This window comes from Staurois parvus, unplaced genomic scaffold (genome assembly GCF_062004578.1).
Source record: "Staurois parvus isolate SC_StPar_1 unplaced genomic scaffold, SC_StPar_1.0 ptg002724l, whole genome shotgun sequence".
Lineage (NCBI taxonomy): Eukaryota > Metazoa > Chordata > Amphibia > Anura > Ranidae > Staurois > Staurois parvus.
In genome coordinates, this window is record NW_028320520.1 from 12,268 (window position 1) to 84,356 (window position 72,089).

The following is a 72,089-nucleotide window of genomic DNA, read 5'->3' on the forward strand; positions in this document are numbered from 1 at the left end:
CGGGTGCCATTTTACCATGGGCAAAAAGATGCATAGGCGGCTAGAGTGCGGCTCCATGTGACTGGAGCCCGGGCGTCCGTATTGCGCAAGAGCCATTTTACCGTGTGCCAATGATACGATTTATCACGCACTATTCGGGACAGAGTCCCTGCGGCCAAATGTCACTAACACTATTAGGCAATTGTGAACTGAATGATACTATAATGGAAACCCCATCTAAGGGTATCAAATGCAGAATAGTGCACAGGAGAGGGGAATATATAAAAAAAAAAGGGTGCAACAATATTGTAAAATAGCCAAATTGAGGATTAACAAAAGTACTGGTAAGTGTACTGGTATCATGAATAAGGAGCCATAAAATCCATAAGCCCCAATATATAAAACGAAATTAATGGTTAAAAATTGATATACTTGATCAAATAAACCGTATACATAGGAAATGATCCTATATACAGGGCGAAAGCAACATGGTAAAATGGCATTTAATAAGATCCATAAAATGCATGTCACATAGAGATTAATCAAAAAAATCATGTGTGGCAATTAAAACTGAAAATATTAAAACACAAAATGATAAACATATATATCATACCCATATATCATAAAAGGTCATAAAATTTAAAAAAATCATGATGCGATTGGCACTAACCAAGTGGGTATGGAAAGGCCTACTTAAAATCAAGGCTAGTGTCATATAAACGCATATAACGAATGGCCCGAAATTTTGATTACGCTAAATACAGAGCAACTGGAAATAGGGTCTAATCCAGTCCTCTTATCCATCCTGAGTGTGTGTATAAATATTACAACTGAAATAATGCATATATATAGGGAAAAAAAGATAGTAACGAAGTCAATACCCCGCCACCATATGGAGATGATTCTTATAATGAAAAATATTATCAACATGGTTGGCTGAGCATCGCAGGGTCAGCTATTGTCAATATAACAGTTGACATCCAGTTCGATGTTCAGACCTGCAGGGTATAGGGTATCTAATTCAAAAATGTATTTTGTCTCTAATTGTGAGACGGCCCTGGTCTTAAGAGTTCCTCTCCAGTGTGAAGTTACAACATCGATGCCAACAAATCTCAGACTCGTGGGGTCTCTATGGTGGTGTTTCCTATAATGGAGGGACAAGGAATGTTCCTTGTACCCCTTTTTTATGTTGTTGACATGCTCCCGAAGGCGATCCCTAAGTCGCCTGGTTGTCCTCCCAATGTATTGCTTAAGGCAGGGGCATTCTAGTAGATACACAACATATCTGCTATTACAGCAAATGAATTTATCAATATTATACGATCTCTTAGTTTGGTTAGATGTAAACATGTCTACCCTTCTTTTCCTCACACCATTGCACTTGCAGGCAATGCATTTATTACATGGGTAAAAACCCGTGTGGTTGAACAGAGTGGGAGGTGGTATGGGCATGGTGACAACATTGGGGGCTATTTTGTCCCGCAAGGTGGATGATTTACGGAAGATGACTTCAGGTTTCTCCGGAAGTACCTTAGCAAGGGTGGCGTCAGCCTTCAAGATCCCCCAGTTTTTAGTGATTATGTGTTTAATAGATCTGTGTTGAACCGAAAATGTCATAATGAATGGACAAACCAGATTTTTAGGTGGTTTAGTTTGGGTGCTTAGTAATTCCTGTCTATCCGTGTTGGCTACTAATTCCATAGTAGCATTCAAAATCTCCCTATCATAACCCTTTTCAAGGAATCTTTCTTTAACCGCTTGCCGCCCTGCCACTGTGTATATACGTGTGCAGGGCGGCAGTGGAGCGCAAAACCACGTTTAAAAACGGGTTCCGCGCTCCCGACACTTTCGCCGGCAGGGGGCGCGCGCGCGCGCTCCCGCCGACCCGCGGGTGATCCGATTCGATCCAGGAGGGATCAATCATTAGATTTCAGCCAGTGATTTCTGGCTGAAATCGGATGATCGGTCCCTGTCCTATCCTGTCCTGTGTTGATATTTACACAGGGCAGGATATGATGTCATTCTTCTCTGCCTGGACACATTCCGTTCCAGACAGAGAAGAAGAGACATTTAAACGTGAGTAAAACAGCACACTGACAGTTAGAACACAGTCTAGGACACATTTAACCCCCTGATTGCCCCCCCCCAGTTAACCCTTCACTGCCCTGTCACCAGTGTCACTGATCAGTGAAGCGATTTTTATTGATCACTGTATCAGTGTCGCTGGCGACTTCCAATAGTGCTAGCGCCCCTCCCAGATAGCGCCAGTTTGCCCCCCAGTACACCAATAAAGCCATTTAACCCCTTAATTTCCCCCCCCCCACCCCCCCAGTTAACCCCTTAACTGCCCTGTCACCAGTGTCACTGATCAGTGAAGCGATTTTTACTGATCACTGTATCAGTGTCGCTGGCGACTTCCGATAGTGTTAGCGCCCCTCCCATATAGCGCCAGATTGCCCACTAATACACCAGTAGTCCCGTCTAACCCCTTGATCGCCCCCCCCTGAGTTGACCCCTTCACTGCCCTCTCACCAGTGTCACTGATCAGTGAACCAATTTTTACTGATCACTGTATCAGTGTCGCAGGCGACTTCCGTTAGTGTTAGCGCCCCTCCCAGATAGCGCCAGATTGCCCGCTATTACACCAGTAGTCCCGTCTAACCCCTTGATCGCGCCCCCCCCCTGAGTTGACCCCTTCACTGCCCTGTCACCAGTGTCACTGATCAGTGAACCAATTTTTACTGATCACTGTATCAGTGTCGCTGGCGACTTCCAATAGTGTTAGCGCCCCTCCCAGATAGCGCCAGTTTACCCGCCAGTACATCAGTAATCCCATTTAACCCCTTGATCGCCCCCCCCCCCAGTTAACCCCTTCACTGCCCTGTCACCAGTGTCATTGATTACAGTGAACAGATTTTTACTGATCACTGTATTGGTACTGGTGACTTGGTACTGGTGACTTCCGATAGTTTTAGCGCCCCTCCCAGATAGCACCAGTTTGCCCGCTAGTACACAAATAATCACATTTGACCCCTTGATTGCCAGGAACACGCTTACTTGCACGCTAAACCTTCATTGCTAGTATAGTGTCTGATTGGATCAATATCTTTGATCAGATCAGCGCTATACCAGCATTCACATTACTTTAGTATCCCCAAAAACGCAGTGTTAGCGGGATCAGCCCCAACACCTGCCAGCACCTGCGTTTAGCCCCTACGCCCCCCCCTTCTCCCCCGGCAAGTGCAGTGTCAGTAGATAACTGTCACTTGATACATATTACACACAAAACCGCAGTGTTCACAGAATCAGGCCTGATATCTGTTAGCACTTGTCGGTAAATTTTTTGTAGCGGTTCAAGCAGTCCCTGACAGCCAGGCGCTCTTTTTTCCGTGAGTCGCACTAGGTACCTGTAAATTTAGTGGCCAAAATGTCTAAGCAAAGGTACACTAGTGAAGAGGCCTATAGGATTCTGAGCATGTCAAGTGAGAGCGAAGGGGAAGACTCACTGGCAGAATCAGGCTCAGAATACGAACCTATAGACAGCAGCGGCACCCTGACAGCTAGCTCAGACGACGAGGAAGTGGTCCCTGCTAAGGTCAGGCGTACCCGATCCCATTCACAGGTTGCTGAGGTGGTACAAATGCATGATGACTCTCATATGCAGCAGAGTGCCAGTACTAGTGCCGCAGTATCTTTTGGTGAACTGGCGAGCACCAGCGGCCTAGTACATCCTGGTCGTAGGCATACCAGCACTGCAGTATCACTTGGTGACGTGGCGAGTCCCATAAGTGCAGTACAAGCTGGTGCGGTGGCGAGCACAAGTAGTGTCCCGCGGCCACCAAGAATTCGCAGACAGGCCCGTAGAGCCCCTAGTGTCCTTCCGGATGTGCTTGCAAATCCCGATTGGCAGCCCACAAATTCTGCAGCACCCGTACTTCCCCCATTCACTGCCCAACCCGGAATTCAGGTGGAAACAGCAAATTTAAATACTCCCCTTAATTTTTTTGAGCTGTTTTTCACAGAAGATCTTTATGCATTGATTGTGGATCAAAGCAATTTATATGCACGCCAATTTATCGCCGCCAACCCAAATTCAAACCTTGCCAGACCATTCGCATGGAAACCCATTACGGTTTCCGAATTTAAAGTTTTTTTGGGCCTAACCCTCAACATGGGCATTAATGATAAAAATCAATTGCGGTTGTATTGGTCCACCGACCCTCTTGTTCACATGTCCGTGTTCTCTGCTGCCATGGCCAGGCATAGATATGAGACGATAAGGCGTTTTATGCACTTCTACGACAACTCACTCAGTCGTCCTCGGGGTGACCCTGAATTTGACCGGCTCCACAAAATTCGGCCCCTCGTAAATCACTTTAACCAAAAATTTGCAGATGTGTATACTCCCCAGAAAAACATCTGCATCGATGAGTCCCTCATTCAATATTCTGGCCGCCTTGTAATCAAACAATATCTCCCCAGCAAGCGTGCCAGATATGGGATCAAGATGTATAAGACCTGTGAGAGGGCAACAGGCTATACATGTAAGTTTCGGATTTACGAGGGAAAAGATAGTTACTTGGAGCCCCCCGGATGCCCAGACTACATGGGGAGCAGTGGCAAGATAGTTTGGGACTTGGCGTCATCCTATTTCCATATGGGGTACCACTTATACGTGGACAATTTTTATTCAAGCGTGCCACTATTTAGACATTTGTTCAATTTGGGAATTTGCACATGTGGCACTGTGCGATCTAATCGCCGAGGCTTCCCCCAACGGCTTGTAAATACCCATCTTAAAAAGGGGGAAAAAGCCTGCTTGAGAAATGAAGAATTGCTCGCAGTGAAGTGGAAGGACAAACGGGATGTTTACCTCCTGTCTTCCATTCACGCAGATACGACCGTCCAAATTACCACGGCAGCTGGTGTTGTTGAGAAGCCCCTCTGTGTCCACGATTATAACCTTAACATGGGAGGGGTGGACTTCAATGACCAGATGATGCAGCCATATTTAGTTTCCCGAAAATCCAAACGCTGGTACATAAAAGTGTCAGTTTATTTATTTCAATTGGCTCTATATAATGCTTTTGTTCTCTATAAAGCAACTGGACATAGTGGATCATACCTAAATTTCCAGTTAGAGAACATCAGGGCCCTTTTGTATCCAGAAGGTGCTGCGCCCCAAATCCCTCTCCCAGATGCAGTTAGCCGTCTGCATGAGAGACATTTTCTCGATACCATTCCTGGTACCCCAACCCAAAGAAGACCCCAAAAAAGATGTCGTGTCTGCAGCAAACGTGGAATTAGGCGTGACAGCCGCTATTGTTGTCCCTCCTGTCCTGGCCAACCTGGCCTCTGCATCAAGCCCTGCTTCCGCCTCTACCATACACTAGTGAACTATTAGTATAGGGTACAGCACGGCACAGATCAGGGCACATTTACACAGGGTCTCAAAAGATGTTAGGTAGTCAGGAAACTGGCTATCGCATTTGGAGAGACCCTACCAGCTGTTTAAATGTTTGAAGTTTGGAAAAAAAAAGTTAAAAAAATAAAAAAAATAAATAAAAGTACAAATACCCCCCAAAAAAATAAAAAAATATAAAAACCAAAAATAGTTATAGTTTTTTTTGTTGTTGTCATTTTTGTGATTGTTCGACTTTCACTGGTTTATTGTTGTTTTATTGTTAACCATTTCTGTTTGCAGGAATGCTTTTAGCTGCAGCGTTGACCTGTTTATTCTGACAGCAACAGGAACTTGCTCTCAGAATAGACATAAGTCAGCGTGGGCAGCGCTGTTGGATGAGATTTTTCATCCGCAGTTATAATAAACAGAATATGTGCCAAAGCATGGGGGCCTGGGGTGGCCAGTGGGTGGATGGCCCCTATGCTTCGGCATATATATTTTATATTTGTTGGCACATTTCATATGTGCCCACCATTAGAAGTGGGTGGATTGAGGGAGGTTTCTAATGGTGGGCATACCACCACACACTTTTCCTTATAAAGTTGTTTTATTGAGTTTATGTTTTATTGTTAACCATTGTTGATTTCTTTGCAGGAAAGTCAAACTGCAGCACTGACCTGTTTATTCTGACAGCAACAGGGTCTTGCTTTCAGAATAGACATAAGTAGGTGTGTGCAGTGCTGTTGGATGAGATTTTTCATCCGCAGTTAAAAAAAAGAGAATATATGCCAAAGCATGGGGGCCTGGGGTGGCCAGTGGGTGGATGGCCCCTATGCTTCGGCATATATATTTTATATTTGTTGGCACATTTCATATGTGCCCACCATTAGAAGTGGGTGGATTGAGGGAGGTTTCTAATGGTGGGCATACCACCACACACTTTTCCTTATAAAGTTGTTTTATTGAGTTTATGTTTTATTGTTAACCATTGTTGATTTCTTTGCAGGAACGTCAAACTGCAGCACTGACCTGTTTATTCTGACAGCAACAGGGTCTTGCTTTCAGAATAGACATAAGTAGGTGTGTGCAGTGCTGTTGGATGAGATTTTTCATCCGCAGTTAAAAAAAAGAGAATGTATGCCAAAGCATGGGGGCCTGGGGTGGCCAGTGGGTGGATGGCCCCCATGCTTCGGCATATATATTTTATATTTGTTGGCACATTTCATATGTGCCCACCATTAGAAGTGGGTGGATTGAGGGAGGTTTCTAATGGTGGGCATACCACACACTTTTTCTGGCAGAGATTTCTTCTCTTTTTTTTCATTCAGCCCACAGGCTGCATAAAGAAAAAAAGAACATAGCATATACACCCAACAAGGACCAGTGACGTATTGGTACATCACTGGACTTTGAATGGTTATACCAGGGTGATGCCTGCAGCTGCAGGCATCATCCTGGTTTTATTTTTTTCAGCCGGCAATGGGCTTTCATGTAAAAGCATTCCTAGTGGTTAATTAGCTGCAGAATTGCCTTTACAAGCAGCGGGAGAAAATGGCCCCCCCCTCCCCCTCCCTGAGATAGCATTAAAAGTGATTAAAAAATAAATAAATTAAAGGGACAGTGTAAAAATAATTAAATAAATCAGAAAAAAAGAAAAAAAAAAAAAAAGGACCCTCGCCCATCCGCGCACGCGCACACCTGCGTTCGTGAGCGTTGACCCTTTCCCAGTATGGAAACAGCGATTGCACCATGCATGTGAGGTATCGCCACGAACGTCAGAACAAGGGCAGTAATTATAGCTCTAGACCTCCTCTGTAAATCTAAAATGGTAGCTTGTAAAGGCTTTTAAAGCGTTGCCTATAGATATTAAAAATGTATGCAGTTTGTCGCCATTGCACAGGGCATGCGTAATTTTAAAGCATGTCATGTTTGGTATCTATTTACTCAGCATAGCATCATCTTTTATATCATACCAAATAATTGGCCAATATATTGTAATTTTGTGCATTAAAATTAAAAAAGTGTATATTTTTCAAAAAAATTGCGTTTGAAAAATCGCTGTGTAAGTAATATGTGAGATAAAAAATTGCACCACCCACCATTTTATTTACTAGGGTGTCTGCTCTAAGAAAATATATAATGTTTGGGGGTTCACTTTAATTTCCTAGCAAAAATACAGATTTTTTTAATGTGAACAAAAAGTGTCAGAAAAGGCTTGGTCTTCAGGTGGTTAGAAGAGTGAGTGATGTGTGGCATAAACCTCTAATGCTGGGCATAAAATGCCCCCACCCCTCAAAATGACCCCTTTTTGGAAAGTAGACACCCCAAACTATTTGCTGAGAGGCATGTTGAATCAATAGAAGAATTTATTTTTTTACCACAAGTTTTTGGAAAATGAAGAAAGAAAATAAAAATATATTTTTTCTTTTCTTTTTTATATTTCAAAACCTTGTGAGAAAAAATTAGATCTGCAAAATACTCACCATGCCTCTTTTTAAATTCCTTGGAGTGTCTACTTTCCAAAAAGGGGTCATTTGGGGGGGTTTGGTGCTATCCTGGCATGTCAGGGCCTCCAAAACTGTGATAGGTAGTGGGGAAGTGAAATGAAGAAGTTACGCACTTTCAGGCTTTCAAAGTGCTCATTGGATTTCAGGCTCCTGTATGTGGCTAGGCTCCCAAAAAGTGTCACACGTGTGGTATCCTCATACTCGGTAGAAGTAGCAGAATGTATTTTGGGGTATAATTCCACATATACCCATGGCTTGTGCAAGAAATAAATCATTTAATTGACAATTTTGTGTAAAAAAAAAAAACAAAAAAAAAGTTTTTGTCATTTTCCAGAAACTTGTGGAAAAAAAATAAATCTTCCATGGACACAATATGTCTCTCAGCAGATAGCTTAGGGTGTCTGCTTTCCAAAAAGGGGTCATTTGGGGGTGTTTGTTCTATCCTGGTATTTTAGCACCTCAAGAGATGTGATGGGCGGTCAGAAAGTAAAAGCTGTGTAAATTTCAAATTATCTATACCATAGTTTGTAGACACTATAATGTTCACACAAAGCAATCAATATACACTTATTGGGATTTTTTTTACCAAAAACATGTAGCAGAATACATTTTGGCTGAAATTTATGACTAACTTTGAGTTTACGATATATTTTTTATAGCTGAAAGTAGAAAAAATTGTTTTTTTTCAAAATTTTCGTGTTTTTTTTGTTTATAGCGCAGAAAATAAAAAGCGCACAGGTGATCAAATACCACCAAAAGAAAGCTCCATTTGTGTGAAGAAAAGGACGTAAATTTTGTTTGGGTACAGCATTGCATGACCGCGCAATTATCATTTGAATTAGTGCAGCGCCAAACAGCAAAAAAAGGCCTGGTCATTAAGGGGGGTAAATCCTCTGGGGCTCAAGTGGTTAAGAATGTTGGCCTGTGTATGGTAAGTATCAAAATTGGTGCAGTTTCTCCTGAGCCTGAGGAATTGTCCTTTCGGAATACCTTTGTTAGTACAAAATATAAAATGGAGTGGGGGGGAAACAAAATGACAGACCTAAAAAACATACATTTCCCTTCAATCATCTATACCAGCCCTCTCCCTGATTGGACGGATGGGGGGAGGAGAGGTTGTGCAATCAGATTGTACGATGTATGACCACCATCATCTATACCAGCCCTCTCCCTGATTGGACGGATGGGGGAAGGAGAGGTTGTGCAATCAGATTGTACGATGTATGACCACCATCATCTATACCAGCCCTCTCCCTGATTGGACGGATGGGGGGAGGAGAGGTTGTGCAATCAGATTGTACGATGTATGACCACCATCATCTATACCAGCCCTCTCCCTGATTGGACGGATGGGGGGAGGAGAGGTTGTGCAATCAGATTGTACAATGTATGACCACCATCATCTATACCAGCCCTCTCCCTGATTGGACGAATGGGGGAGGGGTCTGAATAGATGTAGAGCGGATCATACGATCTAATTGTACAATGTATGGTTGGTAAATCGGTTCCTGAGGGGGAAGAGAGGAGGGGGAGGGGCGCTTCACACACAACATCCAAACCCCAATCCCCCCTCCAGACCTGGGACTCTACCTGGGGAAGGTGGTGACCCGGCCCACACCGAGGACTCCTGGAGTTCTGTCACCTCAGAGCCGCGGACAGCCAATCACAGTACAGGGAGGACCGATGTGGCGGCAAAATAGGTATCCTATGGAAACCGGTATCCCCGAGGCAACTATGCACAACAAACACGCCCAGCATCCCCCAGACCAATCAGGTGGCTGTGATCAGAGGGGGTGGGGACAGGGCGGGAGATTTAAATACATACTAGGAATATGAAGGTGGGCGGGCATGTACTCATGGTGGGCGTGGTCAAGGAGAGCGATTTCTGTAAACAATAGGCTGAGGTGAGGGCGGGACTGAAAGATAAAATCGGCCCAATAGAATTCCCTCCGGGGCGGAGCACACAGTCAGCGCCCAATTATCTCCATGTTACAGTCCAGCTGCACGTATGTGTGGCTGCAATGGGGGAAGGCGTGTCCACAGCGTGCAGCCCCTCCCTCAGAGTCAGCCGAGGTGTTCCACAGTAGGAGTGGGCGTAGCCTCCTTTAGTTGATTCACAGTAGTAGTGGGTGGAGCTTCATTTTATATGCGTGGGCGGGGCCTCCTTTTGTTGGCTCACAATAGGAGTGGGCGGAGCCACCTTTTGTTTAACAGTGCGGTTGGGCGGGGCCTCGTTGTACCAATGGAGTGGGCGGAGTCACAGCTGTGTCCCTTAGTGATGACATCACAGTGTGTCTTTCCGACCGTCATTCCTAATTTCCGAGTGACAAGGTAAGGTTTTTTTTAGCTCTCCTCACACATCTCCTATTCCTGACCCTGATCCTTACACCCCCATCATGTACACACACACACACCCCCATCATGTACACACACACACACCCCCATCATGTACACACACCCCCATCATGTACACACACACACCCCCATCATGTACACACACACACCCCCATCATGTACACACACACACCCCCATCATGTACACACACACCCCCATCATGTACACACACACACCCCCATCATGTACACACACACACCCCCATCATGTACACACACACCCCCATCATGTACACACACACCCCCATCATGTACACACACACACCCCCATCATGTACACACACACACCCCCATCATGTACACACACACCCCCATCATGTACACACACACACACATTTTCTGACTTTTATTTTTTTTTCCACAAATTTTTTTTTTTTTTATTCTATTTACTACAAAATGTCTTAGAACCCCCCAGACAGGATAGATTTTTTTTTAGAGCAGAGGTCCTAGAGAAATTTTTTTTCTTTTCCATTTTTTAGCTCGCATGGCAGTTATGCAGCAATTTTTCAAACACAATTTTTACTGAAAAAAATACATTTTTAATGCACAAAAACAACACGCAATCCAACTTTTTTTTTTGGGGGGGGGGTGTAAAATATAAAACACATTACGCCGAGGAAATAGAGGGTTTCTCGCACCGCATTCTGCCCTAAAAGCGGCTGGACTGGCACAATGCGACGTCATCATGTTAGCCATACAGAACGATTGGCAAGGTTTAGTTGCAGACAGTTTAGCTGCGTTTAGGAAAAGAAGGGACAGCGCTGCGTCCGCTATCTGCAGCTAGACGCACATTGCGTTTACCATCAGAAAATGGCGCACGTCCCCTTTTCTTCCTGAAATGTCGGTTGTCATCCATCCTCATGCCGATGTTCATTCTATGCAGATGCGGTCTAACAGTCGTAGTCAAAGGTGGACGCTGACATTCGGGGGAGTTGTAAGGCCTCGTCCACACTCCATGTTTTACTAACTCTCCTAGGCGCCTTTCCTCCTGGCAGCGCTGTTGTTGGCAGAAAAAAAACACTTGACGCATGCATTTAGGCGTGTCAAGCACTCGGGCATCAATTCATTTCATTCGCCGGAATAATAATTTATTCCAGCCAATGAAAAGCATTAATGCTCAAGCGCTAAACATACATAGAGTTAATGTGTATTTAGACGCGTTTTACACACATCAAGCGTGTTTTTTTTTTTTTTGCAAAATGTCGCTGCTCCAGGACAGACTGGAAGTGTTTTTTCTGCCTGTAAACAGCAATGTGTGTGTATGGACACAGAGGGGAAGATCTACTACAACTGGAGAGTGCAAATCTGCTGCAGCTCTGCATAGACACCAATCAGATTTCAAGTTTTAGTGTCAAAGCTTGATGGAACAAGCTGAAGTTGGAAGCTGATTGGCTACCATGCACCACCGGGCCAGATTCTGAGTGCTCAAGTTTTAGTAAATCTTCCCCATAAGCTAACATAGAGGGGGTTTAGAGACAGAAAAACAACCCACCAGAAGCCCCTAAGAGCTTCGCCAAAACTGTCCGTGAGGCCTAAAATGTACGCAGAGAGGTTGTGATTTCCTCATACATCAGGACAGACTATCTCCTAGTTCAGGGGTGGGCAACTGTGGCCCTCCAGCTGTTGGTGAACTACAAGTCCCATCATGCCTCTGCCTTTGGGAGTCATGCTTGTAACTGTCAGTTTTGCAATGCCTCATGGGATTTGTAGTTCTACAACAGCTGGGGGGGCCACAGTTGCCCACCCCTGCCCTAGTTACATGCTGGGATCTGCATTAGAAAAAGTTAAAATATTTCCTGCATGTAGTTGTGGTTTATAAATGAGTCTAGCTGCATTTTTAGGTGGTTTGTTTTCTCAGTACCCCATTCTCAGGGGGATGTTATACCTCTGGCACCTCCTCTTCCTCGGTAGTTTTCTGAGTGAGGAGACAGACTTCTGTCATTGAAATGGAGGGCAGAGAAAAGCTGGTGCTTACCAATGTGTGCCTGCTTGAGAGGAGAAGAAGAGTCACACGCACAGCACTACTTTTAAAAACGCACAGCACCGAGCTGCATGGTACTTCAGGACCAAGTGTTTTGGTGCCTGCAAACGCTCTGCGATGTGATCTGCATTTTGGGTACCATTAACAATCAGTTGCACCTGCATGCAGATTACACAGTCAATGTCACAGTCACCTGCAGTGCGGGAAACATACACAAAATGCACCTTTCCCATACTGCGTTCTGGTGTGAACCGGCCCTAAGGCAGATAAAAAGGCAAATGCAGCAAAAATAGGTACATCCCCTATGCAGAGAATACAGGGTTCAGGAGTGTGTTACACGCAGAGTGCAGGGTTCCTGGAGCGCGTTACACGCAGGGTGAAGGGTTCCTGGAGTGCGTTACATGCAGGGTGCAGGGTTCCTGGAGCGCGTTACACGCAGGGTGCAGGGTTCCTGGAGCGCGTTACACGCAGGGTGAAGGGTTCCTGGAGTGCGTTACACACAGGGTTCCTGAGCCGCATTACACGCAGGGTGAAGGGTTCCTGGAGTGCATTACACGCAGATTTTCTGGAGTGCGTTACACGCAGGGTGAAGGGTCCCTGGATTGCGTTACACACAGGGTTCCTGAGCCGCATTACACGCAGGGTGAAGGGTTCCTGGAGTGCATTACATGCAGAGTTCCTGGAGTGCGTTACACGCAGGGTTCCTGAGCCGCATTACACGCAGAGTGCAGGGTTCCTGGAGTGCGTTATTTACAGAAAACAGGGTTCAGGAGAAAATGCTTTCAAGAAGTTTAATAACGTAATATTAAAGTGGAACTCTGAGTAAGACTCTTTGAGATGGAATGGGGAAGGTTTAGCACCTCAGTTGGGCTACTGAGGTCAGCGACTCCACTGGGAGGATTCTGCTCACTTCTTCTCTTGCTAAGATGACAGGAAGTGAGGAGAAACTTTCCCAGTCAAGATGTAGAAGATAATGAAACCTTTGAAGCATTTGAACCCTTTACCCAATCCATCCAAATATAAATGAAGACATTTTGAGCGGAGTTCCACTTTGAAATTTGTACTTAAAATCTTACCATTTTTTTTTCTTTATAGATCACAATAAAAATCTGAGAGAAAAACTATCGGAGAAAGAAGAGACAGAGAGGAGAATGAGCTACGACAGAAAGAGAGAGGAGATAGTAAAGAGACAGGCGAGAGATAGAGAGACACTAAGACAGAGAGAGGAGAGAGAGGCAGAGATGTACAGGAAGAAAGAAGAGTTACAGAGAACATTTACAGAGAGAGACGAGGAAAGAAAAATGGAACAGAGAAAGGAGAGAGAAGAGATCAGAGAGATGGACTATGACAAGGGAAGAGAGTCTATCACGGCATTTGAAGAAATAGAAAGTGCCAGGAAGATGTATAGAGAGTTAAAAGCAGAGACAGAAAGAGAGGAGGAGCAGAGTGTGAGAGAAGAAGAAAGAGGAAGAGAAGAGCAGGCGAGAGCAGACGAGAGGGCAAGAGAGCCTGTGGGGAGAGAAGAGAATGGACAGGCGATGGCTGAATCTTCTCCATATACCCCACATGAATTGGCAGCTATAATCAATGAGATCACCCTAAAATTCTTCTTGGTAAGTATCCTGTAATATTATATAGTTGTAGTTATCTAGGTTGAAGTAAATCCCATGTCTATAGGGTTCAGGCTTTCACTAATTGCATCAGAGGAAGGGAGAACAAAACCCTCTGAATAGCTGGAAGCCATGTTTTTTCATGGGGGGGGAAGCAAAATTACAATTGGTCATTGTTAACCTACAGATCTTTAATGAATGTTACGTTCCTGGAGAATTGGGGATGAGCGGTCAGTAAGGTTGTCACCTCACCCCTTTAAACCCGAACACATATTAATTACACGGGTAAAGGGATGAGGTGGAAACCGTAGCAGTGATGGCAGAATCTGGTGCTGGGACTTATTCCAGGGGGGTGAATAGTGATCAGGACGTGGGCTCTCTGCACCCCATTTAGCTGCTTCCCAAGCACAATCTTTAATGTACTATGTATAGATAGTATAGATGAGCCCCCAAGTCCCAGGGGGCCCTTGTGCAGCTGCAGAGTTAGCACAAATAGTAGGCCTGCCCCTGAATCCCCCCCCCCCTGCTGTATTTGGGACCTTCACATCTTTACTTCTTTAAATAATTTATGATTAGTAACTCTTTATAAACATGCTTTAAAAAATCTAATAATTTTTTTAAAGCAGAACATCAAGCAAGGCAGTTCATGGATTTCAGATGGAATGGGGGATGGGTTAGAACCTCAGTTGAATTTTTATTACTGTCTGCAATCCTGATGGGAGGATTCCGCTTACTTCTCCTGAGATGATATGAAGTAAAGGGAAACTTCCCAGTTACAACATCGAGAATGAAAACCTCAGAAAAGTCTGAACCCTTCCCCCACTCCATCCAAATCTAAAAGAAAGAGTAGAGTTCCACTTTACAATCTGTCCTTATATCTAACTTTTGGTTTTTTTTTTCTTATAGACCACCGAAAACACAAAAGGAGAGCTGGAGATCATGACACGTGAGCGAGGGAAGATCAACATAACATGGTCCTGTGGGGACATGGAAAGAGAGGCAGAAAAGGAGGAAATGGAAGAGGAAACCTTCCAGCCAAGTGCACCAGGGAAGATAGAGGAAGCATCACCAAGTGAGGATAAGAAGGAAGAAAACGAAGGCAAGAAATCGAGTAGAGGAGAAAAAAGCAATAAAGAAGTTCAACATCAGGAAAAGAATTGGCATCACATGGGAATCCAATGCCTCTGGAGTCCAGGACCACAGACAGACAATGATGAAGAGCCTGAACCTGGATGTTGCCAGGGTTGTCACTGCTGCACATGCTGCCAGGGTTGTCACTGCTGTGATTGTTGCCAATGTGGTCGGTGTTGGATTTATTTCAACCCAGTTGAATGTGCGGTTGGTCTCCTTGATTGCCTCTTAGTACCTGTGTGGAAGCTGCTAAAAAGAGTAAGTATCATATAAAATTATACCGCTTAGGTAGTTACATAAACTAGAAGTCTCTCACAAACAAGCAATTTAGGACTAGAGGACGAATGAAGCCCTCTGGGTAGCTGGAGGCCATTCTTCCTCATGGGGGGGTGTCACAGTTAATAAGAAATTGTTCATTGTCAAATTACAGAGCTTTAATGAATGTTCCTTTAATGAGGGTTCCTATACAGTACACTGAATTACCGGCTACCCATCAGGCCGATCTCCTCTGTGGAGAAAACTGCCTTCTAATAATTGGCATTTTTGGGGAAACACATAGATATCATAACTGACATAAAAGTCCTAAAATCATAAATATTGCAGAAGTGACCGGCTGTATCTGATGGAGCTGAAAGAGGATACTCCTGTGTTAGACCGTCTACTAATTTTGTTTACTAATTTTTTTTTTTTCTTTTCCATAGTACGCTTGCCAATACACCTGTGACTGTAAATGCAGAGATGTGCATGAAGACCACAGTGAGAATGAAGAATGGCCGAGTGAAGAGGAAGAAAACAGCAAAAAAGAAGAAAAAGCTGAAGAAGAGAATGGTGACCAGGGAAAGAACTGGAATAACATAAGAATGAGGGGCTATTGGAGTCCAGCCTCATCGGCAGACCATGATGAGCAGACAGAAGACAGAAGCTGTCAGTGTTGTCACTGCTGTGATTGCTGCTCTAGTTGCTGCCCTTATTGGAAATATTTAAACCCATCTGAAAGTGCGATTGGTCTCCTTAGATTCCTCTTAAAACCTCTCTGGAAGCTGCTAAAAAGAGTAAGTATCATATACAATTCTACTACTTAGGTGGTTCCATAAATAACTAGAAGTCTCTCACAAACAAGCAGTTTAGGACTAGAGGAAGAATGAAGCCCTCTGGGTAGCTGGAGGCCATTCTTCCTCATGGGGGGGGGGGGCACAATTACAGTTAATAAGACATTTTCTAGTATTAAATTACTGAGCTTTAATGAATGTTCCTTTCCTAGTGAATTGGTGGTGGGGGGGGGTGATTTGCAATGGCAGAATCTGCTACTATTACTTATTCCAGGGGGATGAATAGTGATTGGAAAATGTTTTTTAGCTTTCTCAATAGTGGTCATTCAGCCTGGCCAGATCGTCCCATTAAGGGCCCCTCCAACTTCCCTCGGGGTTCCTTGTAATGTCCTCCCCTTTAGTATTTATACTCCTAAAAGTAGTAAACTGGCACTGGCTGACCATATAGAAAGGGTTCCTATACAGTACACCGAATCCTTCAACCACCTATCAGGCCGACCTCCTCTGTGGAGAAAACTACCTTCTAATAATTGGCATTTTTGGGGAAACACATTTAACATAAATGACATAAAGTCCTAAACTGATAAATATTGCAGAAGTGACCGGCTGTCTCTGATGTAGCTGAAAGGTGATACTCCTCTGTTAGACCGTCTACTAATCCTTTTTTTTTTTTTTTTTCCACAGTACGCCTGCCAATGTACCCAAGAATTAAGATGGAGAAATGTAGCAGAAGATGTAGACCAGACTGAGAAGAAAGAAACATGGAGAGAGGAAGAAAAAGTTGAAGAGAATGGAGAACAGGAACGTGATCGTAATAAGTTGAAAGTCCACTTCTTCTGGACTCCTACAAAATCAAAGGAAAACCAGGACAAAAACATCGAGAAGACAGAAGAGAAAGACAACGGCAAAGAGACCGAGTGGACAGCAGGCGGATGTTGGCAGAACTTTCGTTTTGAATATTTAAGCCCACTTCGAATTGTGGGTTTCCTCTTAGAACCTCTGTGGAAGGTGATAAAAAGAGTAAGTATCATATACAATTCTACTTCTTAGGTAGTTCCATAGATAACTAGCAGCCTCTCACAAACAAGTAGTTTAGGACTAGAGGAAGGAAGAATGAAGTCCTCTGGATAGCTGGAGACCATTATTCCTCATGGGGGGGCATCATTTCAGTTAACAAGAAATTGTCCAATGATAAATATCAGCTTTACTAAATGTTCCTTTCCTAGTGAATTGGTGGGGGAAGGTCATTGGAGATGGCAGAATCTGCTACCATCACTTATTACAGGGGGATGAATAGTGATTAGGAAATGTTTTCTGGCTCTCTCAATAGTGGTCATTCAGCCTGGTAAGGTTGTCCCATTAAGGGCCCCTCCAACTTCATTCAGGGTCCCCAGTATTGTCCCTAAAAGCACTAGTCATGACACTGGCTGACCATATAGAAAGGGTTCCTATACTGTACACCAAATCTTCAGACACCTAACAGGCCGACCTCCTCTGTGGAGAAAACTGCCTTCTAACAATTGGCATTTTTGGGGAAACACATTTATCATAAATGACATAAAGTCCTAAACTGACCGGCTGTCTCTGATGTAGCTGAAAGGTGATAATCCTGTGTTAGATCATCTACTAATCTTTTTATTTTCTTTTCCATAGTACGCTTGTTACTGCACCCATGAATGTGAATGGGGAGATGTGCAAGATGAAGATGAGAGTGAGAAGGAAGACGAGAGTGAGAAGGAAGACGAGAGTGAGAAGGAAGACGAGAGTGAGAAGGAAGAACAGCCGAGTGAGAGGGAAGAACAGCCGAGTGAGAAGGAAGAACAGCCGAATGAGAGGGAAGAACAGCCGAGTGAGAGGGAAGAACAGCTGAGTGAGGAAGCAAAGGAAGTAAGAGAAGACTTGGAGAGAGAAAAGGAGGCAAGAGATGAGAAGGCGGCAATAGAAGACAGGGAGAGAGAAAGAAGTATAACAGCAGAGGAGAAGATAAGGATAGAGAGGCTGAGAGCAAAGAGGGAAGGGAAAGCCATGGAGAAAGAAAACAAGGAGAGGGAGAGAGAAAGAAGGGCGAGAGCAGAGGAGAAGGCAAGGGAAGAGAGGGTGAGAGCAAGGAGGGCAAGAGAAGTGCGGGAGAAACAAGAAAGGGCGATGGAGAGTAAAAGGAGAGATATGGAGATAGAAGAGGGGGGAAGAAAAGAGGAGAAGGCAAGGGAAGAGAGGGCGATGGTAGAAAAACAAATAGAACATAGCATTTTATATCCGATACATAAATATGGAATAGAGCAGAATAGGATAGAGTATAATATAGAACGGAATAAAAAAAATAAAATAGCGTTTCTCTACCGGGCAGCAGCAGCTGCATGCTAGAAGGGAGGATTAAAATGGGGGATTGTGCTAGGAGGGGGGATTTGGGGAGCTTAGGAGGCATGCAGGGAGTGGGGATTGGGGGGGGGGATATAGTAATAGATAGATATAGAGATATAGTAATAGATAGATATAGAGATGGGCGGCACAGTGGATTAGTGGTTAGCACTTCTGCTTTGCAGTAATTGGGTCATGAGTTTGATTCCCAACCATGGCGCCTCCTGCATGGAGTTTGCATGTTCTCCCTGTGTTCGCGTGGGTTTCCTCCGGGTACTCCGGTTTCCTCCCACACTCCAAAGACATGCTGGTAGGTTAATTGGCTCCTGTCTAAAATTGTCCTAGTTTCATCCCTGGCCATGCGGGATCCTGCATGGTAGGGGGTTGGGGAAAGACCTGGCAACCTACTCTGTAAAATAATAATAAGAGAATTCATGGAAAAGAGTTGCTTACAAGTGACGGTCCATGCAATCGCCAAGGGTCGGATACGACTGAATGGATAGAGATAGATAGATAGAAATAATATCACACAAAAACCTGATTGGAAATGAAATCAGTCTTTTTACCAGCAAGACCATATAATATGAAAGTAGAGTAGGAACTGGCCAGAGAGGGATTACTTTGACGCAGTTGGCCGGCTTAAACATGTATTGCAATGCATGTGAACCAAAAATCCCTGTTTTTATGTAAAGTGCACTAGAAATGCATAAAGGGGGTATAGCAGTGTACAGAAAGTCCATTCACATATTTTGTTTTCATTAGCACCTGATGGGTTAATATACAGTTGTGCTCAAAAGTTTACATACCCTGGCAAAAATTGTGAAATGTTGGCATTGATATTGAACATATGACTGATCATGCCACAAAATGCTCTTTGATAATAAATGGCTTCATATAATCATCATCCTTCAACAAAATAGTTGTTTGGCTCCTTTTTAAATCATAATAACAGAAATCACCCAAAAGGCCCGGATTAAAAGTTTCCCTCCCCTGGAATGTTTGGCCTTGGTACAGACACACAAGGTGACATACACGGGTTAAAATGCCAATTAGAGGTTAATGTCCCACATCTGTGGCTTTTTAAATTGCAATTAGTGTCAGTGTATAAATAGTCAATGAGTTTGTTAGCTCTTATGTGAAGCACTGACTAGGCTAGATACTGAGCCATGGGGATCAGAAAAGAACTGTCAAAAGTCCTGCGTAACAAGATAATGACGCTTTATGAAGATGGAAAAGGACATAAAAAGATGTCCAAAGCCTTGAATATGCCAATCGGTACAGTTAAATCACCTATTAAAAAGTGGACAGTTCAGGGATCTTGTCAGGAATGGACTGGCCAGCAATGGTGGGACTCACCTGCCTTTTGATCTGCAGTACCAGGGCTGGCCAGCGGGTGCTCCCAGCAATCAGAGACTCAACTTTGCAGCCAGCTAACACCTGGAACTGATTATGCTGGGGTATTTAAGGGATGGCCAGACCCACAGACTGGGCCTTGGTGTGTGTTTGTCCTGGGCCCTGTATCCTGTTTCTGTTCCTTTGCTGACCCTGCCTGATCTGAACCGCTGCTGACTTCTCCTGCTCTGACCCCGGCTCGTTACTGACCATCCCCTTGCCTGACCCTCTGTACCTCGCTGTCTGCTACCTGCTGAACCTGACTTGTGACCCCGACCATTCTCCGCTTGCTCCCCCTGTACCTACCTGCCCGACTGATATTGACCCGGCCTGCCTGACGACGCTTGCATTGTATGTACTGTTATCTGTGGGTGGTTGGTTTGGTTTGTTTGCACTGTGTTATGTTTTAGTATTGCACTGCGTTTATGTTTGTATTGTTAGTGTTAATAAATTATATTGTTTATCACATATCTGAAGTCTGCGTTTCCCTGCGTCAGTCACACACCTCTGGTCATACCCGGGAGCCCTGACAGATCTCTTGATACCAAGCCAAGGTCAGATAGACCAAGAAAGATTGCAGCCATAACTGACAGAAGAATTGTTTGGGATACAAAGGGAAACCCATAGGCAACCACAAGAAAAATCCTGGCTGCTCTGGAAAAAGACGGTGTGGTTGTTTTGAAGGAGCACAATATGATGACACTTCAACAAAAATGAGCTGCATAGTCGACGTGCCAGAAAGAAGCCTTTACTGCACCAATGACACAAGAAGGCCCGGTTAGGCATGTCAAGGTGTTGTCAGGCATATTGTAACCGGGATTTTTTGTGGCATTGGTGCAGTAAAAGCTTTGTTCTGGCACCTCCACCAAACAGCTCATTTTTGTTCAAGTATCACCGTATTGTACTCCTTAAAAACAACCACACCATCTTTTTCCAGAGCAGCCTGGATTTCTTTTGAGGTTGCCTGTGGGTTTTTCTTTGAATCCCGAACAATTCTTCTGGCAGTTGTGGCTGCAATCTTTCTTGGTCTACCTGACCTTGGCTTGGTATCAAGAGATCCCCAAACTTTCCACTTCTTAATAGGTGATTTACCACTACTGATTGGCATATTCAAGGCTTTGGACATTTTTATGTCCTTTTCCATCTTTATAAAGTTCCATTACCTTGTTACGCAGGACTTTTGACAGGTCTTTTCTGATCCCCATGGCTCAGTATCTAGCCTAGTCAGTGCTTCCATGTAAGAGCTAACAAACTCATTGACTATTTATACACTGACACTAATTGCAATTTAAAAAGCCACAGATGTGGGACATTAACCTCTAATTGGCATTTTATCCCGTGTGTGTGTCACCTTGTGTGTCTGTACCAAGGCCAAACATTCCAGGGGAGGGAAACTTTTGATCATAGCCATTTGGGTGATTTCTGTTGTCATTATGATTTAAAAAGGAGCCAAACAACTATTTGATAATAAATGACTTCATATGATCATTATCCTTCAATAAAAGAGCATTTTTGGCATGATCAGTCATATTTCAAATATCAATGCCAAAATTTCACAATTTTTGCCAGGGTATGTAAACGTTTGAGCACAACTGTATGTGTATAAGCTATTTGGATTAGAGCACATGTATATCTTATTATTATTACAGTGCAGCCCAGTGACCGGACCTGAACCTGTAGCTCTCCTACATATGCCTTATATTGGTACTGTATCCACTGATGTATGCTATGGGCAAGGAAGTATTTTTCATTTTGTATAGTAGTGTAGGGACTGACCAGAGAGATTACTTTGACGCAGTTGGTCGGCTTAAACGTAATGCATCGCATGTTAACCAAAACACCCTATTTTTATAATTATATAAAGTTTGCTAGAACGGGTGTATGGCAGTGGGCAGTGGGGTCATTCAAGATTTTTACCATACAGAGAACCTGTCACATGCCCATACTATCACGTAGTGTTTGTTAGCTCACTTTTGCTAGCAATAAAGGAAAGGAAAAAGTGTCAAAAATTAAACGAAAAAATAGGATAAGTTATTTAAGAAAAATTGAAAGCACCCCTACCCGTGTAAATGCAAACGCATGCATAGGGTGTACCTGTTTTTGTAAACAGTGATTGATCTCAACATTTTCTGACATGTGACGCAGAGTGAGAGCAATAGTTCTACATAGTTAGTCTGGCTAAAAAAAGACAAAAATCCATCCAGTTCAACCATAGAAAAAAAAAAAAAAGTTCTAATCCTACACCCACAGTTGATCCAGAGGAAGGCAAAAATAAACTCCATCAAAGCATGATCCAATTTGCACCTGCTGGGAAAAAAAATCCTTTCTAGGAAAATTCTAGGACCATCAATCACTGTTAGCTCCATATTGATAACCTGAAAAGGTCAATAAAGCTTTGCCTAGGGAAAATTTGAGGTACTGTAGGAGGGTAATGTTAAGGCTTGACATGTTTGAGAGTTTAAGGTACTTCTTGCAAAAAAAAAAGACAATTTTCACTTGTGTGTGAAAAATATCAAATATTGCCCGGGTAGACAAGTGACCTCAAGATAGGGTGCCCTATTGGCAAAACAGGTTGGTACTATAGCCAGGGCAGCCCAGATGCCCCCTGAGAAGACAACGTCATCATTACCTTCAGGGTAGTCTGGTGACTAAACTGGGAGTTCTCGCAGTTTGTCATACTGCACTTGTATAAGATAAGGGGCATTCTTCCCAATGACCACCAATGCAAGGAGCATTCTTCCCACTGACCACCAATTGAAGGAGCATTCTTCCCACTGACCACCAATGCAAGGAGCATTCTTCCCACTGACCACCAATGCAAGGAGCATTCTTCCCACTGACCACCAATGCAAGGAGCATTCTTCCCACTGACCACCAATGCAAGGAGCATTCTTCCCACTGATCACCAATTGAAGGAGCATTCTTCCCACTGACCACCAATTGAAGGAGCATTCTTCCCACTGACCACCAATGCAAGGAGCATTCTTCCCACTGACCACCAATGCAAGGAGCATTCTTCCAACTGACTACCAATTGAAGGAGCATTCTTCCTGGTGTCCCCTATGCCGGCACTCAATACAAGGCCAACGTTTATGCGGATGATGCCCTTTTGGTTTTAACCAATCCTCTCATCACTCTCCCCAATCTCCAAGTCATATTGGACCGTTTTTCGACTATTTCTGGCCTCCGCATTAATTTGTCTAAAACCACGGCTTTGAATATTACGCTCCCTGCCGACCTGGTTGACCGGTTGCAGACACACTTTCCCTACCGTTGGGTGTCCCATTCTCTGGCTTATCTGGCCGTTACACTTACTTCCTCCTATTCTAGTTTATTTTCGGCTAATTATTACCCCTTATTGTGCTCTGTTACTTCTCTGCTTCATTCTTGGCAGATTCCTTCTCTATCTTGGATTGGCCGGTTACATCCTGTCAAGATGACTATTTTGCCGAAGATCCTGTACTTTTTCTGTACTCTTCCTATTCAGGTCCCTGCGGTTTTTCTTTGTGTACTGCAAAGCCGGATTCACAGTTTTATTTGGGCTCATAAACGGCCCAGTGTGCCTAGAGCCACTCTATATACTCATATATTGCAGGGAGGTTTGGGAGTCCCACACATTTCTAGATATGACTTGGCAGCCCAGATTTCCCAGTTGTCTATGCTTCATGCCACGACAGATATCCCGTTATGGGTACTATTGGAATTACCCAACTGTGCTCCTCTTTCCTTAACTGCATTGCTTTGGCTCCCGCCTAAGCTACTCCCTCCAGATTTGAGCCCTATCATGCTTCACAGTTTACGAACCTTGGATTCTGTAAAATATTTGGGTAATTTGATTTCATCATTTCTACCTCTTTTGCCAATCACGTATAATCCTTTGTTTCCGCCAAGCCTAGAACACCCCCCTTCTTTCTCTTGGTGGAGCTCCCATGGCTTTGTTATCGTACATGATTTTCTGAACGCTCTTACGTTTCCTTCATGGGCATCTCTTCAAGCATCAAAGGGGGTCCCGCCACGGGAATATTATCGGTATTTGCAATTGCGCCACTGAGTCCTTTCCCTCCGTCGTACTTCTACATACCCTTACCGCAAAACGTCCTTTGAACACGTTTGTCAGCACTCCCCAGGGTCCCCTGGTCTCATTTCTGTAATTTATGCCTCCCTTAACAGTAGGTCCTCTTCACCACCCGTCTTATGTCTCTCAGTGGGAACAAGATCTGGGTGGCTCGATTGCAGCGGACAATTGGCGTAGGGCCTTGGGGATGGTGGCAAAATGTTCATTCAATACAGTCACTCTTGAGGCAGCCTACAAAGTTCTCCTGCGGTGGTACTGGGTCCCGGCTCGGCCTGTACACTTTAATCCGACTGGCGGAGATATAGGATTCCAGAATTATGGTCTATGTGGGGATGTCTTACATATTTGGTGGCCGTGCCCGCGATTGATAGGCTTCTGGTCTAGGGTTTTTGGTTTGCTACAAATGCTATTTCACATTACGGTCCATAGGGATGCAAGAGTGGCCCTTCTACATTGCCCAATTCTGGGTCTGTCTAGACCTCAGCAGAAATTGGCATCTTACCTATTTATTTCGGCCAAAATGCTCCATAGCTCAAACTTGGAGAACCCCTTCGGTTGTTTTCCAAGGGGTGAAGACCCGGATGAATGATATGTTGATCAATGAACAGATATCTAGCATTCTTCATGAATCTCATCCGAGATTTCTTAAGGTTTGGGAACCTTGGATACAATATTCCTTGCCATCCCTGCCCCTTACTAGTTATGACCCCTTATAATTGATACCTGTGCTAGCCCTGGATCCGTGACTCTTCTAGTCTCCCTTTTCTCTATGTTTTCTTTCTGACTCCTTTTTTTTTTTTCCTTTCTTCTGACCTTTTTCTATCCTCTTCTCTTTACCGTACTCTGTTGGACTACTGCTGATAATATTTGGTTCGGCTTTTTGCCGTCCTTCCTTGCTGTTATTGGGCATTGTATTATGTGGCTAATACAAGTCAGCAGGATGTACCTGTTCCTGAGTTACTGTTACGCGCGGTCCCTGCGTGGGCATATATTGAGCTTGTTGTGTTCATAAAACAAAACTTTCTTAATAAAAATATTGAAACAGAAGGAGCATTCTTCCCACTGACTACCAATCGAAAGGAGCATTCCTCCCACTACCAATTGAAGGAGCATTCTTGCCACTGACTACCAAGTGAAGGAACATTCTTCCCACTGACTACCAACTGAAGGAGCATTCTTCCCACTGACTACCAACTGAAGGAACATTCTTCCCACTGACTACCAACTGAAGGAGCATTCTTCCCAGTGGCTACCAATTGAAGGAGCATTCTTCCCACTGACTACCAATTGAAGGAGCATTCTTCCCAGTGGCTACCAATTGAAGGAGCATTCTTCCCAGTGACTACCAATTGAAGGAACATTCTTCCCACTGACTACCAATTGAAGGAACATTCTTCCCACTGACTACCAATTGAAGGAGCATTCTTCCCACTGACTACCAATTGAAGGAGCATTCTTCCCAGTGGCTACCAATTGAAGGAGCATTCTTCCCACTGACTACCAATTGAAGGAGCATTCTTCCCAGTGGCTACCAATTGAAGGAGCATTCTTCCCAGTGGCTACCAATTGAAGGAGCATTCTTCCCAGTGGCTATCACACTAGCGTATTGTGAGCTACAGCTATAGTAATTCTTTGTAGGGGTTCCCTGAGACTGGAAAGTTATTTCAAGGGTTCCTCCATGAAAAAAGGTTGAGAAAAAAGGTGTTTATGTAATACAGCCTAAGTGTACATTGTTTGATGTTGAACCACATACACAGCAATCCACATAACATATAATAAAAAGTTCCAAGATGTAATCCTCTAGCTATGATATTAATCTGTTCCATGCTACTCCATCCTTGGGGCTCCATAAGTTACACCTCCTATAACACAAAGAATGTTGCTTGGGACAGACCGGGAGTTTGTACTTTTTTATTATGTATACAATATGGTGGGATGCTTTGAGATCAACAGCAATAAAGAAGTTGTGTTTTAATAATACTTTTTTTACTCTAAATGATTTAGAATGATCTCTTCTGACTCCATCCAAAATTCAAAAGAAAAATTTGTGCTTTACATAGACTTTAAAAAAAAAAAAACGTTTATTAAAGAGCTTACACTTTGTGGACCAGCGCTGGACTCTGGGGTGTTAGTAACCAGGCCGCACAGCAGGAGGTGAGCGGTGACAGTGCTTCGCATTAGGACAACGGGCAACCTGTATGTCCTCTCCCAGCCACTGATGTCATCCCATCTGCAGGGCAGGGGGCGGGAGGAGCGGCAGTTCTGGAGAGCAGGAGTCCTTTAATATTAATAGGCAGGTAATCACCCTCTTGTTAACATAAGTTGGCCAGCTCCCGCCCTCCGTCCACATCTGCAGCTCGGGAGACCCGGGAAAGGAAACAGGCTGATAAATGCCTCCACCCTGCCAAAGGAAGGACTGTGTAGGGAGGCAGAGATTGAAAGGGGACAGTGATGTAAGAGGAAAGGTGGGAGGATCACTGCAAGGGGCACTGTGATGGGGGGGCTGTGATTTGCTAGCAACACTGATATAAAAGTGACCACACTGTAAAAGGGCACTGTGAAATAAAGGGGACTGCACTGTAAAGGGCACTGTGATATGAAGGGGACTGCACTGTAAAGGGCACTGTGATATGAAGGGGACTGCACTGTAATATAAAGGGGACTGCACTGTAAAGGGCCACTGTAATATAAATGAGACTGCACTGTAAAGGGCCACTGTAATATAAAGGGGACTGCACTGTAATATAAAGGGGACTGCACTGTAATATAAAGGGGACTGCACTGTAAAGGGCACTGTGATATAAAGGGGACTGCACTAGGGAGGAGCTATAGTTTGGGTCGAATCTTTGGGAAATTGTCACATGACAGCCAACACTTGACTAAGGATGAACTAAGGTTTGGGCAAAAATCCAGTTTGTGTTGAACCCATGGGAAACTGTCACATGATAGCAGGCTGCCGACCCAATCAGCTGCTGCTGTGAAATTCCTTGGCCATGTAACAAAGACAGTGATGTTGGTGACATCACTGACCGAATATACCCACGTGGCTCCTGGCAGGGAATTCCTCGGCCGCAGCCAATTGGTCCGTTGCCCTGCTATCATGTGACCGATTCCCATAGGATGAGCCTGAACCTTAGCCAAGACTTAGCTCTGCAGGTACCTCTAATGCAGATGAATGTGGCTTTGTGCTGTGTGGAAGCTGTGTGCACCACAGGCAGAAGACAGAATGTGATTTGTTGTGCGATTCGACAGTTTATAATTGCATGACAAGTCACACCCTATTTGTGCCCATGGAACCGTTCAAATCGGTGTGACTGTGACTTGCGCTATTTTTGGCGATTTCATGTGCGACTTGCATTGACATCTGTGCCTGAAGTTGCACAGATGTTGGCAAACCGCACATGAAATCGCACTGACCGGCAGCTTTGAAACCGCGCCACTTCAGCTGAAGTAGCGTGATTTCAAAGCCGCATTCAATGTGAACCAAGGCTTAGCCACTTGAAGAATGCCCTGTAATAGCGCTGCCGCCAAATGCTCTCACACAGTGCCAGCCTCTCCGTGCCCAGAGCGTGAGGTCTCCGGGGCTCTGCTTGCCCATCTGCGGGCCCAGCTCACTGTTGGCTAGAGAGGAGGAAGAAGAACGGACAAGTCCGCTCCCCTTGTGCTGACCCGGAAGTGACATTACGATGTCACTCCCGGGTCCCCGTTGAGAGATTGTAATACAATCCCCGGGAATGAATGGAATATGGTGCAGATGTGCCCCACATTACAGTCAGTGGAGCAGAGGGGAGACATGCAGGGTCTTTTATACCTTGGATATGTCAAAGATATGTCCCCTATGTGATGAGAAAAAAAAAAAAGCTTTTTTTTTTTTTTTTTTTTTTCTAAAAAATGAAAGTTACACCCAAGCACATACCACCCCCCTAAAAAAAAAAAATACTGAGGCCCCCACTCCCAAATATACACATGTACAAACGTAAAGGCACACTCTGGGGCGCCTGCGCATGAAACCGTCAATTGCGATACACATGTTACATATCACCGCGCACGCCAGGATGACAGCGATAATTCCAGCACCAGAACTCCTCCGTAACACTAAACTGGTGACCTATAAGGAGCTTTAAAAGTGTCGACCTATAGAAAATATAGGGCACTGAAGCTTGTCGCCATTTCACGAGAACGCACAAATTTAAGGTTTTACAAGTTGGATATCTATTTACTCGCTGCAACCTCATCTTCTATATTTTACAAAAATAGGGAAATTTATTGCTGTTGAGCCCTAAAATTAACTTATTTGTATTTCTTACTAAAATGTTGCGGTAAAATCATGCAAAATAAAAAAGTGGAACTACCACTATTTTATTCTCTAGGGTCTCTGCTTTCAGAAAATAAATCATGTTTGGGGGTTTTATTTAAAAAATTATTTTTTAAATGTGTGCAAAAAATACAAAAACGGCTCTGGCAGTGAAAGGAATAAAGTATAAGCCCTGCCCCACCCTTTTCTGAGGAGCAGCCAATCGTTGCATCACACTGCAAGGTCTCTCCCCTCCCTGCTAGTCCCCGGGTGCGGTGCTGCAGAGGCAGGGAGGAGAGGAGGAGATATACAGCGCAATGTTAAATATTACAGGTTTAAGTCACCATAAAGCTCCTTCTGTTTTTAAAAGCCCGCAACATTCTTAAAATCACCTCCGATTTAAATATGATTTTGGTTACATTTGTTTTGGGGGGGGGCGTGTTAAAGACAGCGACCGGAGCAGCCGCACAACCGGAGCGCCGGCGCCTCAGAATGTAATTCGCTGCCATCCGGGCAGCAGCGGACCCTTGTTGGGCACCGGATGCACCTCCAACTTTCCCTGCATCAGGGAGATGGGTGCTGTGCTATATTGCCCCTCTCCATGGCAACGGATGTCTGCGGCCTACCCCACCCGGCTTCGGTTTCATCTCATCTGGGCCACACAGTGGGTACATCAGGGTCCCCCTCCAGTGCTTTGGGGACTGTAGCTCCCTCTACTAACACGACCCCACTGGGCCTGTAGGCCTGCTGTGGCCTAGACACTACTGGCAGTGAAGCACCTGGGCTCCCTACACCCGTTCTGGTGGGCCCTAGAGCCAGCACACTGGGAATTCTGTGCCACACAAGCCCTTCTATCCTATCACATCCCATAATAGGAGTTGGAGCCTGCTTCTGGGTCTCTGGCCTTTACTAATACCTACCACAGCTTCTATCCACTCTGCCTCTCCACATGTTGATCATCATTTTTACAATCTAGAGATTGCGCTGAGACGCCTGATTGCATCTATGTAACTATAACCTTACACCTGTACCGGGCGTTATCGGTCCCCTGGGGCTATCATCATCCTTGGCTATACAAATTTCAATCAATCACCCCCAGGAGACTTCCTGTAAGCCTTCCACCAAGAAAAAAAAAGTAGGGGAAATGCTAAAAAAATCCCTTATGACATATTTACTTAACCTCCCTGGAGGTATTCCCGAGTGTAGCTCGGGGTAAAGTTTCAGCACCACAAGCGGTAACCCCGAGCTACACCCTGCAGCGTTGCTCCGGGATCTCTTCAGCACTTACCTTGTCCTGCGCTCCCATGATGTCCCCCCTGCAGTGTCCCCGGCAATGTCCTCCGGCCAATGCCGGCATCTGACTTCCGGGTTCCGTTCCCTGCGACGTCGGGACGTACGGGGGACGGAACTGGCGGGAAATTTGAAAAGTGACATTCACTGAACACACTAAAATCACATAGTATAACATTCCTGTATCAAACCATTTCACATACATGTTGTCCCGAGTGCTTTGTCCTGCGCCCTGCCTGCATTTTTACTGTTCTTTCTGCCTGGAAACTGAGAAACGTCCATGGCGTCCAAAAAGCGTCCCTTTAGGTCAAAAGTGGTTTTAGACCGGCTAGAGAACAGCGATAGTAAATCAGAACCACTTGCAGAATTGAGTGATAATGATTCGTGGGGGAAATTCCTCATCAGACACTGAAAACGATTCTGCAACTTTGCTCAGTGATGTGCAAACTTGGCGCTCTATTTCAAATTGCAGTGTTTTTGGTTTGATTATACTGTTGAATTCAATTTTTTATTATTTTTTTTTAAATGTACCGCTTTGAGCACAGAAATATGGACATAATCAGACCGCTAGGGAGGCTACAACACACAAGATTTGCAGCATGTCTCAAGATAATACAGAACAAGCATCTCCATCCGCTCCCACGCAGGATACCGCAGCTCATCCATTAGCTCAGGTCAGGGAATATGCACAGCAACTTACAAAGGGGGACTTGGAATCTTGCTTGGAAACTATGTACACCAAGCTGGCCGCCAAATTCCAATCAGAACTCCACAAGAGCACGAATGTTCTCTCTCAGGAAATAGCCGCGTTGGGCTCTAGAACTGACCGTTTAGAAACCAAACATGATGAGCTCAGCCTAGCTTATGGCGAGCTTTCCAGAGATCACAATTATTTACAAACGGCCTTTACACAATTGCAGGCACAGGTTGAGGATCTTGACAACCACAGGAATAATTTGCGAGTTCGGGGAGTCCCGGAGTCTGACTGACCTTTCACAAGTCATAACCAAGCTATTCAAGTCTCTCCTTCCGGACCACGACCCTAGGTCCTTTGCTTGTGACCACATCCATAGAGCCCTGCCTCCAAAACCTCCTAATGATAAACCGCCTAGGGACATTTTTCTGTGTATGGAGGATTTCCTGACCAAAGAAGACATACTCAGAGCTGCTCAGAATACCCCAACGATCACCTTTGAAGGTTCAGGTTTGCAAATATTTCCGGATGTCTCTCTGGCTACATTGGAGAAACACAGAAAAATGAAGGAAACCATAACCGCCCTTTTCTCAGCTTGTATCCGCTACAAATGGGCCTTTCCCTTTAAGCTGATAGTTCCACATAATGGGAGCACATACATAGCCACATTCCTTCCCGAAGGCAGAGAAATCCTGGCCAAATTGGGCCTGGCGGACACTCCATCACCTCACCGTCCACCTTCCACCCCTCGGGTATCTTCCATTTGGCATTCCATTTCAGGTTCAGCCTTGCTCATCGTGTGCCCCTCCCCCTGTGAAGAGTAAAATCAAAGCATTTGTGATTTTCCCGCACTGCTCTGTAGGTTAAGGACCTTCCTAATTTCCACAGAAAAACTGGACTGGAGCGAAGGGCCAAACTCCGCCCCCACCAGTGCTGGGACCACGCCCTTTGGCAGCCAAGGTAAAAAAATGTCCAAGTGCGCCCCCCCCCCATGAGCTGTGAAATACTTCCGTAGTACAGGTGGCAAGTCCGGCCCTCTTGTTGAAGCAGCCAAGGAGGTCTGCACTTCTACCGCCCCCCGGCCCTTCCCCCACTACACCTCTCTAACACTCTGTCATTTTTAGGTTGCCCATCCCTGACACAGAGGGCCCCAAGTGTGGTCCCTGACACCTGCAGAGGGCGGCACAGTAACAGAACATATTAACACCTCAATTCCTCACAACTTTGGTCCTGCTGCATATATTGCTGAGTATCACAATGCACCCTGAAGAAGTTGGAGTTCAATAACCCCCAGCATTGGTGTCAGTGAGTGCAGAAATAACCCCCAGCATTGGTGTCAATGAGTGCAGAAATAACCCCCAGCATTGGTGTCATTGGACAAAATAATAACCCCCAGCATTGGTGTCAGTGAGTGCAGAAATAACCCCCAGCATAGGTGTCAGGGGACGCAATAATCACCCCCAGCATTGGTGTCAGTGGACTCAATAATAACAACCAGCATTGGTGTCAGTGGACTCAATAATAACAACCAGCATTGGTGTTAGTGGACACAATAGTAACCCCCAGCATTGGTGTCGGTGGACACAATAATAACAACCAGCATTGGTGTCAGTGGACTCAATAATAACCCCCAGCATTGGTGTCGGTGGACACAATAATAACAACCAGCATTGGTGTCAGTGGACGCAATAATAACCCCCAGCATTGGTGTCAGTGGACGCAATAATAACCCCCTGCATTGGTGTCAGTGGACTCAATAATAACAACCAGCATTGGTGTCAGTGGACTCAATAATAACCCCCAGCATAGGTGTCAGTGGACTCAATAATAACAACCAGCATTGGTGTCAGTGGACTCAATAATAACCCCCAGCATTGGTGTCAGTGGACACAATAATAACAACCAGCATTGGTGTCAGTGGACTCAATAATAACCCCCAGCATTGGTGTCAGTGGACGCAATAATAACCCCCAGCATTGGTGTCAGTGAGGCAATAGGAAACACCAGTATCGGTGACAGTGGACATAAAATAAAATAAAAACCTTTAGCATTGGTGTGAGTGCTAAAATAACCCCCCGCATTGCTGTCAGGGGACACAATCAAACCCCCAGCACTGGTGTAAGTAAGGGCAAAAAAACAGCATTGGTAATAGTAGACACCAAACCCCAGAATTGGTGTCAGTGGACACAATAATAAACCCCTGCATTGGTGTCAGTGAGGGCAAGAATAGCCCCCAGCATTGGTGTTAGTGAGGGCAAGAATAGCCCCCAGCATTGGTGTCAGTGAGGGGAAGAATAGCCCCTAACATTGGTGTCAGTGAAAACAAAAATAACCCCAGCATTAATGTCAGTGGAAAAATAATAACCCCCAGCATTGGTGTCAGTGGACACAATGATAACCCCCTGCACTGGTGTCAGTGGACACAGTAATAAACCCCAGCATTGGTGTCAGTGAGGGCAAGAATAGCCTACAGCATTGGTGTCAGTGAGGGGAAGAATAGCCCCTAACATTGGTGTCAGTGAAAACAAAAATAACCCCAGCATTAATGTCAGTGGAAAAATAATAACCCCCAGCATTGGTGTCAGTGGGCACAATGATAACCCCCTGCACTGGTGTCAGTGAGGGCAATAAGAAGCAGCAGCATTGGTGTCAGTGAGTGTCAACATAACCCTCAGCATTGGTGTCAGTGAGTGCAAAAAACAAAACCCAGCACTGGTGTCAGTGAGTGCAGAAATAACCCCCAGTGTCAGTGGACACAATAATAACCCCCAGCATAGGTGTCAGTGGACGCAGTAATAACCCCCGGCATTGGTGTCAGTGGACGCAGTAATAACCTCCTGCATTGGTGTCAGTGGACACAGTAATAACCCCCAGCATTGGTGTCAGTGGACACAGTAATAACCCCCAGCATTGGTGTCAGTGGACACAGTAATAACCCCCAGCATTGGTGTCAGTGGACGCAGTAATAACCCCCAGCATTGGTGTCAGTGGATACAATAAGCCCAAGCATTGGTGTCAGGAAGGGCAATAATAACCCCCAGCATTGGTGTCAGCGAGTGCTAAAATAACGTCTGGCATCGGTGTCAGTGGACAGAATAATAACTTCCTGCTGGGTGGGTGAAGGGGGGGGGGCGGTTTTGAATGGATGGAGGAAAAGGCTGTGTATCCCACACTGTAGAAACAAGTCTGCACTCTCCATGCTGGCAGAAGCTTACATAGTTACATAGTTAGTCTGGCTGAAAAAAAAGACAAAAGTCCATCCAGTTCAACCATAGAAAAAAAAAATGCTATAATCCTACACCCACAGCTGATCCAGAGGAAGGCAAAATACCCAGCAAAGCACGATCCAATCTGCTCCTGTAGGGGACAATTTCCTTCCTGATCCCCCGAGAGGCAATCGGATATTCCCTGGATCCACTTTCCCTATAAATGTTATATCCAGTTATATTCTGTGTATCCAAGAAAGAATCCAGGACTTTCCTACAGCAATCCACTGAGCTGGACACAACCAACTCCTGAGGGAGTCTATTCCACATTCTCACAGCTCTTACTGTGAAGAAACCTTTCCATGTTTGGAGGTTAAATCTCTTTTCCTCCAGATGTAAAGAGCGCCCCCTTGTGCTGTTTCTTTCCCTTTAGACCAGTGGTCTCCAAACTGTGGCCCTGGAGCCAGATGTGGCCCTTTGCTTACTTTTATCTGGCCTTTGGGAAGGTATTATTCCCCCCACTGTCAGCAACACCAAAGAGGGGTCGCTATTTCCTCCCACTGACCACATTCCAGCCCCCCTACAGTTGGGGAGGGCAGTACACTGGCCCTATGTTTAGAATGTTTGGAGCCCCCTGCTTTAGACCAAGTGTAGGGAAACAACAGGCTGGAGCCTGGAGGATCTGCCTCTTGTAGTCCATCATCCATGGCAGGCTGTGTTCTCTCCCCTCCCCCTCCCCTCAGCTTCTGGCACCGCCTCCTGTTACAGCTTAGAAAACAAATAAGGGGGCGGGTACAGTGCTTTCTGATTGGCTGGGAGGTTGTATATCAATCCACCACTGAAACCAGCCTGCCAGGACTCACTGCAGGTTATCACATAATGACACCAGAGATGTATCCCTCCACAGAAAAAAAAGAATCCCTAGGAATCCGGCATACATAGAGGGGGTGCAAGTAAATTGAAATACATTAAAAAAACACTGACATGAGAAAATAGCGGCATCTGAATTCTGGAGGTGACATGCGGGTGCTTCATGAATTTCTGGGGGTGCTTAAGACCCCTAAGCACCCATCTAGTGCAGCCCCGTGTCCACTGACACCAATGCTGGGGGTTATTACTGCGTCCACTGACACCAATGCTGGGGGTTATTACTGTGTCCACTGACACCAATGCAGGGGGTTATCACTGCGTCCACTGACACCAATGCAGGGGGTTATTACTGTGTCCACTGACACCAATGCAGGGAGTTATTACTGCGTCCACTGACACCAATGCTGGGGGTTATTACTGCGTCCACTGACACCAATGCTGGGGGTTATTACTGCGTCCACTGACACCAATGCAGGGGGTTATTACTGCGTCCACTGACACCAATGCAGGGGGTTATTACTGCGTCCACTGACACCAATGCAGTGGGTTATTACTGCGTCCACTGACACCAATGCTGGGGGTTATTACTGCGTCCACTGACACCAATGCAGGGGGTTATTACTGCGTCCACTGACACCAATGCAGGGGGTTATTACTGCGTCCACTGACACCAATGCAGGGGGTTATTACTGCGTCCACTGACACCAATGCAGGGGGTTATTACTGCGTCCACTGACACCAATGCAGGGGGTTATTACTGCGTCCACTGACACCAATGCTGGGGGTTATTACTGCGTCCAATGACACCAATGCAGGGGGTTATTACTGCGTCCACTGACACCAATGCAGGGGGTTATTACTGCGTCCACTGACACCAATGCAGGGGGTTATTACTGCGTCCACTGACACCAATGCAGGGGTTTTTACTGTGTACACTGACACCAATGCTGAGTGTTATTACTGTGTCCACTGACACCAATGCTGGGGGTTATTACTGTGTCCACTGACACCAATGCTGGGGGTTATTACTGTGTCCACTGACACCAATGTTGGGGGTTATCACTGTGCCCACTGACACCAATGCTGAGTGTTATTACTGTGTCCACTGACACCAATGCTGGGGGTTATTACTGTGTCCACTGACACCAATGCTGAGTGTTGTTACTGTGTCCACTGACACCAATGCTGAGTGTTATTACTGTGTCCACTGACACCAATGCTGAGTGTTGTTACTGTGTCCACTGACACCAATGCAGGGGGTTATTACTGTGTCCACTGACACCAATGCTGAGTGGTATTACTGTGTCCACTGACACCAATGCTGGGGGTTGTTACTGTGTCCACTGACACCAATGCTGGGGGTTATTACTGTGTCCACTGACACCAATGTTGGGGGTTATCACTGTGTCCACTGACACCAATGCTGGGGGTTATTACTGCGTCCACTCACTTCAATGCTGAGTGTTATTATTGTGTCCACTGACACCAATGTTGTGGATTATTACTGTGTCCACTGACACCAATGCTGGGGGTTATTATTGTGTCCACTGACACCAATTCTGGGGGTTATTACTGTGTCCACTGACACCAATGCTGGGGGTTATTACTGTGTCCACTGACACCAATGCTGGGGGTTATTACTGTGTCCACTGACACCAATGCTGAGTGTTGTTACTGTGTCCACTGACACCAATGCTGGGGGTTGTTACTGTGTCCACTGACACCAATGCTGGGGGTTATTACTGCGTCCACTGACACCAATGCAGGGGGTTATTACTGCGTCCACTGACACCAATGCTGGGGGTTATTACTGCGTCCACTGACACCAATGCAGGGGGTTATTACTGCGTCCACTGACACCAATGCAGGGGGTTATTACTGCGTCCACTGACACCAATGCTGGGGGTTATTACTGTGTCCACTGACACCAATGTTGGGGGTTATTACTGTGTCCACTGACACCAATGCTGAGTGTTATTATTGTGTCTACTGACACCAATGCTGAGTGTTATTACTGTGTCCACTGACACCAATGTTGTGGATTATTACTGTGTCCACTGACACCAATGCTGGGGGTTATTATTGTGTCTACTGACACCAATGCTGAGTGTTATTACTGTGTCCACTGACACCAATGCTGAGTGTTGTTACTGTGTCCACTGACACCAATGCTGAGTGTTGTTACTGTGTCCACTGACACCAATGCTGAGTGTTATTACTGTGTCCACTGACACCAATGCTGGGGGTTGTTACTGTGTCCACTGACACCATGCTGAGTGTTATTACTGTGTCCACTGACACCATAGCTGAGTGGTATTACTGTGTCCACTGACACCAATGCTGGGGGTTGTTACTGTGTCCACTGACACCAATGCTGGGGGTTGTTACTGTGTCCACTGACACCAATGCTGGGGGTTGTTACTGTGTTCACTGACACCAATGCTGAGTGTTATTACTGTGTCCACCGACACCAATGCAGGGGGTTATTACTGTGTCCACTGACACCAATGCTGAGTGAAAACACCGGACACCCCATGCACCGTACACCGGGCACTCCATGCACCGTACACCAGGCACCCCATGCACCGTACACCGGGCACCCCATGCACCGGGCACCACATGCACCGTACACCCCATGCACCGTACACCGGACACCCCATGCACCGGACACCCCATGCACCGTACACCAGACACCCCATGCGCCGGACACCCCATGCACTGTACACCCCATGCACTGTACACCGACACACCGGACACCACATGCACTGTACACCGGGCACCACATGCACTGTACACCGGGCACCACATGCACTGTACACCGGGCACCACATGCATTGATTTGTTTAGAGCAGAGGTCCTGGAGAATTTATTTTTTTTTCCCCATTTTTTAGCTCGCATGGCATTTACGCAGCAATTTTCCATATGCAATTTTTACTGAAAAAAATAAATTTTTAATGCACGAAAGAACACGCAATCCAACATTTATTTTTTTTTGGGGGGGATAGAATATAAAACATATTACGCCGAGGAAATAGAAACCAAACAAGTCACGCTTTACAATTGCGCCACCCGTGCAACCGCGACAAACGGCGTACATTTTGCAATCCATAGGCAATGCTTTAAAAGCCTTTACAGGTGACCGATTTAGATTTCCAGAGGAGGTCTGGGGCTGGAATTACTGCCCAGGATCTGATGATCACACTGATACCTCACATGTGTGGGGCGCTCGCTGTTTGCATGCCTGCATTTGCCTTTGTGTGTAAGCATGGGGGGGAGATGGGGGGCACAATTTATTTTTTCTTTATACTGCAGCTTCCATCCGGGGAAAGCAGTGCAGTAAACGTGGGTTTCTCGCACCGCATTCTGCCCTAAAAGCGGCTGGACTGGCACAATGTGACGTCATCATGTTAGCCATACAGAACGATTGGCAAGGTTTAGTTGCAGTTTAGCTGCATTTAGGAAAAGAAGGGACAGCGCTGCGTCCGCTATCTGCAGCTAGACGCACATTGCGTTTACCATCAGAAAATGGCGCACGTCCCCTTTTCTTCCTGAAATGTCGGTTGTCATCCATCCTCATGCCGATGTTCATTCTATGCAGATGCGGTCTAACAGTCGTAGTCAAAGGTGGACGCTGACATTCGGGGGAGTTGTAAGGCCTCGTCCACACTCCATGTTTTACTAACTCTCCTAGGCGCCTTTCCTCCTGGCAGCGCTGTTTTTGGCAGAAAAAAAACACTTGACGCATGCATTTAGGCGTGTCAAGCACTCGGGCATTAATTATTTTCATTGGCTGGAATAATAATTTATTCCGGCCAATGAAAAGCGTTAATACTCAAGCACTAAACGTACGTAGCATTAATGTGTATTTAGACGCGTTTTACACACATCAAGTGGTTTTTGATATATAAAAGAAGTGCAGGGTTCCTGAGCCACATTACACGCAGAGTGCAAGGTTCCTGAACCGCATTACACGCAGACTGCAGGGTTCCTGAGCCGCATTACACGCAGACTGCAGGGTTCCTTATCCACATTACACGCAGAGTGCAGGGTTCCTGAGCCGCATTGCACGCAGAGTGCAGTGTTCCTGAGCCTCATTACACGCAGAGTGCAGGGTTCCTAAGCCGCATTGCACGCAGAGTGCAGGGTTCATGAGCCGCATTGCACGCAGAGTGCAGGGTTCCTGAGCCGCATTACACGCAGAGTGCAGGGATCCTTAACCGCATTACACGCAGAGTGCAGGGTTCCTGAGCCACATTGCACACAGAGTGCAGGGTTCCTTATCCGCATTACACGCAGAGTGCAGGGTTCCTGAGCCGCATTACACACAGAGTGCATGGTTCCTGAGCCTCATTACACGCAGAGTGCAGGGTCCCTGAGCCGCATTACACGCAGAGTGCAGGGTTCCTGAGCCTCATTGCACGCATAATTCAGTGTTCCTGAGCCTCATTACACGCAGAGTGCAGGGTTCCTTATCCACATTACACGCAGAGTGCAGGGTTCCTGAGCCGCATTACACGCAGAGTGCAGGGTTCCTGAGCCGCATTACACGCAGAGTGCAGGGTTCCTTATCCGCATTACACGCAGAGTGCAGGGTTCCTGAGCCTCATTACACGCAGCGTGCAGGGTTCCTGAGCCTCATTACACGCAGAGTGCAGGGTTCCTGAGCCTCATTGCACGCAGAGTGCAGGGTTCCTTATCCGCATTACACGCAGAGTGCAGGGTTCCTGAGCCGCATTACACGCAGAGTGCATGGTTCCTGAGCCTCATTACACGCAGAGTGCAGGGTCCCTGAGCCGCATTACACGCAGAGTGCAGGGTTCCTGAGCCTCATTACACGCAGAGTGCAGGGTTCCTGAGCCTCATTGCACGCATAGTGCAGTGTTCCTGAGCCTCATTACACGCAGAGTGCAGGGTTCCTGAGCCTCATTGCATGCAGAGTGCAGGGTTCCTTATCCGCATTACACGCAGAGTGCAGGGTTCCTGAGCCGCATTACACGCAGAGTGCAGGGTTCCTGAGCCTCATTACACGCAGAGTGCAGGGTCCCTGAGCCTCATTACACGCAGAGTGCAGGGTTCCTTATCCGCATTACACACAGAGTGCAGGGTTCCTGAGCCTCATTACACGCAGAGTGCAGGGTTCCTGAGCCTCATTACACACAGAGTGCAGGGTTCCTTATCCACATTACACGCAGAGTGCAGGGTTCCTGAGCCGCATTACACGCAGAGTGCAGGGTTCCTGAGCCTCATTACACGCAGAGTGCAGGGTTCCTGAGCCTCATTACACACAGAGTGCAGGGTTCCTTATCCACATTACACACAGAGTGCAGGGTTCCTGAGCCACATTACACGCAGAGTGCAGGGTTCCTGAGCCTCATTACACGCAGAGTGCAGGGTTCCTGAGCCGCATTACACGCAGAGTGCAGGGTTCCTGAGCCTCATTACACACAGAGTGCAGGGTTCCTGAGCCTCATTACACGCAGAGTGCAGGGTTCCTGAGCCGCATTACACGCAGAGTGCAGGGTTCCTGAGCCTCATTACACGCAGAGTGCAGGGATTCTGGAGCGCGTTGCACGCAGAGTGCAGGGTTTCTAGAGCGCGTTACAAACAGAGTGCAGGGATTCCGGAGCGCGTTACACGCAGAGTGCAGGGATTCCGGAGCGCGTTACACGCAGAGTGCAGGGATTCCGGAGCGTGTTACACGCAGAGTGCAGGGTTTCTAGAGCGTGTTACACGCAGGGTTCTGGAGAAAATGCTTTCAAAACGTTTAATGTAATATTAATGCGGAGCTCTGAGTAAGACAGTTTCCAATGGAATGGGGAAGGGTTAGCACCTCAGTTGGGCTTCTGATGTCAGCGACTCCACTGGGAGGATTCTGCTCACTTCCTCTCTTGCTGAGATGACAGGAAGTGAGGAGAAACTTTCCCAGTCAGGATGTAGAAGACAATGCACCCTTTACCCAATCCATCCAAATATAAAGGAAAACATTTTAAGCGGAATTCCACTTGAAATTTGTACTTAAACTTACCATTTTTTTTCTATTATTTATAGATTCAAATACCTATCCGAGAGAAAAACTATCAGAGAGAGGAGAACGAACGAAAAACAGACAGAGTCATAGGAAAACAAAATACAGCAGAAATGAGCAGGCAAAACTACGACGAGAGAATTGTGCGAGGAGCGCACGTGGACAAGGATACACGGAGGAAAGGTGAATGGAGGGAGGAGAAGACCAGAGCAATGGAGGAGAGGAGGAGAGCTGTGGAGGCAATCCGAGAGGAGAGACAGGAGGGGAAGAGGAGGAGAGAGGAGGAGAAAGAGAGAGGACTGCAGAAAGTACGAGAGGAGAACAAAAGAGAGAAGTTAAATACAGGGAGAAGGAAAGAACTGAATGAGAAAGAAGAGAAAGAGAGGAGAGTGAACGACGGCAGAGAGAGAGAGGAGATAGCAAAGAGACAGGCGAGTGATAGAAAGGAACTAAGGGACAGACAGCAGAGAGAGGCAGAGATGAAGAGGAAGAAAGAAGAGTTACAGAGAACATGTATAGAGAGAGACAAGGAAAGAAAAATGGAACAGAGAAAGGAGATAGAAAAGATCAGAAAGATAGACAATGACAAGCGGAGAGCATCTATCACGGCATTTGAAAAAATGGAAACTGCCAAAAAAATATACAGAGAGTTAAAAACAGAGACAGAAAGAGAGAAGAAACGGAGGGTGAAAAAAGAAGAGCGAGCAAGAGCAGAAGAGGAGAGCGTGAGAGCGGAAAGGGCCAGAGCAGAGGAGGAGAGGGTGAGAGCGGAAAGGGTGAGAGCAGAAGAGGAGAGGGTGAGAGCGGAAAGGGTGAGAGCAGAGGAGGAGAGGGTGAGAGCGGAAAGGGCAAGAGCACAGGAGGAGAGGGTGAGAGCGGAAAGGGCGAGAGCAGAAGAGGAGAGCGTGAGAGCGGAAAGGGCGAGAGCAGAGGAGGAGAGGGTGAGAGCGGAAAGGGCGAGAGCAGAGGAGGAGAGGGTGAGAGCGGAAAGGGTGAGAGCAGAAGAGGAGAGCGTGAGAGCGGAAAGGGCGAGAGCAGAGGAGGAGAGGGTGAGAGCGGAAAGGGTGAGAGCAGAGGAGGAGAGGGTGAGAGCGGAAAGGGCGAGAGCAGAGGAGGAGAGGGTGAGAGCGGAAAGGGTGAGAGCAGAGGAGGAGAGGGTGAGAGCGGAAAGGGTGAGAGCAGAGGAGGAGAGGGTGAGAGCGGAAAGAGTGATAGCAGAGGAGGAGAGGGTGAGAGCGGAAAGGGTGAGAGCAGAGGAGGAGAGGGTGAGAGCAAGAGAAGAGGAGAGGACAAGAGAAGAGAGGATGAGAGAAGCAGAGAGGGCAAGAGAAGAAGCAATTGTAGAGGAACAGGAGCATGGAGAAGAGGTCTCTGCTACAAAGTCAGAGATAGCTGCTGCCTCACCAACTTCAGTTAAAACCAACAAGTCCATCGTACAAGACATATTGGTAAGTATCATGTAATATTATACTGCTTAGTTCTAGGTAACAAGGTTGCAGAGAGTCCCATCTCTATAGGGTTCAGGCTTTCATAAATTGCAGCAGAAGAAGGGAGAACAAAACCCCTGAAGAGCTGGAAGCCATGTTTTCTTGAGGCTTCCAGCCATTCAGAGAGTTTTGTTCTGCCTTCCTCTGGGGGGGGAGGATCTGTCAAAATTACAATTAATATGAAATCATCCATTGTACACCTACAGATCTTTAATGTTACCTTCCTGGAGAATTGGGGGTGAGCAGTGATGGCAGAATCTGGTGCTAGGACTTATTCCAGGGGGTGAATAGTGATCAGGACGTGGGCCCTCTGGGCCCCATTTACCTGCATCCCAAGCACAATCTTTAATGTACTATGTATAGATAGTATAGATGAGCCCCCAAGTCCCAGGGGGCTCTTGTGCAGCTGCAGACTTTGCACAGATAGTAGGCCTGCACCTGGATTTCCCCCCCTTGCTGTATTTGGGACCTTCATATCTTTTTGAAACACCTCATTAGTAACTCTTTGTAAACATGCTTTATAAATCTAATAATATTAAATCAGAACATCAAGCAATGCAGTTCATGGGTTTCTGATGGAATGGGGGATGGGTTAGAACCTCGGTTGGATTTTTATTACGGTCTGCAATCCTGATGGGAGGATTCCGCTTACTTCTCCTGAGATGATATGAAGTAAAGGGAAACTTTCCCAATCAGGACATCAAGAACAATAAAAACCTTGGAGAAGTTTGAACCCTTCCCCCACTCCATCCAAATCTAAAAGAAAGAGTAGAGTTCCACTTAAGAATCTGTTCTTCCATCTAACTTTTGTTTTTTTTTTTCTTATAGGACGACTTGAAAAACGGGAAAGGAGGAGAGATGGAGTTCCTGACAAGTGAAGGCGAGAAGATAAAGATTAAATGGCTATGTAAGAATGTTGAAGAAAAGAAGGAAGATAAAAATCAGGAAAGAGAGGAGGAAAAGGAAGAAATGGAAGAGGAAACGTTCCAGGCAAGGAAGATGGAGGACGCATGGCCGAGCGAGCATGAGGCACATGAAAAGGAGGACAAGAAAGAGAGTGAAGGAGAGAAAAGCAGAAAAGAAGAAAAAGCTGAAGAGAATGAAGAAATTATAAAGTATTGGAATGAGATGAAAATCAATTTCCGCTATAGTCCAGTCAAACCGACAGACTATGACGAGGGGTCAGAAGTCGGATGGTGCCAGTGTTGTCACTGCTGTGATTGCTGCCATCATTCCTGTCGCTATTTGAAGTATTTAAACCCACCTCAAGGTTTGATCTGTCTCCTTGCCTGCCTCTTAGGACCTCTGTGGGATTTGACAGAAACGGTAAGTTTTATATAAATATTCTTCTTCTTAGGTAGTTCCATAGATAACTAGAAGTCTCTCACAAGCAGATTAGGACTAGAGGAAGAACGAAGCCCTCTGGGTAGCTGGAGGCCATTCTTCCCTCATGGGGGGGGGGGGCACAATTACAGTTAAAGTGGTTCTAAAGACTTGAGTTTTTTTACCTTCATGCGTAGAAATTTTTGGGGAAACGCATTTAACATAAATGACATAAAGTCCTAAACGGATAAATATTGCAGAAGTGACCGGCTGTCTCTGATGTAGCTGAAAGGTGATATTCCTGTTAGATTGTATACTAAATTCTTTTCTTTCCACAGTGCGCCTGTGAATGTACCGAACAATGGAGATGGAGAGATGTGCATGAAGACAAGATTGTGGTACCGCTGAGTGAAGAGGCAAAGAAGGCGAGAGATGAGTTGGAGAGAAAAAATAGGGCAATAGAAGCCCTGGAGAGTGCAAAGAAGGAAAGAGATTGGAAGAAGGAAATGGATGACAGGGAGAGAGAAAGACGGATAACAGCAGAGGAGAGGATAAGGATAGAGAGGCTGAGAGCAAACAGGAAAGAAAACAAAGAGAGGGAGAGAGAAAGAAGGGCGAGAGCAGCGGAGAAGGCAAGGGAAGAGAGGGTGAGAGCAAGGAGGGCAAGAGAAGTGCAGGAGAAACAAGAAAGGGCGATAGAGAGGAAAAGGAGAGATGAGGAGATAGAAGAGGGGGGAAGAAAAGAGGAGAAGGCAAGGGAAAAGAAGGTGAGAGCAAAGAGGGCAATGGTAGAAAAACAAGTAGAACGTAACATTCTATATCAGATACATAAATATGGGATATGGAATAGAGCAGAATAGGATAGACTAGGATATAATAGTGTTACTCTACCGGGGTGCAGCAGCTGCGTCATAGAAGGGAGGATAAAGATGGGGGGTTGAGTTAGGAGTGGGGATTTGGGGGGGGGTTATTAGGTGGGGGGATTTGGGTAGCAGGAAGTGGGGATTTAGGGGGGGGGGTTGTGTTAGGATGGGGAAGTTGGGAGTTTGTGCTAGGAGGGAGAAGTTGGAGAGCAGGGAGTGTGGTTTTGGGAGGGGGGTTGTGCTAGGAGGGGGAAGTTGGAAGGGGTTTGTGCTAGGAGGGGGAGCAGGGAGTGGGGAATTGGGGAGGGGGGGTTGTGCTAGGAGGGGGAAGTTGGGGGGAGTTTGTACTAGGAGGGGAAGTTGGGGAGCAGGGAGTGGGGAATTGGGGGGGGGGGGGGATTGTGCTAGGAGGGGGAAGTTGGGGAAGTTTTTTCTAGGAGGGGAAGTTGGGGAGCAGGGAGTGGGGAATTGGGGTGGGGGGGGTTGTGCTAGGAGGGAGAAGTTGGGGAGCAGGGAGTGGGGATTGTGCCAGAAGGTTGGGAGGGGTTTATACCGATAACCGGCAATTGTCAGTGGATGGATGGGCACCGATCATCAGGTGCAGGGCTGAACAAGTACCAGGGTGGGAGCGGAGCTCGTTGGACAACAGTCCCGATGGTGGCGGCTGCCTCCGGGACTGCGGCTGGTTATCCAGATGAAGGACACTCTGTAAAAGTATCACCTATGGCTTGGGTGGTGAGTAAATTGCGGCAATGATGACCGGCAATAGGGCGCATGTTCGCTATTACACACATATATTGCCAGGATCTCATATATTGACTGTCCATATGTCACCTATTTCAGGATGGGGACATCAGGCTCCATTATAAGAAGGTGCATGGCACCCTACACTTATTACAAGGCAGGGATGTCCCAGCATTGTATACTTCAGCATCAATATTAAGGTGGTCTGTAGTCCGCATGTTGCGGTGAAGAAACCCCTTAAGGCAGGATCCTGCCATTTCTACTACATTGAGGAAGCTTATGGTGACCTTTGCATAGCTGATTCAGCTTCTACCCAGTAATATGGACATATTTATTGCTGCTTAATATTTCACCACCTACTCTTGCCATTATCTATTGCCATTGTTACCTCATTTGGCCATTACAGAGGCTAACCGCATCTATTACCTGGCTCTGTTTATGGGCAATCATATCTCTATCACTTGGTACTTGTTTTCAGCCATTTTTTGCACGGTATACTATGCCTATTTGGTACAATTTTTTGATATACCTCCTGTTTGGCGGTGTAACCATTGTGTCGGTGCTGCAAATGTATTAGACAATTGCCACTATGTCTGCAGCACTTTACTAATTAGACCGGTCCTGACGTTGCTTTTATATGATTTTATATGATTTTAGGTCTGTCTGAGTATTATCTCATGCTTACAATCTAGGAGGGAGGGGATAGTAGTACAGGAGGAAGTGGCTGTGGGGGATGGAGTGGTAGGAGGAGTGGAGGAGATCGGCTGTTAGGTGAGGGTGGGGTAGGCTTCCCTGAAGAGATGGGTTTTCAGGGTGCACCTAAAGGTGAGGAGGGTAGGTGACAGTCTGATGGATTGGGGTAGTGAGTTCCAGAAGATGGGGGAAGTCCTGGAGTCAGGCATGGGAGGAGGAGACCAGGGAGCTAGAGAGTAGGAGGTCTTGTGAGGAGTGAAGAGTACATGTTGGGTGGTATTTGGGTATCAGGTCGGTGAGGTAGTTTGGGGCAGTATTATGAATAGCTTTGTACGTCACTGTTAGTAGTTTGAATTTTATGCGTTGGACAATCGACAGCCAGTGGAGGGAATGACAGAGGGGGGTGGCAGATACGGAGAGATTGTAGAGATATGTAGAGAGTAGAGTGTAGAGAGTAGAGTGTAGAGAGTAGAGTGTAGACAGTAGAGAGTAGAGTAGACAGTAGAGTGTAGAGAGTAAAGTGTATAGAGTAAAGTGTAGAGAGTAAAGAGTAGAGTGTAGAGAGTAGACAGTAAAGTGTAGAGAGTAGAGTGTAAAGTGTAGAGTGTAAACAGTAGAGAGTAGAGACTAAAGTGTAGAGAGTAGACATAGTGTAGGGAGTAAAGTGTAGAGTGTAGAGAGTAAAGTGTAGAGAGTAAAATGTAGAGAATAAAGTGTAGAGTGTAGACAGTAGAGTGTAGAGAGTAGAGTGTAAACAGTAGAGAGTAAAGTGTAGAGAGTAGACTGTAGAGAGTAAAGTGTAGAGAGTAGACAGTAGAGAGTAAAGTGTAGAGAGTAGAGTGTAAACAGTAGACAGTAAAGTGTAGAGAGTAGACAGTAGAGAGTAAAGTGTAGAGTGTAGACAGTAGAGAGTAGAGTGTAAACAGTAGAGAGTAGAGTGTAGATAGTAGAGTGCAGACTGTAGAGAGTAGAGTGTAGAGAGTAGACAGTAAAGTGTAGAGAGTAGAGTGTAGACAGTAGAGAATAAAGTGTAGACAGTAGAGTGTAAACAGTAGAGAGTAGAGACTAAAGTGTAGAGAGTAGACAGAGTGTAGAGTGTAGAGACTAAAGTGTAGAGAGTAAAATGTAGAAAATAAAGTGTAGAGTGTAGACAGTAGAGAGTAGAGTGTAAACAGTAGAGAGTAGAGTGTAAACAGTAGAGAGTAAAGTGTAGAGAGTAGACAGTAGAGAGTAAAGTGTAGAGAATAAAGTGTAAACAGTAGAGAGTAAAGTGTAGAGAGTAGAGTGTAAACAGTAGAGAGTAAAGTGTAGAGTGTAAACAGTAGAGAGTAGAGTGTAAATAGTAGAGAGTAAAGTGTAGAGAGTAGACAGTAGAGAATAGAGTGTAAACAGTAGAGAGTAAAGTGTAGAGAGTAGAGTGTAGAGAGTAGAGTGTAGACAGTAGAGTGTAGACAGTAGAGTGTAGAGAGTAAAGTGTAGAGGGTAGAGAGTAAAGTGTAGAGTGTAGACAGTAGAGAGTAGAGTGCAAACAGTAGGGAGTAGAGCGTAAAGTGTACAGAGTAGACAGTAGATTGTAGAGAGTAAAGTGTAGAGTGTAGATAGGAGAGAGTAAAGAGTAGAGTGTAGGCAGTAGATTGTAGAGAGTAAAGTGTAGAATGTAGAGAGTAAATTGTAAACAGTAGAGAGTAAAGTGTAGAGAGTAGAGTGTAAACAGTAGAGAGTAGACAGTAGAGAGTAAAGTGTAGAGAGTAGAGAGTAAAGTGTAGAGAGTAGACAGTAGAGAGTAAAGTGTAGAGAGTAGACAGTAGAGAATAGAGTGTAAACAGTAGAGAGTAAAGTGTAGACAGTAGAGTGTAGACAATAGAGAGTAGAGTGTAAACAGTAGAGAGTAGACAGTAGAGAGTAGACAGTAGAGTGTAGACAGTGGAGTGTAATGAGTAAAGTGTAGTAAGTAAAGTGTAGTGAGTAAAGTGTAGAGAGTAAAGTGTAGAGAGTAGAGAGTAAAGTGTAGACAGTAGAGAGTAGAGTGTAAAGGGTAGAGAGTAAAGTGTAGAGTGTAGACAGTAGAGAGTAGAGTGCAAACAGTAGAGAGTAGAGCATAAAGTGTACAGAGTAGACAGTAGATTGTAGAGAGTAAAGTGTAGACAGGAGAGAGTAAAGAGTAGAGTGTAGGCAGTAGATTGTAGAGAGTAAAGTGTAGAGAGTAAAGTGTAGAGTGTAGAGAGTAAATTGTAAACAGTAGAGAGTAAAGTGTAGAGAGTAGACAGTAGAGAGTAAAGTGTAGAGAGTAGACAGTAGAGAGTAAAGTGTAGAGAGTAGAGTGTAGACAGTAGAGTGTAAACAGTAGAGAGTAAAGTGTAGAGAGTAGAGTGTAGAAAGTAGAGTGTAGAGAGTAGAGTGTAGAGAGTAGACAGTAGAGAGTAAAGTGTAGACAGTAGAGTGTAAACAGTAGAGAGTAGAGACTAAAGTATAGAGAGTAGACAGAGTGTAGAGAGTAAAATGTAGAGTGTAGAGAGTAAAATGTAGAGAATAAAGTGTAGAGTGTAGACAGGAGAGAGTAAAGAGTAGAGTGTAGGCAGTAGATTGTAGAGAGTAAAGTATAGACAGTAGAGAGTAAAGTGTAGACAGTAGAGTGTAGACAGTAGAATGTAGACTGTAGAGTGTAGAGAGTAAAGTGTAGAGAGTAAAATGTAGAGAATAAAGTGTAGAGTGTAGACAGTAAAGTTTAGACAGTAGAGTGTAGACAGTAGAGTGTAGACAGTAGAGTGTAGACAGTAGAGAGTAGAGTGTAAACAGTAGAGAGTAAAGTGTAGAGAGTAGAGTGTAAACAGTAGAGAGTAGAGTGTAGACAATAGAGTGTAGACAGTAGAGAGTAAAGTGTAGACAGTAGAGTGTAAAGGGTAGAGAGTAAAGTGTAGAGTGTTGACAGTAGAGAGTAGAGTGCAAACAGTAGAGAGTAGAGCGTAAAGTGTACAGAGTAGACAGTAGATTGTAGAGAGTAAAGTGTAGAGTGTAGACAGGAGAGAGTAAAGAGTAGAATGTAGGCAGTAGATTGTAGAGAGTAAAGTGTAGAGAGTAAAGTGTAGAGTGTAGAGAGTAAATTGTAAACAGTAGAGAGTAAAGTGTAGAGAGTAGACAGTAGAGGGTAAAGTGTAGAGAGTAGAGTGTAAACAGTAGAAAGTAAAGTGTAGAGAGTAGACAGTAGAGAGTAAAGTGTAGAGAGTAGAGTGTAAACAGTAGAGTGTAAAGTGTAGAGAATAGACAGTAGAGTGTAGAGAGTAAAGTGTAGCGAGTAGACAGTAGAGTGTAGACAGTAAAGTGTAGAGAATAGACAGTAGAGTGTAGACAGTAGAGTGTAGAGAGTAGACAGTAAAGTGTAGAGAGTAGAGCATAAAGTGTAGACAGTAGAGTGTAAACAGTAGAGACTAAAGTGTAGAGAGTAGACAGAGTGTAGAGAGTAGAGTGTAGAGAGTAGACAGTAGAGAGTAAAGTGTAGAGAGTGGAGTGTAGACAGTAGAGAGTAGAGTGTAGACAGTAGAGAGTAGAGTGTAAACAGTAGAGAGTAGAATGTAGACAGTAGAGTGTAGACAGTAGAGTGTAGACAGTAGAGTGTAAAGTGTAGAGAGTAGACAGTAGAGTGTAAAGTGTAGAGAATAGACAGTAGAGAGTAGAGTGTAGGCAGTAGAATGTAGAGAGTAAAGTGTAGAGAGTAGATTGTAAACAGTAGAGAGTGAAGTGTAGACAGTAGAGAATAAAGTGTAGACAGTAGAGTGTAAACAGTAGAGAGTAGAGACTAAAGTGTAGAGAGTAGACAGAGTGTAGAGTGTAGACAGTAGAGTTTAAAGAGTAGAGAGTAGAGTGAATAAGTGTCGACAGTAGAGAGTTGAGTGAATAAGTGTAGAGAGTAGACAGTAGAGAGTAGATTGTAGAGAGTAGACTGTAGACAGTAGAGAGTAGAGTGCAGAGAGTAGACTGCAGAGAGTAGAGTGCAGAGAGGAGAGATTAGAGCATAGAGAGTAGAGTGTAGAGGGTGAGGAGAGTAGGGTGGGGAGTGTAGAGGGTAGAGTGTAGAGTAGGATAGGGACTGGCCAGAGAGGGATTACTTAGACGTAGTTGGCCGGCTTAAACATGTATTGCAATACATGTGAACCAGAAATCCCTGTTTTTATGTAAAGTTTGCTACAAATGTATAAGGGGGTGTACCAATGTGCAGAAGGTCCATTCACATTTTTTGTTTTCATGAGGTTATACCCATCAACTGATGGGTTTTATTTGATGTGTGTATATATATATATATATATATATATATATATATTTTTTTTTTATATTAACAATTTTTATTGGTTTTCGTGAAATACAAACATGTTTAACAAGGATAAAAAGAGAAAATAAACATAACAGAAAAGTACATCAATGGCAAAAGTAAATAGGGTCAGGACCAGCGGAATCATAAAATAACAGTGTGGAGGATATCAGGGCCTTGCAATGTGGGCCGGCATAGAAGAAGTGAAAGTATCCCATGGGAGCCAAATCATCTCAAATACAGCAAACGAACAACTATGTAGTGCAGTCAAATATTCCATCTGTCTTACATCAGCAATAAGTTTGTACAAAATCGTCATTGAAGGAGGATTAGAAGACAACCAACACATAGGAATGCTTCTCCTGGCTGCGGTCAGCACATGTACAGCAAGTTTCCTGGATAATTTAGGTAGTCCTGGGAATGGTAAACCTAGCAAAAAATGTAGTGGGTCAAGTGGGAGAGAGACATGCAGCAATGAATTCAGCAAGGAGAGAACATCCTGCCAAAAAGGAGAAATGGAGCTGCATGTCCAAAAAATATGATAGAGAGAACCGAGGTCTCTACTACAGCGCCAGCAATCAGGAGGAGCACTCGGATTATAAGCATGAAGAACTTCAGGTGTTTTGTACCATAACATCATAATCTTGTAAATATTTTCCTTAAAAAACACACAGACAGAAGATCTAGATGCATTTTCCCAAATTTTCTTCCATGTTAATAAATTAATATCGCGTTGTATGAATTGAGACCACCTACGCATGTAAAGGTGAGTATCATTGGATAAGGAGGGGGCTTCCATGAGAAGTTTATAAATATTAGAAATTATACCCCTATGGTGGGGACCCTGCATGCATAAACGTTCGAAGGGAGTAGGCTTCCCCAGAGTCAATAAAGGTGATAAAGTGGAAAAAAAGTGGCATATTTGAAGATAAGTATATAGGTGTTGAGAAGGTAAAAGGGCTTTTTTTCTGGAGATCTGGGAATGAGTGTAACTTACGAGTCACCGGGTGTACCAAATGACGCAATTGAAAAAGGTTAGCTACTACCCAAAGAGACATCCGGGACATGGCCATATTATCTGGAAGATTAGGGTTATAGAGGATATTCGTCAGTGGGGAGCAATCAGAGGCCAGTGTAAATTTAGCCCTACATTTCCGCCAAACAGTCAAAGAAAAATGCATGGGACCAAGGAATAGATGGCGAAAGGAAGAGACGTCCATTGCTGAGGTCGACCAAAGGAGAGAGCATGGATGAGCTGGGGACAGTTGCAAAGATTCGATCTCAGTCCATATGTTGGGAGGATAATGGGTAGACCATGACATGAGAAAACGAAGGTGTGTTGCATAGTAATATGTTATTATATCCGGAGCCCCCAAGCCCCCCCTAGATCGTGGGGAGAGCAAGACAGAACGTGCAATCCTGTGCCGCTTGTTGTGCCAAATAAAATGCAGGAAAGATTTCTGAAGAGAGTGAAATTTGGACATAGGAACGGGGACGGGGAGGGTCGCAAACAGGTATAAAAGTTTAGGTAACACTGACATTTTTAATACGTTAATACGTCCGCGGAAAGAAATGGGCAGGGCATCCCAGTGTTTCAGAGAGCGAGAAATTGCTATAAATAGTGGAGGGAAATTGGCCTCGTATATGGATTGGTAAGAGGAAGTAAGATTAGTACCTAAATATTTTAAAGAGTGGGTGCACCACCGGTAGGGAAAGGCTTCCTGAAGCGAGGATAGAGCGATAGGTGGGACGTGTATTGGGAGTGCCTCAGTTTTAGACGTGTTGACTTTGTAGCCTGATATAGCCCCAAATTGTTTCAAGGTCTGATGCAAAATCGGTAAAGAGGTATGGGGACTCGTGAGTGTGAGGAGAATGTCGTCTGCAAACAGCGATAATTTGTACTCATGGGTATGGGAATGTATCCCGCGAATATCCGGATTCGACCTGATGGAGGTGGCTAATGGTTCCAGGCAAAGAATAAACAGCAAAGGAGAGAGAGGACAACCCTGACGTGTGCCATTTGACATCTGAAAAGGGAGGGAAAGAAAAGAGGCTAATCTGACCTGTGAAAATGGGGAAGAATAAAGGGCCTTCAAGGCCGCTACAAATTGGCCCCTAAAACCAAATCTCTCCAAGACCATGAACATGTAAGGCCAACCTAAACGGTCGAAAGCTTTTTGAGCGTCCAAGCTCAATAACACAGCAGGGGTGGAGGATCGGTTAACCAGATCAATAGTTCTCCTGGTGTTATCTGCAGCTTTTTTGGAAGGTACAAAGCCCACTTGGTCCCTATGTATGAGATTGGGAATAATCCCGGACAGTCAGTTGGCCAAAATTTTAGTGAAAATCTTGTAATCGGAATTAAGTAGGGCAATGGGGCGGTAGTTGTCTACAATAGCATGATCTTTATTGGGTTTAGGGATAACCGAGATATAGGCACGTGAAAATTCAGTCTGGGGTGTGACCCCCTTAAAAAGGTCTCTATAAAGGGAAAGGAGATGAGGAGCCAGGATACCAATAAAGGATTTATAATAGGAGTAGGGCAATCCATCTGGACCCGGGGCTTTACGAGAGGGGAGGTGTTTAATTGTGTCAAGTAGTTCCTCTAGCGTAATGTCAGCATTAAGGGTGGCAATGTCTTGGGGTGATAGTCTCGGAAGTGACAAGGGGTCAAAAAAATTATCAAAGGATAACTGTGTGAGAGGCGGGTGAAGATCTGGGATCAGACAGTTATACATTTTCTCATATTATGAGCCAAAAAGGGTTGCCATGACCTGAGGATCATAGGTAGGGCTTCCGTTTGGTTGGATTAAAAGATCAGGCATCGTAGAAGGAGACTGAGCTTTAAGTCGATTGACTAACATACGATGAGGTTTGTTGGAAAATTCGTAAAATTTCTGTTTAACCCATAAGAGGGATTGTGCAGACTTACTGGAGTCAAGAGTTTTAATTTGGTCACGTAAAAAGGTTACCCTCCGGAGTCCAGAAATGGACGGCCTGGTTATCAACCGTCGTTCCGCCAAAGATAGTTGATGTACAAGAGAGGCCCTAGCACTCGCCGCAGATTTTTTTAAACGAGAACCCATAGAAATACAGAGTCCTCGAAATACCGCCTTATGGGCCTCCCATAAAATTGAGGAAGAGGCTACGGAGCCAGCATTGAGGGTAAAATAGGTATCAAGTCCCCGAGACAATTCATCCCTAAGATGGTCTGTGGAAAGGAAGGTCTCATTAAGGCGCCAATGACATGGTTTGGGTATAGCAGGAGGAAAGAAAAGGTTTAAAGTCAGAGAGGCGTGGTCAGACCAGGTAATGGGGTTAATTTCAGAAGAGACCAAGAGTGGAAGCAGTGGGGCAGAGATGAAAAAGTGATCTAAGCGGGAGAAGCTACGGTGAGGAGTGGAATAGAAAGTAAATTGTATATGGAGGGGGTGTTTAATCCGCCAAGCGTCGAAGAGACGATGCTCCCTTATCAGTCTACGAAAGGATTTTGAAGAGGAGCATTGCCGCTTTGAGGGTGTGGACTCAAAAAGAACTTTCCTGTCTTTATGGGGGGAACAAATCAAATTAAAATCACCCCCAACAATCACATGCAAAGTAGAAAAATAATCTAAGTCAGCGAGTGTTTGGGAAAGAAATTGCAATTGACCTGTATTAGGGGCGTATAAATTCAACAGAACAAGGGGAGTGTCACCAAGCATACATTCCAAAATAATGAAGCGACCTTTTTGGTCAACTTTGGAGGAAACAACCCGAAGGGAGCAGTGCGACCCAATCAAGATTGCCACCCCAGCCTTCCCAGAAGGATCAAAGGCCGAATAGGCTTGGGGAAAAAATCTCAAGGCAAAACGAAAGGAGCCAGCTGATTTGAAATGGGTCTCTTGGACAAAAATAGTATCTGCTCCTGAGGATCGAAATTCCCTCAAAGCCATCCACCGTTTTTGAATGGAGTTGAGGCCCTTGACATTATATGACAGAAACCTCAAAGCCATTATAAAATAACAAGGATTGAAGCAAATGTGTTAGCATAAAAAAGAAATGAAATACCATTGATGTAATAGAATAGAAAACAAAAAACAGTAAAATAACACAGGAAGGTATAAACACAGAGATTGACATAAGTATCCGCGAGGATATAAACTTGGGAGCAACAATTTGGCCCAAGTCGTCTAGGCCTATGGCTAGACAGAATCGGGAGCAGCACGACAACCAAGACATCAGAAAGGTCGTCATGCACGGCCAGACAAAACAAAAGTGAAAAATGCACCCAACAATGGTTCGGCCGGACAAAAAAGAGAAACCTGAGGAAAAATTATGTAAAAAACCAGGAGGGAAGGATCGTCACCGGAAACACATCGGAAGGTCACCCCAGAGAATCTTCAGACAGGCGGATCGGTTGACCGAGGGTGACGTGGACGCTGTGGGGTACGTGAAAGTCTCTTCCGACCTCCGCGGACTGGAGTCCAGATTTTGTTGGGGGTGGCGGATGGACGAGACGGAGTTGGTGGCAGAGGGGACACATCCTCTGACAAAGGTGGAAGTCCCAGGAGCTTTAAGAAGGAATCCACCTCATGAAGATCACGGAGCACAACTTGGGTATTGTCCCTAGTCACGACCAGCCAGAAGGGGAACCCCCATCGATAAGGGACATGATGTTGTTGAAGGTGTGTGGTGATCGGCTTCAGGGCTCGCCGCTTGGCCAGGGTAATCGGGGACAGGTCGCAGAAGAGTTGGAGTCTGTCACCGTTAAATTCCAGAGATGATTTGTGACGAACAGCTGATAATAAGGCTTCTTTGCTTTGAAAAAAGTGGAAGCGAACTATGACGTCGCGTGGTCTGGTGCCTTCAACAGGTTTTGGGCCCAAGGAGCGATGAGCCCTGTCCATACGCCAATCTGCTTCTGGAACCAAGGGAGCAGTTTCGGTAAAGAAGGACAGAAGGTGACGTTGTAATTGCGTGTCAGCAATAGATTCGGACATACCGCGTATACGGATATTTTGGCGCCGTTCCCTGTTTTCTAAATCCTCTTGCTGGAGCTGCATTTGGGACATAGAATGCTTTAAATATGCGTTATCCTCCTCCAGAGCATGAACGTATTGCACCAAATCATCAAACTCATTTTCCAATTTATCCGTGTGGTCTCCAATCTGAGCAATTTCCCCTCTGAGATCCAATGCCAGCTTTCCAATTTCAGCGGATATAGACGCGGTAATATTGCGTAAAAAAATTTGCAACTTGTCATCTAACGCTGAAATTGTGAGGGAAGGAGACGGAATGGTCTGCTGAGATATCTGGGTGGAGGGAGGATGATTCCCTGGTGCAGAGTATTCCACTGCCCCCCCAGTTATATGCTGGGGATCAGAGTCCTCCATCTGGGTCTGAATCAGGGCAGCAGCAGGCATGGAAGCTGGAGTACATGAGGGTGCAGTACCCTCCGTGACCACCGGGGGGGCGAGATCTCTCCCTGTGTTCCTGGCCATACTAGAGGCCGGGGATTGCGGCCTGGATAGGAACCGCCGGAGTGGCGATGGCCGCGGATCCTGTGGCTTCCAGCGCCCTATCTTCCCTATCTTCCCCATGAAGGTCTCTCCCTGATGCCGGACCGCAGTGGCGCGTGTCGGGTGAGTCCGTGCTGGCCGGGGATGAGCGGAGCTCAGCTAAATCACAGCCGCCATCGTCCCTGGCCACGCATGCGCCCCATATCTATATCTCTTTAAAAAATTACAGGAACACTTTGAAAACACATCGGATCTCAATGGGGAAAAATATCATACTTGATCTCTATACTGACATGGACGGGGTAATGTGTTAGGAACGTAAGGAAATGGAAATGAAAATGATCAACCCGCAGAGGACTGAATTCAAGGACATCCTGAAAATCAAAGTGAAAAAATTATGCAGCAGGCGAGTCCATTTTGCTAAAATTTCATTGCCTGACCAGATTAATATCCCAGGAGTTTCATTGACTTGATGCTATACTCTGATTATAAAGTCTTCCTGTAATTTTTTCAGCAGAGGAGGTATCGGGGAAATGGTTTAAAGATAGAAATACACGTTTGTGAGATATAATAGATAAAGGGAAAATACGCACTTTTCAGGAATTAGAATACATTTGTTGCACTAGATGAACTGAGATATAGTCAATTAGGACATTTTGTCTCTCAACACTCCCCCAGCCACTGAGGATGGCGGAAGAGATGCTACCATTTGAAAAATTGATGAGTTCAAAGATGAATTGTAAACATATAACATCAAGGATTTATAAGATCTTATCTGAACTCATGGGAGCTGGAATTCCGACATTCTTACAAAAATGGGAAAGAGAATTGGGTATAAAAATCAAAGATCAACAGAAAAGTAAAGTGTTAAAATTAACCTCCCTAGCGGTCTGATGATGTCCATATTTCTGTGCTCAAAGCGGTACATTTTTTTGCATGGAAATATGTTGGTTTTTTATTGTTAGCCTGTAATTTTTAGGAATAACTCACTGAAATCTGTCCGAACAAGAATCTAGTAAACATCCCGGGTGTGATCAAATTTGAAACCTGAAATCATAAATTATAATATAATAAATAATCATAAAAAATAATAATATAATAATTAATGTAATTCTAGAATATAATCAAACCAAAAACACTGAAATGTGAAATAAAGCGCTAAGTTCGCACACCACTGAGCAAAATCGCAGAATCGTTTTCAGTGTCTGATGAGGAATTTCCCCCACGAATCATTATCACTCAATTCTGCAAGTGGTTCTGATTTACTATCGCTGTTCTCTTGCCGGTCTGAAACCGCGTCTGACCTAAAGGGACGCTTTTTGGACGCCATGGACGTTTCTCAGTTTCCATGCAGAAAGAACAGTAAAAATGCAGGCAGGGCGCCGGACAAAGCACTCGGGACAAAATGTATGTGAAATGGTTTGATACAGGAATGTTATACTATGTGATTTTAGTAAATGTCATTTTTACTATGTTCAAATTTCCCGCCAGTTCCGTCCCCCGTACGTACCGACGTCGCAGGGAACCGAACCCAGAAGACAGATGCCGACATCGGCCGGAGGAGATGGCCGGGGACACTGCAGGGGGGACATCAGGGGAGCGCAGGACAAGGTAAGTGCTGGAGGGATCCCGGAGCAACGCTGCAGAATATTCCCGAGTGTAGCTCAGGTTACTGCTTGTGGTACTGAAAGTTAACCCCGAGCTACACTCGGGAATACCGCCAGGGGGGGTGAAGGTAATGGAGTCTGGCTGCAGAATGGAGCTTCACTCCACCTCCAGTCTAGAGCCAGACCCCTCTGGAGTTGAGTCTATAGGTTGTTTACATGAAAGTTTATTAAATAAAAAAAAAGTGGAGTGGAGGTCACATATTTGTTTTTGAGTGGAGCTCCACTCTGCAGCCACACATTGTTACAATAAAGTTCACTAAGGGCCCATGTACACTGCAGATGATAAACTAACGTTGGAGTGGAGGGACGTTTCCTGTCCAGAGTGGAGCTCCAGTCTGCAGCCAGACCCCCTGTGGAAAGTACAAAAAGGATATATGTAACCGGACACATGTGACCTCCACTTCCTGGAGTTGTGTCTATTGGTTGTCTGTTACACTAAAGTTCATTCAATTGAAAAAAAAGGTGGAGTGAAGGTCACATGTTTCCTGTTATTATACAGGATTTATATCATTATACAGGATTTATATCATTATCAGGGGCGGACTGACAACTCATGGGGCCCCCGGGCAATTAGGGATCATGGGGTCCCTGTGTCCTTGCTCAAATGCATAAAAGCCTATGAAAAAGGTACCAGGGGCATCTCATGGGGCCCCTTACTGACCCCGGGCCCTCAGGCAGGATTTATATTATTATACAGGATTTATATTATTATACAGGATTTATGTCATTATACAGGATTTATATTATTATACAGGATTTATATCATTATACAGGATTTATATCATTATACAGGATTTATATTATTATACAGGATTTATATCATTATACAGGATTTATATCATTATACAGGATTTATATTATTATACAGGATTTATATCATTATATAGGATTTATATTATTATACAGGATTTATATTCAAATATTTTTATTGAAATTTCAACATACAAAGAAAAAAAAAACAAGATAATATGAGAAAATCAATCTTGTTTGATTCACATTTGAGAAAAACAATATGCAGGGAGAAAGGTTAGGAGAGAAGAGGAGGTTCCCCACCAAGTGGCCGGGGGACCTATGTGTCCTCAATTTATTTACATGAGAGGTATGCTCAGCGTATTGTGAACCTTTCTAGAAAACTAGTGAGGTGTAGGGATGGGGAAAGTATGAAGTGAGGGGGTAATGGAACGTAAGAACAAAAAAAAACATAAAGAAGGGGGAGGGGAGGAAAAGCACCAATGGAGTACGGGTAGGAAGTATTGTACTCATATCATGTTATTACGCATCTGGGATTATTTAACCATCGCGACCAATGGATTGTAAATTTGTGGAAGGAGGAATTGCAAATTGCTATTCTCCTCTCCATTGCGCATTGGAGGTTAAGGTCAGATATGAGGCGGGACACTGATGGGGTGGTGATGGATCTCCATAGTCTGGTGATGTTAGTTTTTGCTGCTGCTAAAATGTGGATGATAATGGTGCGTACATTTATAGGGAATGAGCCTATACCAATGTGGAGAAGCGCTAAGGCGGGATTTGGAGTTACTAAGGTTCCTGTGATTAAGGAGATTATCTGGAAGACCTTGTTCCAGTATGATTTGAGCAATTTACATGTCCAGAGAATGTGTAGAAGTGTTCCTTTTTCTCCGCAATGTCTCCAGCATGTATGCGAATGTTGAGGGTAAAATAAGGATAGTTTGGTTGGGGTTAAGTACCAATGATGCAGTATTTTTAAATATGTTTCCCAATGGGAACTACATTTGGAAGCTTTAAAGGTAATGGCGAATGTTTTTTCCCAAATGTTTGGGGTTATTGTTTGGCGGAGATTTTGTTCCCAATTGATTAAGGAAGAGGTATATGTAGTGAATTGTGACTCGGTAATGAGTGAATAGAAAGTCAAAATTCCTTTCTTAGGATATTGTTTCCTTTCAAAGAAGTGCTGTGCGGTTGCAGGAATTTCTATTTCAAATGGTATTTTTGTTTTGTAAATGGAGTGGGATATGCGCATATAAGTGAATTGCTCCCTATCAGGAAGACCAAATTTCCGCTGGACAACAGAGAAGGAATTTAATTTGTGGTTTGTGTAAATATCACTTATGTGAAGGATATCGAGGCCTCTCCATGTTGATATGTTTAAGTGAGGAGTGAGGAAGTGTAGGGATGATAAGGGGGTGAGGATTCTCACATTGCTTGTGTTTCCTTGGGTGTGGGTTGAGAAATCAAACCAAGAATTTAGAGAAGCCTTTATGCAGGGGTGTGTTTGTAGGGTTTTAGGTTGAGCTGCTCTGGGTATGAATAATGTGTCTGTTATTGAGTGTGGTAGGCCCAAGGAAGTTTCCATTTTGGTCCAAATCTTTTCATCGGTAGGGTGCCACCAGAAGTAGAGCTGGTCCAGTAAAGCGGCTTGGTAGTATGATTTTAAGTGAGGAAGACCCGCTCCACCTCTGGAGGGAGGACGTAGTAATAGGTTCGTAGAGCATCTGGGTCTTTTAGAGTTCCATAAAAAATTTGTTTAGTGTGGCTTGAAGTTTAGCGAAAAAGGTGTGGGTGATTGGTATAGGAAGCGTCCGAAATATATATAGTATTTTAGGTAATATGCACAATTTTATGGTTGCTACTCTACCTAAAGTCGATAATGTGGATGTGCGTAAGCACTTTAGTTCTTGAGGAATGGATTCCAATAAGGGTTTAAAATTAGTTGCATAGAGTTGGTTAGTAGTTGCAGTGAGTTTGATCCCTAGATAGGGTATGCTATGTTTTTCCCAGGTAAAGGGAAAATGTGTGGATATTAAAGCTTGGGTTTCAATAGGCGTGTGCAGGTTTAGTATAGATGATTTTGGTTCATTAAGTTTGTAGTATGAGACATCTGCGTATCTGCGTATATGTGTACGTATTGAGTGAAGTGAACTATAGGGGTTCGTAACCATAAGGATAATATCATCTGCAAAAAGACTCAGTTTGTGTTCATGTTGGTGGAGTGTAATTCCCGTGAAGGTTGGGTCGTTTCTAAGATTAGTTGCTAATGGTTCAATAAGTAAGGCTAAAATTATGGGGGATAAAGGGCATCCTTGTCTGGTGCCGTTTGATATGCAGAAAGGCTGTGAGAGTGTGCCATTGGTCAGTACTCTGGCAGTGGGTTTGGAGTAGAGAGATAGGATCGCTGAGAGCATCCAGTCTGTTATTCCGAATTTTTGTAAAGTGAGGTTCATAAATTTCCAGTGGATTCGATCAAATGCTTTTTCCGCATCTAGTGATAGGAGGATAGAGGGTTGATTTTTGGTCTCAAGATGATGTAGTAGTGAAATAATTTGTCTTGTAGCGTCAGGGGCTTGTCTACCAGGTATAAATCCCACTTGGTCTGGGTGGATGAGCGTAGGTAAGTATGGAAGCAATCGTAGGGCAATTATTTTGGCATATATTTTTATGTCCGTATTGAGTAATGAAATCGGTCTGTAGTTGTGTATGAATTGGGGATCTTTGCCCGGTTTTGGGATAGTAGTGATTGTGGACTGTAGCATGTCAGAGGGGAATTCCCCATTGGTTGCGGCATGGTTATATAGTGCAGATAGGTGAGAGGTAAGATTGGGTTCTAGTGACTTGTAAAATTCATTAGTGTAGCCGTCGTTTCCTGGCGATTTGTTTAAGGGGAGAGTGTTTATGGCTTTCTTAATCTCTGATGGTGATATCGGTACAGAAATCGATTCAAGTTGGGGAGGGGTAATGCGAGGGAGATTTATGTCCTGTAGGAAATCGCTAATGGAGAGAGTCGTTGGCTGGGTTGTATTTGGGTCATCTTTTATATTGTATAGATTCTGGTAGTATATTGCAAAAGCATTAGCTATATCCTGCGGATTAGTTAATGTGGTGTGAGTGGTAGGATGTTGGATTGTGGAGATTTTAGTTTTGATTCGCTTTTGTTTGACAATTTTAGCGAGGAGTGAGTTTGCCTTGTTTCCCAGAGCATAGAATTTGTTTTTTGAAGATTAGTATCATAATTAGAGATGAGCGAATTATTCAAAAATTCGATTGGGCTGATTCGCCGAATTTGAGGAAGAAATTCGATTCGATGCGAATTTATTCGCTGCGAATTTAACTTATAAAAAGGGTTTCTAGGCTTCAGAGAGCCTTTATATTAGTGCAGAACACTGTACCTTTAATTTAAATGCCCTTGGAGATGAGGAAGGAGAAGGATGAGAAGAAGGAGAAGGATGAGAAGAAGGAGAAGGAGAAGGATGAGAAGAAGGAGAAGGATGAGAAGAAGGAGAAGGATGAGAAGAAGGAGAAGGATGAGAAGAAGGAGAAGGATGAGAAGAAGGAGAAGAAGGAGAAGGATGAGAAGAAGGAGAAGGATGAGAAGAAGAAGGATGAGGAGAAGAAGGATGAGGAGAAGAAGAAGAAGGATGAGAAGAAGGAGAAGGATGAGAAGAAGAAGAAGGATGAGAAGAAGAAGGATGAGAAGAAGGAGAAGGATGAGAAGAAGAAGAAGGATGAGAAGAAGAAGAAGGATGAGAAGAAGGAGAAGGATGAGAAGAAGGAGAAGGATGAGAAGAAGGAGAAGGATGAGAAGAAGAAGAAGGAGAAGGATGAGAAGAAGGAGAAGGATGAGAAGAAGGAGAAGGATGAGAAGAAGGAGAAGGATGAGAAGAAGAAGGATGAGAAGAAGAAGAAGGATGAGAAGAAGGAGAAGGATGAGAAGAAGAAGAAGGATGAGAAGAAGAAGAAGGATGAGAAGAAGGAGAAGGATGAGAAGAAGGAGAAGAAGGAGAAGGATGAGAAGAAGGATGAGAAGAAGAAGGATGAGAAGAAGGATGAGAAGAAGAAGAAGGATGAGAAGAAGGAGAAGGATGAGAAGAAGGATGAGAAGAAGAAGAAGGATGAGAAGAAGGAGAAGGATGAGAAGAAGAAGAAGGATGAGAAGAAGAAGGATGAGAAGAAGGAGAAGGATGAGAAGAAGAAGAAGGATGAGAAGAAGAAGAAGGATGAGAAGAAGGAGAATTCCAAGCCGGCAAAAAGTGTATCTGCAGAGCTCCGCTAAGTGTATCTGCAGAGCTCCGCTATTTCTGACAGTTCTCTGACATTCACATTTACAGCGGTTGAAACATTGTATCTATTTGTTTCCATTTATGGAAACAAATAGATACAATGTTTCAACCGCTGTAAATGTGAATGTCAGAGAACTGTCAGAAATAGAGGAGCTCTGCAGATACACTTTTTGCCGGCTTGGAATTCTTCTTATTTTCATCCTACTTCTTCTTCTTCTTCATCCTCATCCTCTTCTTCTGAGGATGAAGAAGAAGAAGAAGTAGGATGAAAATAAGAAGAATTCCAAGCCGGCAAAAACTGTGACTGCAGAGCTCCGCTAAGTGTATCTGCAGAGCTCCGCTATTTCTGACAGTTCTCTGACATTCACATTTACAGCGGTTGAAACATTGTATCTATTTGTTTCCATTTATGGAAACAAATAGATACAATGTTTCAACCGCTGTAAATGTGAATGTCAGAGAACTGTCAGAAATAGAGGAGCTCTGCAGATACACTTTTTGCCGGCTTGGAATTCTTCTTATTTTCATCCTACTTCTTTTTCTTCTTCTTCTTCTTCTTCTTCTTCATCCTCATCCTCTTCTTATTCTGAGGATGAGGAAGAAGAAGAAGAAGTAGGATGAAAATAAGAAGAATTCCAAGCCGGCAAAAAGTGTATCTGCAGAGCTCCGCTAAGTGTATCTGCAGAGCTCCGCTATTTCTGACAGTTCTCTGACATTCACATTTACAGCAGTTGAAACATTGTATCTATTTGTTTCCATTCATGGAAACAAATAGATACAATGTTTCAACCGCTGTAAATGTGAATGTCAGAGAACTGTCAGAAATAGAGGAGCTCTGCAGATACACTTTTTGCCGGCTTGGAATTCTTCTTATTTTCATCCTACTTCTTTTTCTTCTTCTTCTTCTTCTTCATCCTCATCCTCTTCTTCTTCTGAGGATGAGGAAGAAGAAGAAGAAGTAGGATGAAAATAAGAAGAATTCCAAGCCGGCAAAAAGTGTATCTGCAGAGCTCCGCTAAGTGTATCTGCAGAGCTCCGCTATTTCTGACAGTTCTCTGACATTCACATTTACAGCGGTTGAAACATTGTATCTATTTGTTTCCATGAATGGAAACAAATAGATACAATGTTTCAACCGCTGTAAATGTGAATGTCAGAGAACTGTCAGAAATAGAGGAGCTCTGCAGATACACTTTTTGCCGGCTTGGAATTCTTCTTATTTTCATCCTACTTCTTCTTCATCCTCATCCTCTTCTTCTAAGGATGAGGATGAAGAAGAAGAAGTAGGATGAAAATAAGAATTCCAAGCCGGCAAAAAGTGTATCTGCAGAGCTCCGCTAAGTGTATCTGCAGAGCTCCGCTATTTCTGACAGTTCTCTGACATTCACATTTACAGCGGTTGAAACATTGTATCTATTTGTTTCCATTTATGGAAACAAATAGATACAATGTTTCAACCGCTGTAAATGTGAATGTCAGAGAACTGTCAGAAATAGAGGAGCTCTGCAGATACACTTTTTGCCGGGTTGGAATTCTTCTTATTTTCATCCTACTTCTTCTTCTTCATCATCCTCATCCTCTTCTTCTTCTTCTGAGGATGAAGAAGAAGAAGTAGGATGAAAATAAGAATAATTCCAAGCCGGCAAAAAGTGTATCTGCAGAGCTCCGCTAAGTGTATCTGCAGAGCTCCGCTATTTCTGACAGTTCTCTGACATTCACATTTACAGCGGTTGAAACATTGTATCTATTTGTTTCCATTCATGGAAACAAATAGATACAATGTTTCAACCGCTGTAAATGTGAATGTCAGAGAACTGTCAGAAATAGAGGAGCTCTGCAGATACACTTTTTGCCGGCTTGGAATTCTTCTTATTTTCATCCTACTTCTTCTTCATCCTCATCCTCTTCTTCTGAGGATGAGGATGAAGAAGAAGAAGTAGGATGAAAATAAGAAGAATTCCAAGCCGGCAAAAAGTGTATCTGCAGAGCTCCGCTAAGTGTATCTGCAGAGCTCCGCTATTTCTGACAGTTCTCTGACATTCACATTTACAGCGGTTGAAACATTGTATCTATTTGTTTCCATTTATGGAAACAAATAGATACAATGTTTCAACCGCTGTAAATGTGAATGTCAGAGAACTGTCAGAAATAGAGGAGCTCTGCAGATACACTTTTTGCCGGCTTGAAATTCTTCTTATTTTCATCCTACTTCTTCTTCTTCTTCCTCATCCTCTTCTTCTTCTTCTTCTGAGGATGAGGATGAAGAAGAAGAAGAAGTAGGATGAAAATAAGAAGAATTCCAAGCCGGCAAAAAGTGTATCTGCAGAGCTCCGCTATTTCTGACAGTTCTCTGACATTCACATTTACAGCGGTTGAAACATTGTATCTATTTGTTTCCATAAATGAAGAATAAAAACATCTGTATCCTAAATGGAAACAAATAGATACAATGTTTCAACCGCTGTAAATGTGAATGTCAGAGAACTGTCAGAAATAGCGGAGCTCTGCAGATACACTTTTTGCCGGCTGTAGAAGGGATGAAAATCGGACGATCGGGGAAAATTCGATTCGTGCATCCGAAGTTGGCTAATATTCGGATTCGGCACGAATCAAATTTTTCCTGAAATTCGAAACTAATTCCACTTCGCCTGGTTCGATTCGCTCATCTCTAATCATAATTGTGGAGTAAAATAGAGCGTAGTTTATTTCTTTCTAAATTTAGGGTCGCGGATGTAGAAGGGTTTGGGGTCTGTTTGTTTATTGTTTCATGTAAGCGGATAGAATTCAGTAGTTGGTCTATTTGTTGGGATCTCTGTCTATTTGTGCGGGATTTCAATTGTATGAGGATACCTCTCATGTAGGCTTTGTATGTTAGCCAAAGTGTAGTGATTGAGATATCTGGGGTAGAGTTCGTGTCGAAAAAGAGTTTGTGGGCGTCTAGGATATGCTTCTGATTTTCTGGGTTGTTCAGAAGTGAAGAATCCAATCTCCAAATAGGTGGGATTGCGGAGCGTAGATCGTCGTCTAAGAATATACTGATCGGAGCGTGGTCTGACCAAGTTATGGTTCCGATTTTGGATGATCTCACGTGTTGTAATGTCCACTTGTCGGTGATGAAATTGTCGATTCTCGAATACGAGAGGTGAGGAGGGGAGTAGTAGGTGTAATCTCTCTCTGTTCCATGTTGACATCTCCAGATGTCGTATAGATCGTGATCATGTAGAAAATGATTAAGATTCAGTTTGGTGGGTTTTTTATTGGAAGATGAATCTAAAAGCGGATTACCCATTACATTGAGATCACCTCCGATGATGGGTCTGCCTTGTTTGTGGCGTAATATGATTTTGTAAAGCTTGCGGAAAAAGAACAGTTGTTTACTGTTTGGGCCGTAAACATTTACTAGGGTGTAGGTCATATCATTTATTTTACACACTAAGATATGATATCGGCCATGCGGATCGGCTGTGCTTGAGATAGTACGGAGTGAGATAGAGTCTTTAATGGCGGTGAGAACTCCATTCTTTTTTTTGGTTTCAGTTGCCATAAATATTTGGGAGAAGTGATGAAGCTGTAATTTTGGAATTTTCCCCGTGGCTAAGTGGGTCTCTTGTATGAAGATAATATCGGCTTGGGATTTCCTTATTTCTTTGGAGAGCATCGATCTCTTGAAGGGAGAATTAAGGCCTCGTACATTGAGGGATGTGATGTTAATCATTTAATAGTCCATTCCTGAGCTGTGTATTTAAACGGGTTGTTATTTGATAGAGGCGTTTTTCAATGAATGTCCGTTTGTGAGAGATAATATTTATATCACTGCAGCTTATATTGGGTGCGAATGGTAAGCAGTATTTAGTTTTCCATGTAAGTTCGAAGTGGTTAGATCTTAGATTGAGGGTAGATAAGTAATGGTGCCACGTGTAAGGAGGGGGAGGGTAACATAAAACAATAAAAAAGACCTTGTGGAAAATACAAGGGAATCGAGTAGCTTCCATAGCTACTTCAAAACTGGGGGGTTGAACAAATCTTGACCGCCTATGGGGTCAGGTCAAGTGTAAACTTGTAGAGCGAGTTTCAGCAATTTTAGGCCGATCGCCAGTATAACGGTATTTAAAAAGAATCTCTGGGGACGAGTTCTTATATAGTTTAGTTTCGTGTACCTTGTTTTCCGTTATTAGTTATGACGCCTCCATATGTTGAATAGGAGGGAGAGCAGTTTCCTGTGCGTCTACGGGTATGATATTCCATGCTTTGAGAAGATCTAGGCCTGCTTCAAGGGATCTGATTGTGAAAAGCCTGCCTTGGTGCCGCACTGTTAGCTTTGTAGGGAAACCCCATTGGTAGGCTATGTTATGATTTCTTAGGGCCTTGGTAATAGAAATCATTTTTTTCCTGTTGAGAAGTGTGGCTTTTGATAGATCTGCATATAATCTAAGATTAGTGTGCGTTGGCGGGAGTGGAGGTGGGTTCCTGGCCGCTGTCATGATTTTCTCTTTGATATGGTAAAAATGTATACGGGCCAATACATCTCTAGGAATAGTCGCTGGTAAGAATGAAGGTTTGGGTAGTCTGTGGGCTCGATCAATCGCAAGCTCCAGGTCAGGAATCGTTGGGATGAGGGTTTTGATGTATTGTTGTAGATAAGGGAGCAGTGTCTCGTTGGTAACTGATTCAGGTATCCCTCTAAATTTAATGTTGTTGCGGCGTGATCTGTCCTCTAGGTCGGCTAATTTTAAGTTGATTTGTTCGATGTCAGAAGTGTGGTCCGTATGAGCGTCAATCAGATCATTATGTGCCGTTATGATTTCTCCCATACTAGTTTCAATGTGCTGTATTCTGCGTTCTTGTTGGTTTATAATGCAAGTAATTTGGTTGAGCGATGTGGAAATATCTGTGTGCAGGGTCTGCCGTAGTGATGAAAGCATATTTTTCATGCAAATTTCTGTCAGCGGTTGATCAGATGCAGGGAACGCATCTATGTCAGGAAAGGGTGCATGAGGTGGCTGAGGTGGAAGATTTAAGGCCTGATATGAGGGGTCAGGGTCATGGTCTAGACGTGGCCGAGATTTTGCTGGGCTGCTGGATGTGGGGGATAATGGAGGTGACAATTCACCAGGGTCCCCTGGGTATAATGACTGTCTCAGCCTAGGATCCGTCTGCTGATCCCTGTAGTCCTCCTCATGGCTGCCTCTGCCTCCCTGCATGCTGCTGCTGCGGGCGCCATCTTGGATTCCCGACCCGACGGCCGGGAAGAAATCAGTGAGTTTCCCTGGCTGCCCCGGGGTTTTCCTTCTGCGGGGCATGATCACCAAGGTGCGGGTGCCTGTCAGGTAGGGCTGAGAGCTGTTTGTTGTCCCCAGAGCCGGTGTGTGCCGCTCAATGCTGGCGGGTGGACGGAGCCGCTAGTAAGTCACGTCCATCCGGGTGCCGGCCGCGCATGCGCCCATTATACAGGATTTATATCATTATACAGGATTTATATCATTATACAGGATTTATATTATTATACAGGATTTATATCATTATACAGGATTTATATTATTATACAGGATTTATATTATTATACAGGATTTATATCATACAGGATTTATATTATTATACAGGATTTATATCATTATACAGGATTTATATCATTATACAGGATTTATATTATTATACAGGATTTATATCATTATACAGGATTTATATTATTATACAGGATTTATATCATTATACAGGATTTATATTATTATACAGGATTTATATCATTATACAGGATTTATATTATTATACAGGATTTATATTTTTATACAGGATTTATGTTATTACGCAGGATTTATATTATTATACAGGATTTATATCATTATACAGGATTTATATGGCGCCAACGGTTTTCTCAGCGCTTTACAATGTATATTGAGTTGAGCTCCATTCTGCAGCCAGACCCTTGTCTCCTGAGGAGAGCCGGGTGCGCGGCCATTGGTCCCCACGTGATGTGGGCGGGAGCTGCAAGCTGGAAGAAGCGGCGTCCTGTCAGTGCGAGGAGGAGGAGCGCTGACCTGTCCACCACCGCCATCTGAGTACGGGTCACAGCAGGTGAGTCAAAGGCACTGTGTACTGACAGGACAGGGCATTGTGGGTAATATCCTCCACACCTCCTCCTCCTTGGACTTGGGGGGGAGGGGTTAATGTCAGTGTTCTGTATCCATGGAAGACCAGGCTTTTTCTGACACTTTTTACCTGTTACCATCAGTATTTTTGCTAGGAAAGGTATTAGAACCCCCCTGAATATACTGGGGGGTGTTGCAATTTTTTATGTGCGCAGCCGTTTTTCAAACGTATTATTTGGGGGGCGAAAAAATACACTTTTTGTATTTTAATGCAGAAAAACACAATATGTGACCCAATTTTTTTTTGGTAAAATATAAAAGGATGATGTTACGCCGAGTAAATAGATACCTAACATGTCACGCTGTAAAACAGCGCACGCCCGTGCAACGCTGAAAAACCGCAGACGTTTTATTATCCATAGGCGACGCTTTAAAAGCCTTTACAGGTGACTGCCTTAGATCTACACAGGTGATCTGGTGCTAGAATTACTGCCCAGGACCTGACGTTCGCGGTGATACCTCACATGTGTCGGGAAAACTGTGTGCGGGACCGATGCGTTTACCTTTGAGCTGGGGGGGGGCACTTTAATTTTTTTTATTTTTTTATTTTTTTTTAGACTTGTGCTTTATTTATTTATTTTGGATTGCTTGTGACAGAAATAGGCCTGTGACAGGTCCTCTTTGAGGAGGGATCTGTGGTCAATAAGACCCCCAGATCCCTCCTCTGCACTTAAAACCATTCAAAACACCAAGATCGCTGTCATTAAATGCTTTTATTTCTTTGAAAATGGCGCCGTTTACTCTCCGGGGAAACTGGAAGTGGTGTGCGGTCATCGCTTCTGGGGTACCATAACCAAGGTCCTATCAAAGCCGATCCCGGACACGTCAGCTGGTGGTCCTGATGGGACGGGTGAGCCTGAGCAAGGTGGTGAAGGAGAGAAATGTCCCCTTCTGCTGCTTGTAATAGCCATCAAGGAGCTAGTTAGGCGCTCTGATCACCATTACAAGAGAGCATTCTCGGGAGAGCCCAATAAAAGCGGCGGCGGGAGGAAGGGCGGGACTCCCTTCCGCTACCTTTAAAAATAATCCAGCAGCTGCTTAGAATACGTACAGCTTTTATATCCATTATCACCATCAATGTACAAGTGTAGGGATCAGATTTGTATTTTCTGAGCCCGGGTTCACACTATCAGGTGTGGGACACCACGTGTAATCGCATAGGAATCGCACCGCATTTCTGTCCAAATTACATGCAAGCCGCATTACTGTGCGGCTTTGATTTGAGCCATACACATCTTATGTTTCCCAGTTATGGGAAATAGTGTCCCATAAAGGGTGTCAGTGGGAGGAATAGTGTCCTATCATTGGTGTCAATGGGAGGAATAGTGCCCCATCATTGTTGTCAGTGGGAGGAATAGTGCCCCATCATTGGTGTCAGTGGGAGGAATAGTGCCCCATCATTGGTGTCAGTGGGAGGAATAGTGCCCCATCATTAGTATCAGTGGAGGGAATAGTGCCCCATAAAGGGTGTCAGTGGGAGGAATAGTGCCCCATCATTGATGTCAGTAGGAGGAATAGTGCCCCATCATTAATATCAGTGGGAGGAATAGTGCCCCATCATTGGTGTTAGTGGGGGGAATAGTGCCCCATCATTGGTGTCAGTGGGAGGAATAGTGCCCCATCATTGGTATCAGTGGGAGGAATAGTGCCCCATCATTGGTATCAGTGGGAGGAATAGTGCCCCATCATTGGTGTCAGTGGGAGGAATAGTGCCCCATCATTGGTATCAGTGGGAGGAATAGTGCCCCATCATTGGTGTCAGTGGGAGGAATAGTGCCCCATCATTGGTGTCAGTGGGAGGAATAGTGCCCCATCATTGGTGTCAGTGGGAGGAATAGTGCCCCATCATTGGTATCAGTGGGAGGAATAGTGTCCCATCATTGGTGTCAGTGGAAGGAATAGTGCCCCATCATTGGTGTCAGTGGGAGGAATAGTGCCCCATCATTGGTATCAGTGGGAGGAATAGTGCCCCATCATTGGTGTCAGTGGGGGGAATAGTGCCCCATCATTGATGTCAGTGGGGGGAATAGTGTCCCATCATTTGTATTAGTGGGAGGAATAGTGCCCCATCATTGGTGTCAGTGGGGGGAATAGTGCCCCATCATTGGTGTCAGTGGGGGGAATAGTGCCCCATCATTGGTATCAGTGGGAGGAATAGTGTCCCATCATTGGTGTCAGTGGGAGGAATAGTGCCCCATCATTGGTGTCAGTGGGAGGAATAGTGCCCCATCATTGGTATCAGTGGGAGGAATAGTGCCCCATCATTGGTATCAGTGGGGGGATTAGTGCCCCATCATTGGTATCAGTGGGGGGAATAGTGCCCCATCATTGGTATCAGTGGGGGGATTAGTGCCCCATCATTGGTATCAGTGGGAGGAATAGTGCCCCATCATTGGTATCAGTGAGAGGAATATTGTCCCATCATTGGTGTCATTGGGAGGAATAGTGTCCCATTGTCAGTGGTAGGAATTATGCCCCATTTTTTAATTCAGTGATATGAATATTGCCTCATCATTGGTGTCATTGAGAGGAATAGTGTCCCATCATTGGTGTCAGTGGGAGGAATAGTGCCCCATCATTGGTGTCAGTGGGAGGAATAGTGCCCCATCATTGGTGTCAGTGGGAGGAATGCACTTTCATTGGTGTCAGTGGGAGGAATGCCCTATCATTGGTGTCAGTGGGAGGAATGCCCTGTCATTGGTGTCAGTGGGAGGAATGCCCTATCATTGGTGTCAGTGGGAGAAATGCCCTATCATTGGTATCAGTGGGAGGAATGCCCTGTCATTGGTGTCAGTGGGAAGAATGCCCTATCATTGGTGTCAGTGGGAGGAATGCCCTATCATTGGTGTCAGTGGGAGGAATGCCCTGTCATTGGTGTCAGTGGGAGGAATGCCCTGTCATTGGTGTCAGTGGGAGGAATGCCCTGTCATTGGTGTCAGTGGGAGGAATGCCCTGTCATTGGTGTCAGTGGGAGGAATGCCCTGTCATTGGTGTCAGTGGGAGGAGTGCCCTGTCATTGGTGCCAGTGGGAGGAATGCCCTGTCGTTGGTGTCAGTGGGAGGAGGAATAGTGCCGCATCATTGGTGTCAGTGGGAGGAATAGTGCCCCATCATTGGTGTCAGTGGGAGGAATGCACTTTCATTGGTGTCAGTGGGAGGAATGCCCTATCATTGGTGTCAGTGGGAGGAATGCCCTGTCATTGGTGTCAGTGGGAGGAATGCCCTGTCATTGGTGTCAGTGGGAGAAATGCCCTGTCATTGGTGTCAGTGGGAGGAATGCCCTGTCATTGGTGTCAGTGGGAGGAATGCCCTATCATTGGTGTCAGTGGGAGGAATGCCCTGTCATTGGTGTCAGTGGGAGGAATGCCCTGTCATTGGTGTCAGTGGGAGGAATGCCCTGTCATTGGTGTCAGTGGGAGGAATGCCCTATCATTGGTGTCAGTGGGAGGAATGCCCTGTCATTGGTGTCAGTGGGAGGAATGCCCTGTCATTGGTGTCAGTGGGAGGAATGCCCTGTCATTGGTGTCAGTGGGGGGAATGCCCTGTCATTGGTGTCAGTGGGGGGAATGCCCTGTCATTGGTGTCAGTGGGAGGAATGCCCTGTCATTGGTGTCAGTGGGAGGAATGCCCTGTCATTGGTGTCAGTGGGAGGAATGCCCTGTCATTGGTGTCAGTGGGAGGAATGCCCTGTCATTGGTGTCAGTGGGAGGAATGCCCTGTCATTGGTGTCAGTGGGAGGAATGCCCTATCATTGGTGTCAGTGGGAGGAATGCCCTGTCATTGGTGTCAGTGGGGGGAATGCCCTGTCATTGGTGTCAGTGGGAGGAATGCCCTGTCATTGGTGTCAGTGGGAGGAATGCCCTGTCATTGGTGTCAGTGGGAGGAATGCCCTGTCATTGGTGTCAGTGGGAGGAATGCCCTGTCATTGGTGTCAGTGGGAGGAATGCCCTGTCATTGGGGCACCAACGATGGGGCATTGTTACTGTCACCAGGACATTTTTTCCTCTTACTGGTCATAGTCCGGCCCCTCTGAATTCTGAGGGATAATAAAGTGGCCCTTTGCTTACATTT